Source organism: Halichoerus grypus, chromosome X (genome assembly GCF_964656455.1).
Source record: "Halichoerus grypus chromosome X, mHalGry1.hap1.1, whole genome shotgun sequence".
Classification (NCBI taxonomy): Eukaryota; Metazoa; Chordata; class Mammalia; order Carnivora; family Phocidae; genus Halichoerus; species Halichoerus grypus.
Genome location: NC_135727.1, coordinates 46637526 through 46704774, shown reverse-complemented (window position 1 = coordinate 46704774; position 67249 = coordinate 46637526). Strand labels below are relative to the sequence as shown.

At 39.6% G+C, this 67249-nt stretch overlaps 1 protein-coding gene and 1 long non-coding RNA gene across 5 annotated transcripts; one reads left to right on the top strand and one right to left on the bottom strand.

Annotated features, from left to right (window-relative positions):
- Window positions 1-18556: 18556 nt before the first annotated feature.
- Window positions 18557-28093, bottom strand: ARMCX2 (armadillo repeat containing X-linked 2). 4 transcript variants are annotated; one of them, XM_036100257.2, is made up of 4 exons: window positions 27957-28093; window positions 21633-21696; window positions 21233-21305; window positions 18557-20890 (listed from the first exon to the last, which is right to left on the bottom strand). In XM_036100257.2, the coding sequence occupies exon 4, from the start codon at window positions 20759-20761 to the stop codon at window positions 18971-18973; it is 1791 nt and encodes a 596-aa protein (XP_035956150.1). In that variant the 5' UTR covers window positions 20762-20890; window positions 21233-21305; window positions 21633-21696; window positions 27957-28093; the 3' UTR covers window positions 18557-18970. The 4 variants fall into 4 exon arrangements, with proteins under 4 accessions (XP_035956150.1, XP_035956148.1, XP_035956144.1 ...); XM_036100255.2 differs by lacking the exon at window positions 27957-28093 and adding an exon at window positions 22910-23002 and having other exon boundaries at window positions 21229-21305; XM_036100251.2 differs by lacking the exon at window positions 27957-28093 and adding an exon at window positions 22910-23002.
- On the top strand, window positions 27991-28891 carry LOC118540907 (uncharacterized). Its single transcript, XR_004919864.2, has 2 exons — window positions 27991-28129; window positions 28590-28891. It is a non-coding gene; the product is annotated as an uncharacterized LOC118540907 (long non-coding RNA).
- Window positions 28892-67249: the final 38358 nt, after the last annotated feature.

Here is a 67249-nt window from a genome sequence, read left to right as displayed (position 1 = left end):
CACTTATGGAAGTGATACAAGGGATTGGGGAAATTTAGAGAATGAAAAACTCCAAGGAAGGTGTTCTGGGAGCTATCCCTTGGAGGCAGGACTGGGCTTTGACTGAAATTTGATCGAAATCAATTTTATGATTCTGTGTTTATTCTTCACCATATCCACATTTTCTTCAAACACTGCTTCTTAGACATACCTAGTGATGCCTATCTAATACTACATTAACAATTTTTCAGAAAGTGTCTTGAGATTGTTACCCATAATTTATCTGTTCTCTTACTCTGTCTCCCCAACCGCTTGCAGATCTGTAATGTATCAAATTAGCAGTGTTTCAACTATTGTGTGTTGATTACTTCAGTTGTAGTGCTCAGAATTTAGTGTCTAGGTGAAAGCAGAGTGCAAGCAAGTAAGTTGTGTAGAGACCATGGCTTGACCAATAGCTGGTACCATTTCCCAATGTGCTCACCCTGCTTATATCTCCAAGGGAAACCTCTAAAGAGTGAGAAAGAAGAAAACATACAATTATTTACTAAGGGATGGGGTGACAGACATTGAAAACTATTGAACATTTCTGAGTACTTTCTCACTGGAATCCTGGAAAGAGAGTGCCATTTCCTCCTTCCCTTGAAGATGGTTTCTTATTTGTTCTCAAAGTAGAGATTTAATATTGCACTGGGGATTATACATATATACATATTGACATGTATGCATAAATGGTAGAATATTATATTTTAGATATAAATGTATGGTCTTGTTTTTCTCTTCCACAGTATTTCTTACTTTTCCATTTTCCTCATTCCTTTCTTCAGGGAAGATTTATGGAAGGGATTTGGCAGCCCAAACATATGAAAATATCATACTAGGTTTGGTTGGTGCTCTGCACTAAGATGTATCTGGTTACAGTTTTATTTCTATTCAGCGTGCTGAAGACTCAGTGTGTTCAATATGAGTATTCATGTCTTCCTTCAGTTGCGCCACAATCTCCTCAAGTATTTGCCTTTTCCTCATTCGCTCTAGTCTCTCTTTATGGAAAAGCTTCCAGGCATATTTTAATATTTTCCATTCTTTCTGCCATGTAGTCTAACTTCTCATTCATATTTTGCACCACTTCATCTTTTTGGGCTCCATTCTCGGTAATTTTTTGAGATTTATGTTTGAATGTCTCAATTATCTCCTTGCTTTTGAGTTTACTTCTGCTAGGGCCATACACATTTCACCAGTTCCAGATTATTTTTATGTTAATTTATATCCTTTGGGTTATCAAACATGTAGGAAGTGTGAATTCAACCCCACACCTATGGGTGGAGTTGGCCTGGGTTCTGATTGCTCCCAGGGGGCTCTTTACTCACATCCTCACATAAAAGATAAGCAAAACAGTATTTTTGCTCTGAGGAAAGGTTTTCTAGTCATCATTTCATGTCCTGGTTGTGCTTCTGTGGGGCCTGGGTTTAGACAGGAGCTAAGTACCAGCTTCCCATCTTCCACTGCCTAGAAGCATTGCCTTCAGTCACTAGGTGGGATTAAAACCCTGGCCTCCAGCCCTTAAAACCAATATCCGTCTGTTTGTCTTTATCTCCTGTTCATTGTTGTTAGTTCCTTCTTTGATTCTTGGGGATTTCCATTTCATGATTATGAGCTTGACTATATTACTACTTTTAGAGGGGGTGCATATTCTATCATTTCTGTGAGAGTTTCGGGTGGGAAGAGGAAAGCTTTCCAAGTCAGTTCAGTCTGCCACTGACTGGAAGCTCCTCAGAAGTTTTGTTGGATTGGATTGTGTAGGTGACTTGTGGTCATGTCTCTTAAGAGACATTTGGGGGTGGGGGATGGCTGCTTTATATTACTTCTAGCCAGGATAGTATAGGGTCTTACCAAGCTTTCTATATCCCAGCATAGCAATGGCAGGAAGCAGCAGAGAAAGTCTTGATCAATGAAGGATGACACAGAAGCACGTAGAGAACCACCATGTCTGAAGGGGCCACAAGGAAGGAATGAGAATGGTGAATTTTGTAGATGATACCAGAACCATATGGACTCCTTCCTTCCAACACTCTAAGGCACTCAATAAGCATCCTCGAACTTAGACACAACCATGGAGAAAATAGTAGATCTTGAACTCATACCATTTCGGTCACCCCCATGTAGTGAGACTACAAAATGGAAATTATGAGTATTGTTATAGAAAATAAAAGTTGGATGTCTTAAACACTTGAATTTGTGGACTGAGATTTATTCCAATTACATAAAAATATATACACGTATATGTACATACAGATTTGTGTATGGATAGTAAAACAGCTGGAAGGATGTGCCACAGTGCATTAGCTATGGCATTCTGTAGCAGTGAGATTATAAGATATTTATATTGTCTTTTTTGCCTAGTTAACTATATTCCTTATTTCAGCTCAAATTTCACTTCCTTAGGGAATTTTTCCTGTCCCTTATCTACTGCCTCAGAGTGTGTCTTGATCTTCTGGTATATACTCTTGTATGTCTGTGTTCTAGTCCTTCTCTGTACTTACATGAAATTTTAATTATACATATACTTGTGTGATTTCTTGGTTAATGTATATCCTCCCCTAGTCTGTGAGCTTCATGAGTGCAAAGACCTAGTCTGTTTTTCTCACCATTGTATTCTCATTAACTTGCATAGGCACTCAATAAAGACTTATTAAATGAATCGATGAATACATTTCTGCATTGTTTGAATATTTTTATAATGACTGTATGAATTTCATTATTAAAAGAAAATAAAAATCATCCTATTTAGAAAAAAATATAAACAGACCTTCTATTTAGTCTGATTCCTAATATTTTTGAGGGTCATACTTACCATCAAGGATATGTTGGTAGTTAAATCCTCTCTCTCCTGAAAAATCCACATACACCCTCCCTTCACTCCTAACACATAATCTTGCATATACTTTCCAGGTATTTTTTACTTGACCAGAGAACACTTGGTCTAGGTTAATCAGTATGGTCAGTGGGTGAGAATTCCTTGGATACTGGCCTAAGCCTGGCTGAGGGGCCACCAGGGAGGTGGTGGAATGGCAGGCAGCAACCTTGCGGCAAGGCTAGGTTCCTCCTGGGTTCTCTGGAGTTTGGGGATGAGACACTCACCAAGCTGCACTCCTCAGGCCAGGTAGGAGGCAGCAGAAATGATTCAGGGCAGCTTCTACTCAGGCATCGTGAATAAAGAATGAGAACAAGTGGGTCTGGGGTGGCTCTCCCCACAGCAGTCACTTCTCTGGGCTTCATGGAAACCCTCAGCTGCAGAGGTCTAGGAGGGATCTCATTCCGGTTTCCATTGGTAGGAACAATACTCCCATCTATGCTGGGACTGGAATTATCTCTATGGGAAACTGGGCCAAAGGCCTTTACTCAGGTTACCACCTTGGTCACCTGTCCATATATATCCTTGGAGCGAGCAACAGAGTCAGGTGCCGGAATGCAAAGAATGAGAGACTCTGGAAGGGGTCAGGAGACAGCACCTTCCCTCACTCTTGACAGAACAGGGAGGATCAGACCATCTCTGCATCCCTCACATTCCACACACTCATCTATCTCAGCCTCACAGCTCTTCCCTTTGCCCAGAGTTGAATCTCATTGTTCAGAAGAATTCAGTCTAAAAACGTATTAAATATCTTAGCATGTTTGGGGCACCTGGGTGGCTCAGTCTTTAAGCGTCTGCCTTCGGCTCAGGTCGTGATCCCAGGGTCCTGGGATCGAGCCCCACATCGGGCTCCCTGCTCCGTGGGAAGCCTGCTTCTCCCTCTCCCTCTGCCCCTCCTTGTGTTCCCTCTCTCACTGTGTCTCTCTCTATCAAATAAATAAATAAAATCTTAAAAAATATATCTTAGCATGTTTATTAACACTTCTTCCACAGAAAAATGATACAATTGTAAAACTTAATTGGACTAAGGCACTTGAAATGATGCCTCCCTCTTAGGTTGGAAAAATTTTTTGTGACAGATTTTTCCTCATATTGATTCCTCGTTAATTTTTCCGTGAAAATAATTTCATTGCCTTTTTTCTGATGGTGAAAATGATTGCATGCCAACGCTTATTTTTAAAGGCTGAAATAGTACTGGAAAATATGAGGAAGTAAGTAAAAATCTCTTGTTCACTCCCTGTCTCTATTGTTGACCTCCTGCCCACTCTCTAGCCCCAATCCCTGCCCACTCCACCCCCATTTTGGTGGATGGACATGGTTACTAGGGAAATGGAAGATAGTACTGCTTGTGGGATTGAAGGTGGAGGGAGGGGCCTGGGGCCTGGGGATCAGGCCAGCCCTGAGAATGGTATCAATGAGTCTGAAGACATTTGAAAACTGTTACCCAGAGTCAGGAAAAGCGGGCACTGTGACCAGCATCCTGAATGATTAATACCTTTTAATGACATTATATAATTCCTTTTACAAAACTCTTGCACACTGTGGCAGACGATGTTAGTGCTCTTCAATATCCATGCTGTCTGCTTCCTCCTGGGCACCCAGCTAGATGACAATGATCAGTGTCCCTTATGAATGAGTGTGGCCATAAGACTGAATTTAGTCCAATGAATTGCAAGAGTGATGTATATCATTTTCAGATTTGCCCTCGTAAAACTCCATGCCTGATCTGTGCTCTTTTTTCCTATCTACCAGTTGAATGGAGAGAACTCTGAGTATCTAGTGTAGAGTGGAGTACAACATTGAATGAGCATGGGACCCTGAAGGGCCATGTGCAGCAGAACCTCTCTGCTGACCTGGAACATTAACCTGAGACTCTTTTGTGATTGGGAAATAATTTTTTTTTTAAAAAGTCATACTATTTTTGAGTCTTTTGTTACAACAGTTTTAGCTTTTTATGCTACTACAACATTAATAGATTTCTTTCCTTCCTTTTTTTTTTTTTTGGACTTCAGATGATGAGGATTATAACTCTATTCCCTTCTTCATATCATACCATCTGCATTGGTCTAATCAAAACCTTTCCCTCTTTTCTTTATTCATTCATTTACTACTTTGTTTCTTCTCATCTCTATTCCTCACTTCCATTCTTCTCCCCAGAGGCTACTGTTCTAATACATTTGATGTGTATATTTTTGTTTGAGTTCTTTTTAAACTTACATTATTTTGTATGCATGAATTTTTGTGTATTTTTATTTTGGAGGGCAATACTCGATCTACACCATACATTTATTAGTAAATATCCCTCTAAAATCAGCAACAATATTAAAAAAAATATCATTGCACTACTTGGTCAAGCAGAACTAGCAACTTTCATTTTTAAAAAAGTACAAATCTGTTATAAATTTCAGTCAGTATACACATATATAATACAACATACTAGTTATGTTAAATGTTAACAAGCCAATGTGAATCCAGTGGAATGGAAAAAAAAAACTACACATCTAAGCTTTAAGAACCATTTTTTTCTCTCTATATTAACATTTTCTCAAATACATATATGGGAAAAATGAGGTAACTGTAAAATGTGCAAGGAACAGACACCCCCACCTCCAAATTACATCACAGAACACAGATGCTGGGCCCAGCTAGAGCTGGGGGCTGGGGGCTGGTGCCCACTGTCTGACCCGAGGCCAGAAGTTGGTAAATGAGTAAACAATGACAAGCCCCCACCACAGGGAATCATCGGTTACATGATGGCATCTATAGCAAGGTCGGCAAATCACAAACATCCTAAATAATTGTTTTATAAATTGTTTTTGGATGATTTTTTTTAAAATGGTGTTTCCCTCCCCTCCCCACCCCCACAGCTGCTCATTGGAATCATTGCTGCAGCCGAGGCACAATCCGTGAGCCTGTTTCCGTCTGCCCCAGGAACTTTAAGGATTCTGACAACCTTTTGTTGGGGGTGGGAAAAGGTCGGGGGTGGGAGAGGGTGCTTCCCTGTGCAAAACACGTGGGGTTCCAACACTGCTATAAATATAGAAACGTCGCCTGGAGTTACATACAGTAAGACTTTGGGTTCTCCACGGGGGTAGGGCCAGGCTGATGGGGCCCCATGGCAGGCTGAGGGGAGGCAGGGAGCCAGGGCCGCCTTGGGGAGAAGAGGGTGGTTGGAGCATCCCTGAGGCTGCAGGCGCCAAGGGCTGCCTGCTAGGATGTGCCGGCCCCACACGTGGTTCGTTCAGGGCAGCACCCCCAGCTGGGGGTTGGACAGGAACCAAGCAGGGAGAAGGTGGGAGCCCAGCCAGACCTTATGGTGGGCCTCCACCAGACCTTGGAGGGCAGGGCTCAGGCTGGGAGGGGGCTCCACGCCCTCCCTGGTCGCTGTCCTCCGGGAACTTCCTTGGAGGAGACTCGCCCAGTCAGATGCCAGACGGGCCCTGGCTGGAGGGAGAAATGCCCTGAAAAGCATATGGTCCCGGAAGGCTCTGGGGACGTGTGCAGTACAGTGCATGGAATTATCAATCAGCTGAACATAAACCCCCGCCCCCGCCCCTGAACTCCACCCATGACCGCCAGCTGCCCAGCCCAGCCCCAGCCCCAGCCGCACAGGTGCATGCAGACCAGGCGGGCACCACCAGACCATTCCCTCCTCCCGGGCACTTGACCCTGGTTGGTCCCTATATCCCCCCTTTAAACCAAAAGAAAACAAATTGGTGAAAAAATCCACACCCACAAATCCTACCCTCGATTTTGGGCCAAATGAATAAACAATAACTGCTGCTCCTCACGTTCATGCAAAACAACAGAGAGGAGAGATGGGGCGTGGGTCTGGCCCCCATCACTGCCAGGGAGGGATGGCCACCAGGAACACAGGAGGTCACTCTCCCCCGCATGGCCCAGGCCCCCTCAGGATACATGCCACCCCAGCTCAGGGCCTGTCTCCCGTCTGTTCAGGAGGCTGGCTCTGATTTTTTAATTTAGATAATGGTATGGTGCTATGGTTCTCATTGCCTTCCCCGCCCCCCCCACCCCCCCGCTCAGCAGTATTTAAAAAAAATATGTTACATGTTACTCTGTGTATATCTAGGCTGTAGTTTCTGTTGTATGATGTACCACAGTGTTCATCTACTTTAATTTACTTCCTCATTTTCCTAGAAACAAAATCTAGACTGCTTCCAACTGTAAAATACTACCTCAAATATTGTGATGAATGTCATTATACATGTCCCCTTATATGCCTATGTGAAATGTGTTCTGGAATATATATAAAATAAATGGAATGGTTGGGCCACCGAGAATATGTGTAGTTAATTTGATTAAGTACTGTCAGATTGTTTTTTGGAATAGCAGCTCCAGTCTAAAATCCAATAGGCTGTGTGTGTTGAATTCCTATATCTCTGGACCCTTGCTAACAATTGGCTTGTCCCAGCTTTCTAATTGCTGGCCAAATAGGTGTAAATATATTTGTAATTGTATTTTAATTGATAATTATCTGACTAATAATAAGTTTGAACATCTCTTCATGTATTTCTGAGCATTTTAGTTTTCCTCTTCTCTGAGTATACTTTTTACATATTTTGCAAATTTAGGGTGGTGTGTTCCTGTCCTTTTCGATTTGCAGGAGTACTTTATGTATGCTAGACATTAATTCTTTGTTAGTTTAACATATTGCAAATATGTTTTTTCTATCTGTTATCAATTAACTTTGTTCCTGGTGTCCTTTATTGAATAAAAATTCTCATTTTCTATGTAATCAAATCTATTAATCTTTTTTGCTTTATGGTATGTAGTTCTGAGGTTTTGTTTAAGCCATTGTTATCCAATTGTAGGCCACAAAGATGTTCTTCTCTATTATGTTCTAGTAACTTCATAATTTTAACTTTGATATTTAGGTCTTTCATCCTCTGGTGTCTAGATTTATATTTGGTGCTAGGCAGGGGTCCAGTTTTATTTTTCTCCAAACAGTGAGCCAGTCTTCCTGATACTTTATACTAAACTGTGCATCCTTTCTCCATCGATTTGTGGTGCCAATTTTATAGTATATTAGGTTTCTGTATTATATCTGTCTCTAGGTCTTTCCATTTATCTATTTATCTCTTCCATATTGTTTTTATTACTAAGGTATGGCAGGGATAGCTGATACTCACCAAATGATCTTTGTACTTCCTTACTTTCCCTGCCTGCCTTGCATTTGGATTGGGGCCACATGACTAGACCTGGACAGGGTACTATAAGCAAAAGTAATGTGAATGACTTCTGGGCCAAGGTAGTTTAAACACCTGTAAAAAAAAGACCATGTATTAAGATGAAGGAGCCACAAGATGGACCAAGCCTTGGATCAGTGAGTAAGTATATGGAAGACTGCAGAGCTGCCCAAAACTTATTAAATTTTATATAAACAAGAAATAAACCTGTGTTTATTTCACTGAGATTCTGGGGTTCATTTGTTAATGCAGCATAGCTTATCGTTACCCTGACTAATATATATGGTTTTGTAGTATATCCTACTATCTGGGAGAATAAGTATCTCCTCTTTATCCTTATTTCTCCAAATCGACATAACATTTTTGAAGTTTAAAACCTCCATATAATGTGTCAATTAAGCTTTGGTAGATTTTCTTTTTGATGTTAAGCCAATTTTGCTTTCCAATATTGATTGTGACATATTTTACTACATTGCTGGATTCTACTTGCTGGTATTTTGTTCTAAATTTCCACATATATGTTTATAAGTGAGACATCTATAATTTTCCTTTTTCATACTGACTTTTTCTGGTTCTGATAAAAAGGTTAGTACTAGTCTTGTAAAATGCATTGGATAGTAATACTTCTTTCTGTTCTCTGGAAGAGTTTGTATAACATTTGAATTATCTATTCCATCTGGGCTTTTTTGGGGAGGTAGAGGGACTTTTAAACTACTTTTTATTTCCTCAGTGGTTATAGGACACTTTGGGTTTTTCTTTACGAGTAAGTTTTGGTAAGTTCTATTTTTCAAGGAATTCATCAATTTCATCCATGTTTTCAAATTTATTATCATAAAGTTAGTCATAGTGTTATCTTTAAAAATCTCTGCTTATGCATTATTATTGTTTATTTATACTTTTTTCTTGATTAGTCTCACCAAAGGTTTGCCTTTTTTATTGTACCATACAAAGGAACAACTTTTGTCTCTGTTAATACTGCCTAATGTATTTTTGCTTTCTATTTTATCTATCTTTTGCTCTTGTCTTTTTCATCTGTTTTTAAGTTTATTCTCTTAGTCTTTTTCTAGCCTAATTTGGATGCTTAGCTTATTGATGTTTAGTCTTTTTTTAGTCTAACATAAGATTTTAAAATAATAATAGCTCTTTTGAGAGATAATTTATATACAAAACAATTCACTATTTAACATGTATGATTCAACATTTTTTAGTAAATTCACAGGGTTGTGCAACCATCACCATGATAAATTTTAAAACATTTTTGTCACCCCCCAAAAAAACCCTGTACACGTTAGCTGTCACTCTCCATTTCTCCTCCACTGCCCCTCCAGCCCTCATCAACCACAATTCTACTTTCTGTCTTTACAGATTTGCCTATGCTAAACATCTCCTATAACATAAAAATTTAAGACCATAAATTTCCCTTGATATACTGTTTTTACTGAATTCCACAAATTTGATCTTCTGTACTTTAATTAATATTTGGTTCTCAGTATTTAAACATTTACATTATGTTTCCTTTTTTAACTCATGAATTATTTAGAAGCATGTTTTAAAATTTCCAAACATATGGGTTTTTTAAATGTTATCTTGTTGTTATTGATTTCTATCCTAATTGCATTTGGTCAGATAAGATGGTCTTTATGATACTGATTCTTAGAAATTTGTTGAGACTTGCTTTATGGCCAAGTACATGATTAACTATTATAAATGTTCTATGTAGCTTAAGAAGAAAGTGTATTCTCCTATTATCGGGTGCAGGATTCTGTATGTCCATTAAATCAGCTTGTTGACTGCACTGTTCACTATTCTATATCTACAATTTTTTTTCCTTGTCCTTTGAATACTTTAGAGAAGTATGTTGAATTTTCCCATGTGATTGTTGGTTTGTTCATTTCTTTTTATAGTTCTGTAACATTTTTCTTTACATATTTTGAGGTTATTTTATTAAATGCCCATACATTTAGAATTTTTTTTTTGGTGAATTGAACCTTTTACCATCATTCAAAAACCTTTTATCTTGAAATAATAATAGATTTACAGGGAGTTGCAAAGATAGTACAGAGAGGTCTTCCATACCTTTCACGCAGTTTCCCCCAATGGTTACACCTTACATAACTATAGTGTGAAAACAAAATTAGGAAACTGACATCAGTACAATGTGTGTGCACAGTTTTACACGGTTTTATCACACCACTGCAATCAAGATACAGAATTATTCCATCACCGCAAAGATCTCTTTTGTGCTACCTCTTTCTAATCACACACACTCTTCACCCCACCAGACCTTAATGCCTGGCAACCACTAATCTGTTCTCCATCTCTATAATTTTTTCATTTCAAGAATGTTATATAAATGGAATCATATGGTATGTGACCTTTCGAGATTGGCTTTTTTTTCCCACTCAGTACAATGCCCTTGAGATTCATTCAAGTTGTGTTGTATGAATAGTTCTTTCCTTTTTATTGTCAAGTAGTATTTCATGATATAGATGTACAGTTTATTTAACCATTCACCAATTTTTATCTTTAATAATGCTTTTTGTCTTAAAATCTATTTTATCTCATATTAATTTGGCTATGCCAACTTCCTTTTGGTTAGTGCTTGTATAGTATATTTTTGTATCCTTTTACTTTCCAAGTTTCTGTATACTTATTCTTTAGCATGTGGCTGGATTTAAAAAACCTGACAGTATCTTTTAACTACTAAGTTTAGCTCATTTTCACTTATTATGATTACTTATACATGAGAGCTATTGAGCTTTCTATTTGTCTTGCTTTTTTGAAGCTCCACTTTTCTCATTTCTTACCTTCTTTCGGATTTTTTGTTAGTGCATTTTTTTTCTTTACTGCCTTAGACATTATACACTCTCTATTATTTTAGTGGTCACTTCTGAAACTTTATCATTCATATCTAATTTAAGTCTAGAGTTAATCAGTATATAAATAATAGGTGACAGTCCCAATTGCAATTAATATGGACTGGTATAAACTTATGTTCTTAGGCACCCTCAAAATCTGTAATTCTTTTTTTGTTCTGATATTGCAGTATCACCATCAGACTTAAGGTGTTTTCATATTTCAAGGTGTGAGCCTCAATGAGAAATATGAGACAAATTGTTATTTATTTTCTTATAAGCAGGGCTTAGTGGGAACTATTTTTTAAAGGCCTAGAAAGGCTCAGGATTTTCCAGGTCACCTATTTTGGTTACCAATGTTCCCAGTTTTGCTCAGGAAATGTGGTAAAGTGGTGAATTCAACTGATATTACATTTAAGTAATAGACCAATTTCTAAACTCTTTCTTTCTTTCTTTCTTTCTTTCTTTCTTTCTTTCTTTCTTTCTTTCTTTCTTTCTTCCTTCCTTCCTTCCTTCCTTCCTTCCTTCCTTCCTTCCTTCCTTCCTTCCTTTCTCTGACAGAGAGAGACATAGCAAGAGAGGGAACACAAGCAGGGTGAGTGGGAGAGGGAGAAGCAGGCTTCCTGCCGAACAGGGAGCCCTACGCGCGGGGCTCGATCCCAGGACCCTGGGATCATGACCTGAGTCGAAGGCAGACACTTAACGACTGAGCCACCCAGGCGCCCCCTAAACTCATTCTTCAAGTTTTCTTGGTCCGACAGCTTTAAGTGGAAGGAGATTCTTGTAATAGAATTCTGTAATGGCTCTATTTTGTCTTTTACATTGAATCAGGCATTCCATAATTTAGTCTACTCATTGTTTTCACTGAAAGTTGCTCAGCATCCTTAGAAACAAATATCTGATCCCACCTAATTCCTTTTCTCTATGAAGTCATTCTATAGGAACAACTACCTTGCCATGTAGAACCTATCGTAAAAGGGAAAGCACTCAGTTAATTGTAGGCTATTGGTTTTCAACCCCAGATTGTGGAGGGAAGTCTCATTTGTACTATTCCCATCTCAACCCAAATATCCCATGTTTTCTTGAGAAAACGTTGTTTACTACCCTATTTCTGGCTTACTTTTAGTCTGTAGCCACTTGCTTAAGCACCCAAAAGGAATATAAGGAAAGATACTCTGATATGTCTTACAAGTAGTGGAAAAATTGAATAACCTGACCTGATAAAAGGTGGAAACAAGTGCTAGAGCTGCTCTACCATTAAATAACAGCAATGTATTCTCGGTCCTTGCATTTATCAGTTCATATTATTAAAGAAAAGGAACATGATCACTTCACTTCACGATCCAATTGTTTACCAGACCAATTAATTAGAGCAAGGAAGGCAGGACTAGTCAGTGCTTGTGAGGATTGTCCCACTTCACCCATGCTCTGGACACAAAATGTAAAAGGTAAAAACTACAGTACAGAATGTCTAAGGAATGTTTCACCGGTCACATTTAGGAATAATAGAACAGTATATAGTTGGTACTTAATTCCTGGTACCTATTATTATTTTGTGACTATTAGTTATTATAAGTTAAATCTTTTCAAATAACTACTCTTCAGACTCAGCCACACCTGATCCATGTTGTCGATCTTTCACATGGAATGTGATTTAAGATGCAAAACGTCAGACTTCAGGAAATGAAATATTTGCCTATTGTGTGATTCTTAGCTCATTCATAATCCAGATTTACATGTCTCTGTGCAGGAATAGGTTTCATCTGAAGTGGATGGAAGTTTCCACTGTTAATCAGAGCAAAGGAAGCTGGGTAGTTTACCCTAATAGCTGGGATGGAGCCAAGAGATGCTGATGCATCCATCTTCAGTATATGAGCTCAGACACCACCTCTACCTCACCCAGAAGAAGACATTACTGTTCCAGGATTGACATCTTTTCAGATTCTCCTTACTAAGTGTTCAAACAATCTTCGGTCTAGCCTCACCCAGGGTCACCTTGTTACTACAGCAATGATATTCTTTATTAAATGGCCATGGGTTTGTTGTCATATGAATTACACTGGTCATAGTAAAACCAAGGAAGATCAACCAAGTAAAAACCTGGAGTCCTCCATCATTTCTCTCCTAAAGGGAGAAAAAAAGCCATTCACCCATTATCATTATCACCACTGATTTCTTCAGAAAATCCTTCAAAATTCTGATTTTGCTTGAAAGCCCAAGTTTTATTGTTGGTGACAAATACAGTCAGTTGTTTTCCTTGAAGGTCCACACATTGATTTTTTAAAAAGATTTATTTATTTATTTGAGAGAGAGCGAGAGAAACAGAGAGAGGAGGGGGAGGAGCAGAGGGAGAGGGAGAAAAGAGAATCTCAAGCAGACTCCTTGCTGAGTGTAGAGCCCCATGTGGGCCTTGATCCCACAACCCTGAGATTATGACCTGAGCTGAAATCAAGAGTCAGACGCTTAACCGACCGAGCCACCCAGGTGCCCCTCACACATTCATTTTTAAGAAAATTTCTGCCCAATATCCAAGTCTGAAAAAACAGAGTTTTTCTGCCAGTCATTCTTTCAAGTAAAAACGGTGCTCCATATAAATAAAGCAGCTCATTCAGGGTATAACTCAAATGACCATGCAAATATATTTTTCGGGACAACCATTGTTTTAAGCTATGCAACAGAAGTGCTTTGTGCACACTTCCCATTTTATCACACAGAATATTAAAAAGCATGCACTCAAGACTTGAGATTTAATAAAATTAATACTTTTATTATAAATAAGGACTCCTTTCACAACATTTTAAAATGAAACTAGATTTAAAAATTTTTTTGCATGTGTGGCTGTAAAAAAAGTCAATCACTACAAGTACAGTTTGGCTCTGCTAAGGCTGAGCAGTTTTACCCAACATTGCTTTTGCAGCATTAATGTAAATGTTAACCTAGTGAAAAATAGCAAATACCATGTTAGATTGTTTTGAAAATAATTTTGACCTTACTGTTTCAGGGATCTGCGTGGTCTGTGGATACACTGAGAACTAGCGGTGTACAATATGATTCTGATTCTGTGTAAAAAATACACAGAGATGACGTGAACATCTGAAAGAATTTACCTGACTTTCAGTTGCAGGAGCCTTTTTAGACTGATGCCATGGACTCTTATATATGGTGAATGTTTTTTTTATGCCAATAAAATAGAAGCACATCACAGATTTTAATAGTTGCATAATATTTCACTGTGTGGACATACCATCTATTGTTTAGCCAGTTCCATAGTGTTGGACATTTAAGTTGCTTCTAATTTTTCTCTCTTAGAAACAGTGCTGAAAGGAACATCCCTTGTGTATTTCTCTGTGTAAAATTATTTGATTATTTCCTTAGGAAAAAAATCCTACAGGTGGAATGCTTGTCTGAAAGTAGGTACATCTTTATAGCTTCTTTTTCCTTTTTTTGTTTGATTTCAAGTTTTTATTTAGATTCTAGTTAGTTAACATATATGGTAAAATTGGTTTCAGGTGTAGGATTTAGTGATTCATCACTTATATGTAACACCCAGTGCTCAACAAAACAAGTGCCCTCCTTAATACCCATCACCCATTTAGCCCATCCCCTACCACCTCGCTCCATCAACCCTCAGTTTGTTCTCTATAGTTAAGAGTTTGTTTTATGGTTTGCGTCTCTTTTTCTCCAACTATGTTCATCTGTTTTGTTTCTTAAATTCCACATATGAGTGAAATCATATGGTATTTGTTTTTCTCTGACTGACTTATTTCATTTAGCATAATACACTCTAGCTCCATCCACATCATTGCAAATGGCAAGATTTCATTCTTTTTGATGGCTGAGTAATATTGTGTGTGTGTATATATATATATATATATATATATATATATATATATATATAGTTTCTTTATCCATTCATCAATGTTGATGGATATTTGGGCTCTTTCCATAGTTAGGCTATTGTAGATAATGCTGCTACAAATATCAAGGTGCATGTGACCCTTCAGATCAGTATTTTTGTTTTCTTTGGTTAAGTACCTAGTAGTGCAATTTCTGGGTCATAGGGTAGTTTTATTTTTTTATTTTTTTTATTTTTTTTTTAAAATTTTTTTTTTTTTTAAGATTTTATTTATTTATTTGACAGAGAGAGACACAGCGAGAGAAGGAACACAAGCAGGCGGAGTGGGAGAGGGAGAAGCAGGCTCCCCGCTGAGCAGGGAGCCCGATGCGGGGCTCGATCCCAGGACCCTGGGATCATGACCTGAGCCGAAGGCAGATGCTTAACGACTGAGCCACCCAGGCGCCCCAGGGTAGTTTTATTTTTAACTTTTTAAGGAACCTCCATACTGTTTTCCAGAGTGGCTGCACCAGAGTGCTTTCCCACCAATAGTGTAAGAGGGTTCCCCTTTCTCCTCATCCTCGCCAACATCCGTTGTTTCCTGTGTTGTTAATTTTAACCATTCTGACAGGTGTGAGGTGGTATCTCATTGTGGTTTTGATTTGTATTTCCCTGATGATAAATGATGTTGAGCATCTTTTCATGCATCTGTTGGCCATCTGGATGTCTTCTTTGAAAAAAATGTCTATTCATGTCTTCTGCTCATTTCTTAACTGGATTATTTATTTTTGGGGTGTTAAGTTTGATAAGTGCTTTACTAACCCTTTATCAGGTATATCATTTGCAAATATCTTCTCCCATTCTGTAGGTTTTTAGTTTTGTTGATTGTTTCCTTTGCTGTGCAGAAGCTTTTTATCTTGACGAAGTCCCAGTAGTTCATTTTTGCTTTTGTTTCCCTTGCCTCCCAAGATGTGTCTAGTAAGAAGTTGCTGTGGCCAAGGTCAAAGAGTTTGCTGCCTGTGTTCTTCTCTCTAATATCTTTATAGCTTCTTATGCAGATTACCACATTACCTTCCAGATCAATTGTACTAATATATAATACCCATCTGTCCCTTTTCTATGTGACCCCCTCCCAGGAGTCCCTATCTCTAATCTTGCCTCATGTTACCATACACTTGCCTAAAAATGAGTGTTCTGTGAGGGGTGTCAGGAAAGCAGGCTGGGTTTGAAAAATCTCTGGGACCTTCCCCATTTTCTACTTTCATTGCTTCAGTGGGTCAGGGAGGAGAACAAAGAAGATGCATCTGCTCTTAAATTAATTTAAGGGTGGGGGTGGGTTCCCATAAAGGCCTCACCACTCCCCCTCTTCTAAGAGAAGACAGACCTAGATCTCTAACCCTAGGGGAAAAAAAAAAAAACAACACTTTTTGCCCTGAATCATTCTTTCTGTCACAATGCTTTGTCTCATCATTAGAAATGATAAATCACTTTAGCATTTCATGGTCGCCAGAACTGCCCAAGAAAGAGGGCTTTCTTTGTCAGGACCTGCACCAGATCGTATAATTTCTTTTTTTTTAATTATTATGTTATGTTAATCACCATACATTACATCATTAGTTTTTGATGTAGTGTTGCATGATTCATTGTTTGCGTATAACATCCAGTGCTCCATGCAGAACGTGCCCTCTTTAATACCCATCACCAGGCTAACCCATCCCCCCACCCCCCTCCCCTCTAGAACCCTCAGCTTGTTTTTTAGAGTCCATTGTCTCTCATGGTTCATCTCCCCCTCCGATTTCCCCCCCTTCATTCTTCCCCTCCTGCTATCTTCTTCTTCTTCTTTTTTTAACATATAATGTATTATTTGTTTCAGAGGTACAGGTCTGTGATTCAACAGCCTTACACAATTCACAGCGCTCACCATAGCACATACCCTCCCCAATGTCTATCACCCAGCCACCCCATCCTTCCCACCCCCCACCACTCCAGCAACCCTCAGTTTGTTTCCTGAGATTAAGAATTCCTCATCTCAGTGAGGTCATATGATACATGTCTTTCTCTGATTGACTTATTTCTCTCAGCATAATACCCTCCTGTTCCATCCACGTCATTGCAAACGGCAAGATTTCATTCCTTTTGATGGCTGCATAATATTCCACTGTATATATATACACCACATCTTCTTTATCCATTCATCTGTTGATGGACATCTTCGCTCTTTGCACAGTTTGGCTATTGTGGACATTGCTGCTATAAACATCAGGGTGCACGTACCCCTTCGGATCCCTACATTTGTATCTTTGGGGTAAATACCCAGTAGTGCAATTGCTGGGTAGTAGGGTAGCTCTATTTTCAATTTTTTGAGGAACCACCATACTGTTTTCCAGAGTGGCTGCACTAGCCTGCATTCCCACCAACAGTGTAGGAGGGTTCCCCTTGCTCCGCATCCGCACCAACATCTGTCGTTTCCTGACTTGTTAATTTTAGCCATTCTGACTGGTGTGAGGTCGTATCTCATTGAGGTTTTGATTTGGATTTCCCTGATGCCGAGCGATGTTGAGCACTTTTTCATGTGTCTGTTGGCCATTTGGATGTCTTCTTTGGAAAAATGTCTGTTCATGTCTTCTGCCCATTTCTTGATTGGATCATTTGTTCTTTGGGTGTTGAGTTTAAGAAGTTCTTTATAGATTTTGGATACTAGCCCTTTATCTGATATGTCATTTGCAAATATCTTCTCTCATTCTGTTGGTTGTCTTTGAACTTCTTTGTCAACCTACAACCAGGTCAGGCAGCAGATCTTGGTCTTTTTTTTTTTTTTGGTAAGCATCTGTTGTTCCCACCATTCCTTAACAATTCTTATAGTCACCACCTTATTTCACCCTTTATCGTCTCATTTTTGGTTTATCATAACTTCTTAACAACAGTTCTCATTTCCAGTCTTTTTATTTTTTTATTTTTTTAAATTTTATTATGTTATGTTAATCACCATACATTACATCATTAGTTTTTGATGTAGTGTTCCATGATTCATTGTTTGCATATAACACCCAGTGCTTCATTCAGTACATCCCCTCTTTAATACCCACCAGGCTAGCCCATTTCCAGTCTTTTTAAAAAAGATTTTATTTATTTATGAGAGAGAGAGAGCATGAGCGGGGTGGGGGGGGGTGAGGGAGAAGCAGGCTCCCCGCTGAGCAGGGAGCCCCATTCGGGGCTCAATCTCAGGAATTTGGGATCATGACCTGAGCCGGGGCTCAATCCCAGGGCCCTGGGATCTTAACCGACTGAGCCACCCAGGTGCCCCTCATTTGCAGTCTTGATGCCTAACCGCATCCCAGCTCCAGTCCATTTTGCACAATGCCACCAGATTATTTTTCCTTTTGTCAAAAATGTCCAGTAACTCCCAGGATATGTCAGGGTATTTCAATCTCAGCTGGGGGTTTGGGATCTCTCCCCAAATTGCCTCACCCTTGATTTCCACTTTTTTCTCTCATCACTTCTCTTCCGACAGCTTCCATTTCAGGCAAATTGGTTACCTTCTTACCCCAGGAACGGATTTCCCACCTATCTTCAAACCATTTTCCCCACCTGAAATGCTCTTCTGTGTTTCCTCATGCTGTCCCTTCAGAGCCCAGCTTAAAGCTTTCTAGCAACTTCTTCATTTAACCAGACAGCATATATTTGACAATGAACATATGCCCAGGTGCTATTAGTAATCCTTTTGTACTTATGTACCTTACCTCACCAGCTAGATTTAAAAACATGAGAACACTTTTTTTGTCGGTCAAAACATACAACTTTATTGATGATACACAAATGAAGTCTTTGGTGGATAAATTCAAGTCAAAACAAATGACAGAAGTGTAGGCTATTTCGATGGACAGGTTCACTGTCAATTCACATAGAGGAACCAGTAAAAATATTTCCATTCGAGCAGCACGATTAAAGTCACAAATGTGTTTTCAGTACAAGAGGACTATTTATTTGGTATTCATAAAATGGTTCAGCTTAAAGCTGGAGACTGTCACAGATAACATCATTCTGGATGATACATTATTCAAAACTGGCAGCTGAAAGGATCCCTTTATTACATGAACAAGTGGAAAAGCAGTAACTTTCAATTTTCATTGCTTCCAGACTGGAAAATCAAGAAATTTCTTCAAGTCTTTTGAGAGCACATAGACAATCAGAATTTGTCCACTAGTTTTATAACTTTCACTTTCACCAAGAGGTCATGGTGATCGGCTAAGGCTCGAATTTTCTTAACGCACACTCCAGATGTAGTGCATAAGTAAAAAAGGGAACCTTTATTGAATTCTCTGTAGTTGAATACTTCTGCTCTGAGATTGTCATAGATGATCTCAAACAGAGTAAGGGCATTAATAAGAATTTCTGATTCCACATAAGAATTATAAAGGGAACTAAAGGACGATGGCACTTGGGTGCTGAGCAGTTTTTTTAACATATCTGGATTTTCAGCAAAATTCGAAAGTATTTTCAAAATCTCAACCTTGATTTTTCCACCTCCCTGAGATAGCAAACGGAAAAAGTTTGCAATGGAGTTGACAAGCAGGTGCTGGTAGTCATTGGTAATAGTCATGTTTGTTAAAAATTTTAGTCCAACTACCTGTACTGCTGAGTTCAAATTGGAGGCCATGATATCATCCATCACTTTATTCATGTATACCTGAAGGCGGCCCTGATTTTCATAGTTCTCACTCAGGTTATTCATGGCCATTAAGGCTTTTTCCTTAATGTGGGGATCAGTTTTGTTGATCATGTTCGCAATAATTGGGAGGCCTCCCAATTTGCGAATTGTGTCTTGGTTGCATGAATAATTGGCATTGTTGCTCAGAGTGAGCAAAGCTACCTGTTGGATGAAAGGATCATCCGATTTCTGAAGCAAAGCAAGGACTTTCCTGAGGTCTCGGACACCAAGAATCTCATCTATTTCATAAGGAAAGGGGCGCTTCTGCATGGGAACAGGTCTCCTCCCTCTCCCTCTCTGCTGGGTTTCAGGCTCAGAGTCTGACTCCGACTCTGTGTCAGTCCACCCGGACTCCCCTTCCTCAGAGTCGGGGACCTCTGCCAGGAAAGCCTGTCCCCCATTAGCAGAGGCTGCAGCAGCCGCGGCAGCCCCATCCCCAGGGCGGAAGCCCAGCCCCAATTCATCTACTTCCACCTTGTTTTTCTTGCCCTTGCCCTTGCCCCCAGTCCGAGACCTGGTTCCCTTGGCTCCACCTTTGGGTACAGCTCCAGTCGCTGACCCGGCCTTAGGTATAGCGCCGGTATGAGCCCCAGGGGTCGCTTTCTTGGAGGGTGCTGCTGTTCTGGGGGATCCCGAAGTCCCAGGAGCCTCCACAGCCCCAGAAGGCACTGGCGCGGCAGGAGGGGTTGCGGGAACAGGAGCCTCCGCAGCCTCTGCAGCTGCTGCCGCCTCGGTAGGCACTGGCGCCCCGGGGGCCTCTGCTGTGCCAGGGGCTTCCGGCAGCTTGGGAGCCCTTGCCACCGTGGGGGCCTCTGCAGCCACGGGAGCCTCTGCCTCCCCGGGGGGTGGTGCCATTGAGGAAGCCGCTGTGGCCCCGGCGACTGGTTCAGCCTTAGGCCCAACCCCTGACCCTTCTGCCTCCTGGACCTGATTTCCGGCCCCACTCTGAGCCTCGGCACTGGATGCAGCCGGGGCCACTGCCTCAGCGCCAGCTGCGTCCAGAGCAGAGGCTTCATCCTGGGCCCTGTCCTCTGCCCGAGTGCGCACTGGGGTTGGAGGACCGAATCCCGGCCCCAGGTCAATGGTGAATCCGGCCCTTAGTCCGGCTCTAGCCCTGGCTCCAGTCCCAGCCACAGCCCTGGTCTTGGGCTTGGCCATTCTCTTCTTTGTCTGGTTTCTTCCCCTGGCATATTTGTAGACACAGTACCAGGCACTAGCTCCAATCACTATCCCGGCCGCGACGCAGCCAGCGTCTCGAACTCGGCTCATGGTGCAGCTGGAGTAATTCTCTGATCCAGGGCGTGGAGCTGGCTTGCCTAAACGGGATGTGTGCACGTCTGGGCGAGGCACTTCCACTCGGGCTCACAGGTTTTCCCCAGGCTGCAAGCCGAGCACGACCTGGGAGAAAGAACAGAAATGAGACTTAAGGCTCTGGCTCACTTTGTGCTTAAGCAGGCCTAGTAGAGGAGAGCTTGGAAACAGAATGCTTGGTGAGTGGGCTAGTACCCAGACACAGGACCCAGGCTGTCTAAGGTTTTCTATACCTTCATCCCTAGCTGGCCCTACCCAATGCCAATACACAATTTCCCAGCCCCTAAATGGGGGATGAGAGGCAGTACGGACATTAGGAAAGCTGGTGGAGGGCAGGAAAAACAGCAGAGACCCCAGATGTTGCTCTGATCCTCCCCCCACCACAGGCACCCCCAAGGGTTCCCAGATGGTGCTCATGCACATACCAACCTGCTGGGAGCAGGAGCAGTTAACTTTTTTCCACCAGGCTTGTACTTGTGCAGGGCCCCAAATTCAGACAGACCTGCAGACAGAGCCCAGAAAGGGTGTTTTGGGGTCTTTGGTAGATGGATTCCATTTCCTTTCCTGATTTGAATCCTTATGGGCCAAGTTCTCCCCTCTCAGGGATCCTCTTTCCCTCCTTAACCCTTCCTCCTCAAACCAGTAGTTAAGAAGGCGGATGCCACACCCCTTTCTCTGCACCAAAAAGGACAAGCCCGAGGCAAGGGTGTCTTGTAAAGAGGGAGAAGATGGGGGAAGAGGAGCCTCTGGTCCCAGACTCTGCTCTGGTTTCTGTCATACCCACACCAGGGCTTCCCAGACAGTTCCCACCGCCCCCCCACCCACTGACCTCCAAGGATTCAGGGCTGTTTCCTCTTCCTTCAGTTCAGTGAAAGCTTCATCCTAAGGACAGACTGAAGGGCAGAAATATAGACACCAGAGGTTGGAGACTGAGAGCCCGGTGGATGGAGACCCAGCACCCAAGTCCCCATAATTGCCTTCTAGCATTCGCGTACCAGAATGACAACCTCTCAATTCCCTCAACTCTTCTTACCCCTCCCATCCCACACCAATCTCCCCCCTCCTGCGCAGACTCCCCAGGCACTCAACCCCTCCTTCCTTTGGCCCCGCCCCGCCCGTCCGCCATTTCTCCGGGACACACAGCCACACCCCTTCTCCTGCACCGAAGCGGGAGGGGCGGGGCGAGGGTGCAGCAAAAGCTGGATGGGACGCGGGATGAGGGATTACTGCCCAACAATCTAGTGTCTTCCTCCCATGACCACCCGTCCTTCAGTCCCCAGCCCCCAGACCTAGCATAAGCCTGCAGAACAGGGGCCCCGATGTCTGACCTTTCGGTTCGAGGGTCGTGATTTTCCACTGTTTCTCCGTTCTGGGCTCCGCCTCCCACCCCCCACCCAAATTCCCTAATAACCGCCATGTCTCCCTCCAGCGTACCAGAACTCCTTTTCCAGGACTGAATAAACGGGGGTGAAGGGCTGTGTGGGTTGGAGGTGTCTGGAAAGCAGTCTGGGAGTTAGCACAGCGGTTTAATACCAGATTCTCTCAGGGTCCCCCCCTCCTGTGAAGCCCAGACAGCGCCAAACCCGCCATCTCCCCTCCAGAGGCTGGCACACCCATTTTCCAGCACCCCCAAAGGACAGGGGGCCGGCCGGGGTGGGGGGGAGAAGGGAAAGTGGAGAGGTGGTCGGGGGAGGTATCAGCAAAGTGAGGGTGAGAGTGAACGGGCCGGACCGGCTTGTTTCCAAACTGCGTCCCCTCCGGTCACCCTTGCCCAACCACCCCGCTGGCCTTATATGCGCTGCCACGTTTATTTCTCTTCCCTCCTCCTCTCAAAACAGGACGGGATGTGGGGTGCGGGGCCTGAGTGTCAAAAACAAAACCAGAAAACACTGACTGGGAGAGGAAGTAAGCGGATTCTCCGCAAGTATATCTGAGTCTTTAGGTCCCCCCCCTCCCCGCCGCCCACCAAAATGAGCTGCGACTGAGCGCGGGGATCTGGAGAGCCGGCCAGGAGCGGGCGAGGCGGAGGCACCCGCGGCCTCAGACTCCCGCATCTCTGAGCTACCCCTTTCAGGAGTGCCAGGCTATGCCCACCCTCACACCCACCTGCCCGGATCTGGGGGAATTTTCTCCTCCTCCTCCTCGCCTGGGTTAAACGCACGGCAGTGCGCAGCGCAAGAGAGCTGGTACCCAGAGGAGGACGGAGGACGGCAGTCAGGGCTTTAAGTACCTTTGCCCACGTCAGCTCCTGGTCACGTGAGAGCTGCATCGCCAGTAAGCGTGGGTCCCCAATTTCCACTCCCACCGAGAGCATGAGCCCCCTCCTTTAGCCCCACTCCCACCTCACCCCCCCACATCAGGTCCTGTCACTCATTTTTTTTTTTTTTTTTTTTGTCTTTGTAGTCCCAGAGGCCAAAAGTAGCCCCTTCTCCCTGTGTTAGAATTTGCCTTTTTCTAGATACCGGGATGGGATGCATCCTCTTGGAGGGCTATTGGCAAGTTTTACTTTTTTGTGTGTCTTTCATTCGTTTCATTCTTTCCTGGGCAACTGGACACTCTCCCTTCGCTCCACCTTCAATCCCCCATCCACTGGTGCCCACCGTTTCCCTTGCAGTTGGGCCCCTGTTCCAGTATAGGTAAGAGGCAGAGTGTCAGAAAGGAGACAAGGAGTGGGAATGGGGTCTGTATTTTTGTAACACTTCTCTGATTTGTTTTTAAAGCGATCACCGCCCTTTACTATTACAGTAAGAAAATACCACAGTGTGGGAAGCAGCAACAAAAACGAGCTGCATGGTTTATAGAGATTTCCCACTAATATTGGAAGGCACCATTAATTTTAGTTAATTTTTACCACACAGAAAATGAATTCTATTGGCCCCATAGGAAATAGTTTTCAAAACATGCTAAGGTATTTGAACATCTAAAAATGGAATTTTCCTCAACAAGATAAGCATGTTTTCATGTGATCTGTAAATTGATCCATGGAGGGATGTTCAGTTGTCCAATCTTATTTATTTTGGACAAATAATATCCTACTTTTTCTCCTTCTGGGACAGCTTTTAAGTTGGATAAATAAACGATCCTGTCTTGTTCTGTTAGAGAAACACATTTATTTAATGTTCCCAAACCATTGCTGACTGCTGTGTGAACCTCCTGTAATTTGATGGCTGTAACCATGACAGTTTTGAACACCTGTCCCTGGATTAGGTTCCAGTTTTGTGATTCAGCTCCAGGCAAAAAGAAGAGCTGTTAGGCCAAGGAAAGGACGAAAGTGAGGGATGCAGAGATGGCCAAATTCCCCCTGTTTTGTCAAGGGTGGGGGAGGTGCTGACCCTCCACCTCCTCCCGTATTCCAGAGCCTCTTATTCCCTGCATTCAGCCACTTGACTCTGTCGCTCGCTCTAAAAGTACACATGGACAGGTGACCAAGATGGCAAATGCCACCTTTACTCAGGGGACCAACTTGAGTCACTGTCTCTGGCTTCTTCCCTTTCTCCCTCCCTCCCCCCAGATTCCCAGGGATGTGACTCAGGGATACATAGAAGGGACTGCTGTTCCCACATAGCCCTGCAGCTGTGGGTTTCCATGAAGAAGTGATTGCTGCCTGGGGGAAGCCCCCAGGTCGGCCTGCTCTGCCCTCATTCATGGTGCCTTAGTTAACATGGCTCCTGACGCGGCTGCTACCACCTGGCTTGAGAGGTGCAGCCAGCTGGGCCTCTTACCTCTGGCCTCCTCGCCGCAGGGCACCCCGGGGAGAACCTAGCCTTGCTGCAGGGTCACTGCCTGCAGCCCACGCCCCCTTTGCTGCCCCCTCAGCCAAATGTATGCCGGGGCCCCAGGGAGTCTCCCCACTGACCATACTGATTAACCTAGACTGGGCTTCCTCAGCTGACCACTTCTGTGCTGTACCTGGAATTGTACACAGGGTTTTGTTTGTGAGTGTATGTGTAGCTAAGTGCATTTTTGGGGGAAGGGGGATGGAGGTCACTGACCTCATCAGTTTCTGAAAGGGTCTGTGACTGCTCCCCTAGATATTAAGAACTGATACAATGGCCTAGAGAGTGTTATATATAATAATCCAGATTAGGAAACTCTTGTTTTTTTTTTCTTTTCTGTTGAAAAAAATAACATATATTAATGGTTAAAAATATTCAGAATAATAAATATATAAAGTATACAGAGAAAGAGCTCTGTGATATCTTTTCCACTCTCAGCCACAGCTAACAATTTCCGTTGTCCTTTATATGCACATATTAGCAGGTGCACTTGTGGTTATTAATCAAGTTCCAGATTGAGCAACACTAAACACATAATAAGCATTTGGAATTTGTATTGTAATTGTAATAAGTCTGCAAATTAATTTGAAAAACAGTAACATCTTAAAACTGAGACTTCCCCTCCAGGAATATGGTATGTTTCCATTTTGTTCAGATCTATTTTTATGTTTGTTAATCAAATTTCATAAGTTTCTTCAGCTAAATAATTCCTATTACTTGTTAGGTTTTTCCTAGGTGTTTAGTAGTCTTTGTTGCTGAAATGCTATTCTTTGTCCAATTGCAATTTCTGATAGGGAATTTTCTGTTTGAGGAACATGTTCTACTATTATATATTTATTTTGTATCTGCCAATTTTTGTGATCTACCTTATTAATTCCAATAGCTTTCAGGTGATCCTTTGGTTTTTCCAGGTATTTATACCTGATCATCTGCAAATGATGATTTTTTTCATTTCTTCCTTTCCAATATTTATACTTTTTTCTTTTCTTTTCTGCATGTGCTACATTGATCAGAACCTCCAGGACTATGTTGAGTGATGTGGTGCCTGAGAGCCTCCTGATCTTATTCTTGAAGAAAATGGGAATGCCTCTTTTGTTTCATCATTTAGTGTAACTTTTGCTGTTTCTGACATATTCTCTCCTTTTTTCTTTTTCTTTTTTTAAACATGTATGAGTAAATGTTTTAATAGTGAGGAGAGCTCTTACAAAATTTTTCAGGTTGACAATTTTGCCATAAAATTAAATTACTAAAGCCTTATAGAACATTTGAAAAATACAAAAAAAAAATAGAGACACAAATTAATATTCCCCATAAAACTTCCATGTAGAGATCGCCACACTTTGATGTCTTCATATCCAAGCTTTTTCTCCATGCATTAAATAATTGCATCATTGAGTTCCAATTTTCAGATAGTTTCTGATTAGGAAAATACTTGCTCATTGTAAAAATGCAGAAAAAGATAGATTAGGAAAGACAAATTACTTATGGCCTTACTACCTGAAGTGCCCCCAACAAGGTTCTCAATGGCAAAAACCAAAAAGTGATACTGGTTAGGGAGAGAAGGACATAACTGGAGAGACTGGAAATAGGATACATTGTCAATAAGGAGTTGTATTTACCAGGGTTATTCTCTCCCTTTTTTCTAAGGTTATTTTCACTTATGTTTACTAGTACTGCAAAAAAAAAAAAAAGCAATACAAAGAAATAATGTCAGTGAGTGGAGCTAAGTCATAAGTTCTGTGGTCTTGGTAGCCCACAAGGAGTGAGGAATCTGCCAGGTCAGAAGATCCTCTGATATATTCTTTATCAAGATAAGGATATTTTCTTTTATATCTGATTTAACATAACCAAGAATGATTTGTTAAATTATATATAATTCTTTACTGCATAAACCAAGTTTCCTCCTATTCCTATTTTACTAACAGTTTTTTAATATTCAGGAATGACTAAGTTTATCAAATACTTTAATTGAAAGGTTTCTTTTCTCCTTTGGTTTGCTGTTGCAATGAATGATTTAGATTGACTGGGTGATTAACATAACATAATACAAAAAAAAGTGTATAGATTGACTGGGTTCCCCGCCACTCTAGTATTCGTATAGTCTATTCTCAACACATCCCTCAAGTTCAAACTCTGCTCTCCCCCACCCCCACTTCCCCTGATGTTTAGAGTAAATGCAAATGTCTTTACTATAACTTACAAGACCCTACTCTCTTCAACCTTATTATCTCTCTGCTTCATCTTCTATTATTCTCTCTCTAGCTCAGCCATCCTGGTTTCCTTGATATTCTTGGAATATACTGGGCTTGTTGCCTTCACAGAGCCTTTTCATTCTTTGTTCTCCTGCCTAGGATATTCTTACCCAAAATATCACCATACTTAGATTCCTCATTGAATTCAGGTTTTTACTCAAAGGTTTCCTTCGTAGTGATTCCTTCTCGGGTCACACTATCTAAATGTTCAACCCATCTCAACTTTTCATATCTTCCTTTCTGCCTTTAATTTTTCTCTTTTTAGTAGGTATCACTAGCAATAATATACTATATATTTTGTTTATTCATCTTGTTTGTTGTTTGTCTCTCTGACTACAATGTAAGGACCATGAGGTTAGAGACTGAGCTCTGTTTTAGTCATTGCTGTAACCCAGCATCAAGAGCAACGCACGGCATGTGGTAGATGCTCAGTAAATGTGTTGCGTAAATGAATGAATGGCTTTCCAACATTGAACAACTCTCTTGCATTCCAGAAATAAAGCTTACTTGGTTATACCATATTAGTAGATTTGTAAACCCTCTGATTCGCTAAATCAGGATCTTGTCATGTGACAAGATGTAGAAGAAATTAAGATTGATTTGAGTGGCATGTGCAAAACTCATTATGCAGTAAGTATGATTGTTTATGATATATGTCATTTTTAAGTGAATCTTTTTTTCTTAAATGAATATAGTTCTATCATATTTTCTGATAATAAAAAGGATGCATACTTAGTGTTTTAAAAAAGGAACAGAAGAGTGCTAACAAGAAAATAACAAAATTCATTTTTTCTTTCTGCTCCCTTTCCTGACACCCCTTCCCCCATCCCCATTTCCAGGTATTTTCAGGACTACAGACAAGAACCTTAGGGATTCCAAAAGAAACAAGGTGGAGGGAGCAGAGAAAATGATGGGACCATTCTCCCAGAGAAGCAGTAGAATTGGCCAGTAGCCCAGGAGAAGATGCTGCCCCTTCCAGTAATCAGAAAGGCAACACATTTGTTGGCTGTGCAAAGACTAAAAAAAGCGACAGTGGCCAGGCGGCGCGGCGGTGGTGGTGGGGAAGGGGCGGGTCGCCCTCCGCTTTGCTAATAATAGGAGGGGAAATTTGGGACCCGAACTCACCAGTGACGTAGCCTCACGTGACCAGAAGCCTACATACTGAAGTCTTGGTCCAGACAGCGGTTCCGCTCAGGTAACCAGCTCCCTATTTCCTTGGAGGTGGCGTGATGGTGGGCAAGGACGGAGGAGGAGGACGAGGAGGAAACCGTTCCTGATTCCTGTATGTCGGTGTGAGGGTGGGTGTTGATTGAAGACTCCTGGAGTGAGGGTGGAGGGTAGCAGCACAACTGCTGACTTTGGAAGCGCTCCTGTGTTTCCCCACGGGGACACCAGAACCCAGCCTCTTTTGCGTGCCTTGTAAAAGGCAGGGCCGTAACAGCAGCCGAAACGGTTGGCTTAGGTGACTGGAGAGGCAGAGGGGAAGAAGCCGTTATCAGGGAGCAGAGAGATGGGGGAACTGTGAGGTGGGAGACAGGTCTGACACGCTGGATCTGGACTAGGGAAGGTCGGGGCTTGGACCCACATTCCGGTGTTGGTGCATCCACCGGAGCATTGAGTCCCCACATCTCCTGTTCCTGTCTGCTTGTGACTTTGGTCTGTCTATGTCTGCTGGTCCATCCATTAGTGGTGGGGTGGGGATGCAAAAGAAGAAGCCCAACGCCTCACTTCCTTTTTCCCTCCTCCCCAAACACCCAGGCCCCTTAGATTCCACTTGACTGCTGTTCCAGACTCCCGCCTCCAACGCGTTCTCACTAGTCTGGGGGAGACCCCTGAGGTACTCGCAGCAGCTGCAGCATGGGCCGTGCCCAGAATTTGGGCTTGATAGCAGCTGGACTGGTGATCGGGGCTGGCACCTGGTACTACATATACCAACTGACCTGTGGTGGAGAGCAGAACAAGAAACCAGCTGATTCAAAAGACATTAATCCTGCCTACAAAAAGTTTAGAAAGTACAGAAAACTGTAAGGAAGGAAATAAAAATAAGCCATCAATAATTACCATTCCTTGTCTTTCTCTCTGTGTAAGAGTGCAGATGTGTGTGTTTAATATTGCATCATACTGTATATGTTATCCTGGAATTATTTTTTTCAGGTCACATTGCAGGGGATGCCTTTTATTAGTTAATGAAAATGCCTCACAAACATTCTGGCAATAGATTTTTTTCATAATAACAAGATATAATAATCATACTCTTCCCCTTTTGCTGACCTTTCATGTAGCAGGTATGAAACTTAGACTCAGGTGTAAAAAAAATACTAGAGGTTTTCATTTTCTAAAAAAATACATAGACCAGACTAAACTCCATCTACAAGGGGATATCTTTCCACATTAGTTATAGAACTAGTATCCAAGTTTCCAGGTGGGCCAGTTAGGCAGCTTCTGTGCCATGCTTGGCATAGAGGACACAGGAATTTGGTGAGGCTGGGAGCCCTGGGTAGGATCCAGGTCATCAACCTGGAGTTTCTGCTCCTTTCTCTGGGCTGCCAGGAAACAGGCTAGAGGTCCCATTTCTTCAAGGGACCAAAAGACCTCTCTCTTTCCCCCTCCAGTGGGAGTGGGGATTTCTCTTTAGTGTGAGGGAAATCCCTCACTCCCCAAACTCTGTTACAGTGGACTTGGGGTTTGGCAAGGGAAACAAAATCTGGAAAGTCCTGCCACACAGTTATTCTGAGGCAAGGAAGTAGAGTTGACTTGACTGAGAAAGGGAAAGCGGAGAACAAAGACAGACATAGAGATGAAACATATTAATACCCTGTGTTTTAAGCGGGGTTCCCTAGAAGCAGAGCCTGAGATGGGGATTCTTGTGAAAGTAGTTTACTGAGGGAGTGTTCTCAGATGAAATTTGTATGGAGGTGAGGAGAGCAGCGTAGGACAGGGGAAGAAACTAGGCATAGATGTAGTTCAGCTGAAGTGTAGCCTCAGCCTGAGCCCCGGGTGGCTCTGGGACATGAAGGGCACCTCGGAATTGATCCACCTTGAGACAAAGGAGCCAGGCTTTTATACCCACTGACTGCAAGCCAGGGTGTATGGGTGAGGTGGCATGAGGGGAGAGGGGTTTTAGCTCCTGGGTATCCTCTGACAAGGGTACAACCATAAATCCTTAGCAACCAACCTTCAGAAGAGCTAGGGGAAGGAGGTACTAGCCCAGTAAATGGAATCTAGCTAGATTATCAATAGCGTTTACTACCTCTACTATAATTAGCCAATCAGCATTCTTGCAATGCGAATGTGCTTCCTATCTGTGTGCTCCGCCCACCAGAAGGCTTTCACTTCAGCGTTACTAGCTGTGTTGCACTCTATCAGCAAATGCCCAGCTTTTCCATAAATGGAACAAAAAGAGGAGAGTGCTTGTTCTTCTCTAATCACCTAGTGGTTGTCTTAGAGGCTCTCCCCTTCCCTCAGAGGCTAGTTTTCTCTCTCTAACCTAAGAATCAAATCTCGTCCTTCAGTGTACAGATTTTGGAGGAGGGCTGTATGGCACACAGGTTAGCACCTTATAAAAATGTATTCTGCCTGTAATGAGGCTTGAGGCTAATACAAAGTGTGAGGGATGTTTAGACATAGGATGTGCAGGTCTGTCCCATTTAAAACAGGTTTTGGCAGGTATTAAATTGACTGCCTTACAACTCACTTCCAAATTCCTTGAAAGTAGTGAAGAGGTTGCTAAGCAAAGGTCAGGTGTTGGTCACCTAGACAAAGGTGACCCAAGCAGAGATGGGAAGTTGTTAAGGCAAGGGAACCTTGCTATTCTGACAAATGGGCTTCTCATTAATCTCATATCCATGTGGGCCAAAGTTCTTGGGGATAGAACATACCTTGGAGGAATTTAAGCTTTGGGTCCTCATGTTGCTAAAATGGAAGAAAAATCAGCCTCATTTATTTTCATGGTTCCTTTACTCCTTGAGTGTTATCAAAATTTGGGAGCCAGAGTGTCAGAAAGGCAGGCCCAGTCACATAGTCTGCTGAGACACACATTGTTCCAGATTGCAGATTCATTTCAGGCTTCATGGCTCTGGTGCTTCTGCTCTATGCTAAAGGAACAGATATCTTTGTCAAAACCGGAGCTGCTTTGACAATGGCTCTTCTGAGGCTTGCCGTATCTTTGAGATACTGTTAGAGGGAGGCACTGCTATCTCCTTGTTCAGGAAGCTCTAATTACTCCATCTTCACTAACACTTTCCCAGAACAGAGGAATTTGTTGTTGTTTTTTTTTTTTTGCCTGGGGAGGAGTTCTTGTGTCTTTAAACGGCAACTTACCTTGCTCAACTTAACAGATGCCAGAGAGGGTGAGAAAATTAACCAAGACCCTATAGATAGTAATAGGTCATTAGATAAATCCTTTCTCATTAAAAAAATATATCAAGTTAAATTAAATAATAAAATAATATAAATCAAACTTTGAAAAATTGTGCTATAATTTACTCAACTTAACAGATGCCAGAGAGGGTAAGAATATTAACCAAGACCCTATAGATAGTAATAGGTCATTAGATAAATCCTTTCTCATTAAAAAATATATCAAGTTAGGGGCACCTGGGTGGCTCAGTCGTTAAGCGTCTGCTTTCGGCTCAGGTCATGATCCCGGGGTCCTGGGATCGAGCCCCACATCGGGCTCCCTGCTCAGCGGGAAGCCTGCTTCTCCCTCTCCCACTCCCCCTGCTTGTGTTCCCTCTCTTGCTGTGTCTCTCTCTGTCAAATAAATAAATAAAATCTTTAAAAAAAAATAAAAAAAATAAAAAATATATCAAGTTAAATTAAATAATAAAATAATATAAATTAAACTTTGAAAAATTGTGCTATAATTTAATTTACTCCCTTCTTTTTTCCTCAAACAGTTTCATTTATAATTAAGATTTACACCTTTTAATGTTGTGAGATAATAAGTATTGCAGCACGTTATAGGATATTATGTGAGAGTATATAAAAATGTACATAACAAGCATTCCCAAGTACCAGCTAATGGCCTATCTTTATGTAGTGCATTTCTCTCAAAACCATATTTTCATAATTCAAGTTGGATATAAGGTGATTGATCAATTAGGAAACCTATTTTGCATTATGTAAAGAGTGGTTGGTATTAATGTCATCAAAATCAGGAGCCATTATCACCTGTATTTTTCTTTTAAGCTTAAGAACACACCAACTGGGTTGGGATGCCTTTAAGCTGTTTTTTTAATCCAAAAAAACAGTGGGTGATAAAAGTGATAAAAATTGATAAGAATGTGTAAGAAACTTTGTGCTAATGATGGAACCTCTGGTGGATAAGGAAAAGAAAAGCCATTACTCCTGAGCAAATGCTTCATGTAGTCAAACCCTCAGTTTGTTCACTGAAGTTTATGTTTTATAGCTACATACTTATAGCTCTAATAAAACCTTTATTATTAAAATCCTTGCAACAAATATAACTTTGCTATTGCAAGTCTCAATTTTTCTAGACCTTAATTCTATTTGCCCCATTGAAGCAAATATTTTTAGAAGAGAATTTTGAAAAATGTAGATTTCTTTGAAATGCAAATACCGCTTTATAGGAGAGAGAATGTACTTGTGAATTTCAGTGAACCATTAGGTAACCATGACAATCTTGACTACTAAGTGGAGAAGCGCTTTTCTGTTATCCGGATCTCAGGGCCCTCAGAGATCTGAAATCCATAGAAATGTGTTTTACCTATTTTAGTTTTATTTTAAAGGGTGACTATAGAACTGGTTTACTGATTGAGCATGCAATCAAAATCTCATCAATAAGGATTCTGAGACTCCAAACCTATCTGTTAGAATGTGAGAACTTTCCATGTGAGATATTGCATTAGATTAATGACACCTTGGGAAAGAGAACCCTTACCTTGGGCTATGAGTTTCAACACCCGGAACTACCCCATCAGACTCAAACTAGCCCTGTGACTTTCTCCTCATATAGAAAGTACAAAGTTTATTATGGATCATGAATACAGTATGCTTCTCAGGCACTCTTTCTTCCTCCTGATACCTGGCATAAAAACCCTAGGGTGGCATGCTCCAGACTGTCCTGGGCCAGAAATGATAAAAATAGAAATGATGACAGTGATGATGATGATAATAATAATAATAGCAATGAATGTGATGAAAGCTTTCTATGTGTTACCTGTTTCAGTTTTGACAAGGTCTCATTGGAGATAGGTATTAGTTTAGAGATGAAGAAATAGAGACTCTAAATAGTTAAGCAACTTTGTTAATGTGTACCCAGCTAGATATTAGTGAGTTACTTTCAACTGTCTCCAAAACTCATGCACTTCGCCACTGGATTATGCTGCATCTTAATGTACATGTCTAGGAAGGCCCCACCAGCAGGCTCTGGCAGACAGAATTGCACAAACAGCCCGAAAGAGGGAGGAAAAAAGGAAAAGGCAACTGCCTTCCTCAAAAGAGGAAGAACACCAAGAGCCCTCAAAGGTCCCAAGAATACAAGGAGTGTGAAAGTATGACACACCACAACCAGCCCACCCTACCTCCAGAAACACAGACCCACAGTAAATAGGAAACCAAAGTGGTAAGGAAAGAAATGATATTGACTTGGGATGTCACAGAAGTTCTCCTTTTCCACACCATGTGATATACATTTGGCCTCTGCTGTCTGAGCCTCTGGTTTTCCTCTGTTTCCATTTCCCTTCTCCATTTCCATGATCTGGCTTCCTCTAGCCAGCTGATTCACACTCGGGGTCTGTAGGCTGATGACACCCACATCTTTTATCTTGCACCCGAAGTCCAGATCCATGCGATCAACTGGCCAGTGAAGAGCTTCATTTGGACAACTCACCGGCTCCTAAAATTCAACTCTTCTCAACCTGAGCTCCTCCTCCTCCTCCTCCAACTGTTCCTCTTCTTCCCCTTCCTCCCCCTCTCCTCCTCCAAGGGGTCTCACTCTCAGTGAAGGACACCAACAACCCACCCCATTGCCCAAGCCAGACTCCCTCCTCCACTTCACCCCCATATCCCATCCATTTACCTCTGCACTGTCTCTCATCACTTCACACCTCCTGGTTGTCACTTCTGCCAACCTTGCCCAATCATCGCTCTCCTGGATGATGGCAACAGCCTCCTAAACTGGTCTACCCACACTAGAGGGTGGGGGTGAGAGTGGCTCCATCACGCTCTGCAGCCAAAGTGATCTCCCTCAAATCTGAGTTCCTTCACATCTGACTAAAATACCTCAATGCCTGGCTTCCCACCGCACTGGGGACAAGGTCCAGACAACTTTATGGGCAGGCGAGGCCTTCCAGAGCCCCATCCCCTCCTGCTCCTCCTTCACTGTTTCGGCCATACTGAACTTACTAATGTTCTCTGAATGTGTCATTCTCTCTCTCACCTCCTAGCTTTGGTACATGTTGTCCCTTCTGCCTGGAACACACTCTTTCTTCCCCTTTATCTGGCTGGTCCCCAGGGCTGGTCCCTCAACCTTAACTAGCATGTTGGATGTATACATATTCTGCTGTCATACCTGAGCAGGCAAGTCCTTTAATTGTGTTCTGTAGTGTACTGGTCACATCCATTATGGCTGGCTTTTACTTGTTTAGCTTTCAGAGGGAAACCTTATTTCCAAACTCTTGGATGGGTGTATATATGTGTGTGATTCTATATGTCTCTCCTTAAAGAAAACTTGGTTAAAAGATGACTTAATAATTTATTCCCAGAGACTGAATTTAGCCCTTTGTCTCTAGTCATGCATTCTGTTAATCATCCAGTGTATTTTCTCATTACTGGTCTTTATTAATGTGCAAGAATATTTGTGATCTTCCGTTTCTTGTAAGAAGGGCTCTCTAGTCAGACTGCATAGGTAAAAACCTTGGTTTTATTGCTATGTGTATGATTTTGAGGAAGTCACTTAATCTCTCTCTCTTTTAAAAGATTTTATCTATTTATTTATTTGAGAGAGAGAGAGCGCACACAAGAGCAAGGGGGTGGAGGGCAGAAGGGGAGAGAGAGAGAGAGAGAGAGATTGAGAGAGAGAGAGAAAGAAGGAAAGGATCTTGAGTTAGAAGCCCTAAGGAGCTGGATCCCAGGACCCTAAGATCAAGACCTGAGCCACAAGAGTCAGTGGCCTAAGGAACTGAGCCACCCAGGAGCCCCTGTCACTTAACCTCTTTATGCATTTTTCTTATGTGAAAAGCATCCTTTCTCATACAGTATTTGTGAGATATATATGATACAGAGTGTAGAATGTTTAGAGCAGTGCCTGGCACGTAATAAGTACTCAGTAAATTTTAACCAAAGTTGTCATCCTGAATGCTGTTTTCCTTTGCATATGCCTTTTGCTCCAAAGAACAAAGCTACTCTCTCTGCATTTTAGAGTCTGTAGCCATTGGGTCTCTTCCAATTGTATTTTTTCAAACATACCTTACTGTCTCAGGTTTCTGCTCATTTATAAGTTGAGAGTTAAATATATTCAAGGATTATTCCAGCTTCAAAGACCATAAAAGAATTAAAGAGAACTGGTCAGTACTTAAAATTGAGAAAACACTAATTTGGCAATTGTTCTTGTGATTTTGAACATTATGAATCTAATGTCTGGCTAGAGTTAGAGCAATAGAAATTCAGCCTTCAAATAAAATTAGGTGTGTGATATAAGTTTGGTTTATTTTGTTAAAGTATAATATTAATAGTCACTATAAGGTCCAAATAATAAGGTCTAAGTACTCAAGCAAAAACTCTCCCACCAACTATCTCCTAATTAGCTGACATTTTAAGGTAGGATGGTTTTGAATGACCAGCCAACTGCAAAATAAATTTCCTTTGTTTCTTTCATTCTCTGCTAATTGAGTTAGAATAAATCACATCATTAAGAAGCTTCTCTGGGCAGGCAGCCTACAGGAGGGGGCGAATGAAGGTGGGCTAGGGGAAAAGGTGCTGGAAGCATGGGCAAACTACTCCCCTTATCTTGTGACTCAGTGTATCAAGGTGTCAGGATTCTCTGGAAACCAGGAGCCCTCACTTCAGAATGCACCTTAGTCCACCAACCACACTGCCTCTTTCAGGTTTATGAATGGCCCAGGGCCATATTTATGAAGAACAATCTCGATATTAAAAGAGGGAAAGAAAAAGAGTAGAAGGAAAAGAGAGAGAGAGAGCGAGAATAGTTATTAAGTTCATGGTGTATACTTTATCTTAAAACTTGGACTTATGCCTGTCAATATCTAGTAAAATATCCTGATTACCTTTAAAAATTATGAATGGGAATTTTAAAAATTTAACAGCATTATTTATTTACTTTTAATTCACAAGCACCTTCCTAAAAGCATTAGAAAAATGTTCCTGTATTTTTCTTTTTTTTCTTTTTCAATTTTTTAATTCAAATTATAGCTAGTTAACTTATAGTGTAATATTGGTTTCAGGAGTAGAATTTAGTGATTCATCACTTACATATAACACTCAGTGCTCATCACAACAAGTACCTTCCTTAATACCTATCACCCATATAGCCCATCCCCCCACCCACCTCCCCTCCATCAATCCTCAGTTTGTTCTCTATAGTTAAGAGTCTCTTATGATTTGCTTCCCTCTCTTCTTTTCCCTTCACTTATGTTCATCTGTTTTGTTTCTTAAATTCACATATGACTGAAATCATATGGTATGTCTTTCTCTGACTGACTTATTTTGCCTAGCATAATACACTCTAGCTCCATCCATGTCGTTGTAAATGGCAAGATTTCATTCTTTTTGCTGGTTGAGTAATATTCCAGTGGTGTGTGTGTGTGTGTGTGTGTGTGTGTGGTGTGTATATATCACATCTTCTTTAACCTGAATGGGAATATTTTATTTTATTTTATTTTATTTAAAGATATTATGTATTTATTTGAGAGAGAGAGCAGAAGCAAGGTGAGCAGCAGAGGGAGAGGGAGAAGCAGACTCCACGCTGGGCAGGAAGCACGATATGGGGCTCAATCCTAGGACCCTGGGATCATGACCTGAGCCGAAAGCAGACACTTAACTAACTGAACCACCCAGGTGCCCCTGAATGGGAATATTTTAAAGAATTTCTAAGGAAGTGTGGGCGCCTGGGTGGCTCAGTCGTTAAGCATCTGCCTTCGGCTCAGGTCATGATCCCAGGGTCCTGGGATCGAGTCCCACATCGGGCTCCCTGCTCGGCAGGAAGCCTGCTTCTCCCTCTCCCACTCCCCCTGCTTGTGTTCCTGCTCTCGCTATCTCTCACTCTGTCAAATAAATAAATAAAATCTTTAAAAAAAAAAGAATTTCTAAGGAAGTGGCTGGCAGCAGAGGAACCTAGAGTGAGGGGTTTGGGGGTACAGTGGGTAGACCTTGAAGTGGGATGTTTCAATCAGGGAAGATTGGTATTAAGATTTGTATCCTGGGGCTGATTGAGTACTTGGATATTCTTTGAGTACCCAATATTCACTTTCCTATGTATTTGTCTGTGAAGCGGGGTTGGCTGCAACTATCTGGGGTCCTGGGGCAGCCACTGCCTGTTCCACTTTGTACTGCCTATTTTACATCTTCTTCTGAATACCTCTGCAATCTTTGCTGCCCTACCCTCTGTTTGTCCATCTGCCCAGGGGATGAAGACCTGCTGGAGGTCTGACCTCCCGCTCTTGTCTCCCACTCCTTATTTTCCTATTCTCAACCAGCCACTTCCACACACCCCTAATTGTGACTCTACTAGGTTGGTGTTTCTGGTCAGTGGGAACATGCTGAGGAGCCATGAAAGGAATGGACTTCCAAGTGGGAGCAGTTTGACAAGCATGGTCATGAATAAATAATTGCAAGTATTTGTCCTTCCCCCAAACATTTAATACTCAGTATTTGTCTAGTTGTCTTTAGGGGAGGGATCTGCTTCAGCCTCTTCCACTCTTTCTTTTTCTATCTCTTTGTAGTATTATGGTTTCCAACTGTATGCTGATCTGTGGAGTGAGGGCAGATATATATAGGAATAGGTGTCATAGAATTCCCTAAGAGCCAGCAAAGAACTAGGGCACCACATGAGAATGACAGGTAGGGGCATCAATAGCTTGGGAAGGATCAGTCCACAAAACAATCTCCAGTGTCTCTTACTCTCTGCACATTTTTAGATGAAGAACAATCTGGACAGCTCTGCTTAGTTTCAGCAAGTGTTTGGAAGAGTCACCTGCACATAAGAAAATAGAGCCATGACTCTAGCTGACTTCAAGTCTCACCAGGGCCCTAAATTAGATTTGAACCCCAAGGACTAAGGAGGAGGGGAACGAGGCAGACATTCAAGAGGAAGGGAGTACAAATACATTTTTTTTCTGGGCTCCAGGTCCTCTACTAGGTCCTGTCCCATCAGGACACTGAAAATATTCATAACCTTCAAGAAGATTCTTGGTTCACAGCCCCAGGTAGTAGTCCAGCTGTGTCCTCAACACCTTTATCTCTATCCAGAAGCACTAGGTTTGCTTCTCCATCTGAGACTCCCCACCACTCTGCCATCCTGCTTTAAGAAAAGTCTTACTGATATGCTCCTGGACTTAATTTTGTTTTTCTTTTTACCTACAGCTTTGAACTTGAGTATTTAGATTTATTCTGGTTACCATTTGTTTAGAAACCAGCCTCAATGACTCAATTCGGTGACAAGGCAATAGGATACCAAGGCAATTTAGCAAGTATAACTAAATATAAAGAGGAAGAAATTAATTCCACATTAGTCTGCTACAATCTAGGGACCTTTTTATGTAGTCAAAAACATTCTGCATGAATGACCTCAGTTTCTCTTTAACTGAGAACTTCCTGGGCTTCTGGCTGGGAAGAGTGGAGAGCAGATATTACCCCTCAGGCCATTCATAACTTTATCAGTTTGTGTGTATAAGTGTGTATTTGAATGGGAGAATATAGGAAGAGAAGTTACAAGAGTGGTAATGGTGAGGTAATGAACATTTGAAGACCACTAACCAGAATCAGGAGAGATAAGTATTGAGGTCACTGTTAAGGGCAGATCCTTTCACTGCTTCTGGTTTGGACATGGAGACTCGACTTTTAGGGACTACTGTCAGTGAGTTACTTTGAAGGTACAGATATAAAAAGTTCCAACCCCAGCCATGCCTGTAACAATTCATTCATCCACAGGCACCAAGGAAAGCTCCTATTTCATAAGAAAACTATAGCAGATCCTACTTAGGAGTTAGCTAGCTCAGGGTTGAGTTCCAATTTGAGGGTATTGAGGGTGAAATCAGAGCTTCCAGAAGGAAGGAAATAACTTCTATTGAGCCTCAGCTGCATGCCAGTCCACCACATCAGGATACATTATTGCTTCTTAATCCCCAAGAAAATTACTGATTTTCACATATTAAGGCAACAGTGGGCTCCTCAGGAAATGTAGTAATAGAGCAAAATCTCATTGCCCTTGTTTTCTAGCTAGTTTTCATTTAGTCACAGGAAAGCAATTAAGTTTTATACATTAATCTTGTAACTGGCCATTTACTGAACTGGCTTATTGCTTCTAATGCCTTTCCAGTTCTTCTTCTTGAATTTTTCCAGGTATTAAATCATATAATCTACAAATAAAGATAAAATTTGTTTCCTCCTTTCTAATATTTATACCTCCTTTTTCTTTCTCATATCCAATTGCACTGGGTTGGGACTTTTAGAACCATGTTGAAATATAATGATGATAGCACTGTTATTTTGTTCTTGATTTTGCTGAAAATGCTTCTATAGTGTTTCCTCACTAGTGACTCTGGCTTTGACTAAAGGTATACTTATCAATTTTATAAAGTCTTCTTAAAAGTAATGATTATATGATAAATATTAGCAAATTCTTTTTCTGTATCTATAAGGATGATGGTATGATTTTCCTTCTTTAAGTACTGTTTTGATTAATTATAATGATAAATATCTTAATATTTCCACATTTTTACCTTACTGAAATGAAACCTAACAAGGAGTATTACTTTTAATATAATGTTGGGTACTATTTGCTAATATTTTATTTGATACTTCTGCATTGCTATTCCTAAGGAAGGCAAGTGTTCAATTTTGGAATATTATTGAGAAAACATATTTATAACTTCTATAATTGTTACTAACTTTATAAAAAAGAATCTGGAAGCTTTATTATTTCTTTATGCTCTAGAATAGTTTAAATAACATGGAATTATCTGTTTATTAAAGAACTGTTTAAAATTTTAATCTAGGAAGTGGCAAGATAAAAATCTATACTGGCAGTAATGTGCAGAGGAGAGAGATTGAGAGAGGAAAACAGTCTGGGAGTTATTGTAATGGTACAAGCATGAGATGAATAAGGCCTGATAAAAAGAGAAATTGGTGAGAATACTGGGATTGCAGCAGTGGTTATGGAAGCAGAAGACACATCAATAAAAAGAAGGAGAGAATTAGGTAGCCAATAGTGTTGCCAAATAAAAAACAGGATACCAAACATTAATTGAGTGACCAAGTGGGAAGATTGTATGACCCAATGCACATTTTGATAGGTAAATGCTTTTTTTCCTGGGCAACTCCAGTGGTTGTGTAACTGAAAAAATTACCATTTTGAATAATGAGGAAAGAGCAGTGGTGGAAAAAATAACCTTCAGTGTTCATGCATGATTTGTTTTATGAGGTTAGAAGTTTATGTCAGTTTTCTTTTAGAACGGGCACAATGGTAAGACCTTTTATGACACCACTGAGTTTATTTAAGAAAAAAATGCACCTTCCTTTCTTCCTTTTCTGCAGAACTGAAGTAATGACAGGATGGTAAGAAAGTAGAAAGTATGAACATGATTCAAGAAGTTGAAATAATTTTTGGAGTGATTTAAGTTATACAAAAGAAGGATTTCTTTATAGAAGGGGATATTTGATATGAAAATGTTTAAGTCATTTGTCCTCCCAACTTTGTAACCGTTTGAAGAGTGATGGAAATGTTAATGAGTAGTATACTCTATACTCTGGAACCAAATGATTTTTTTTCAAAGATTGAAGGTATGCTTTGAGCCACAGATTATTTTTACAATATTAAATAATTTTTAAAAATAATTTATTTTGCACTGAAAGGGAAAATGAAAAATACTCTGGAAGTATAATTGTAAATTTCTAAAATAAAAATTATGAGTGTTTGTAAAAGAAATAGTTTAATACTTATTAATAGCTGCCTCTCATTGCAGAGTTGGAGATACTTACAACTTTTGACTGATCTTTTGTTTTTTTCTGGATTTTTTTTGTTATTCCTATCAAAGATAAAAATGTGGGTTCACATAGACTGTAATAAGTTTCTAATAGTCAGTCTAAGTATTTTGAATATTTAGTCCTCGTGGGATTTTATACTTGAGTCACTAAAACCAATGAGCTCAAATGATTTCCATGTACTTTTTATTATTGTCTCAATTTCATCCAGAGAAGACTAAAATGAGTGCTTCTTTTATTCAATTTGGAAATCAGTTAAATTTCAAACCTTTTGGAAAATAAAATCCCACATGACAAAAAGATATTTAGAGACCCTAATTTGCATAAAAAAAGAGAGCAATAGACCAGAGATGGCAATGCTCTTCATTAAAACACATGCATTTTCCTCTATGTAAAAGTAACTAACTGCCCTCCTAGATGATCTCTAGTGCCCTATGATCAGTTCTTATTTGTTCTGTCCACTAACTGGCAGCAGGGCATTCTGAATGGAAGTTCTCCATTTCCTTTCTTAGAAGCTTTCTGCCTCTCTTCTTTACCAAAATGGTCAGTACCAAGGGTTTTATGAAGTAAAATAAGACTTTGGAATCTTCCAAGATGCAGCAGCTACCTGTTGTGTGTACTGAACTTCTTAGCAGAAAACCAAAATCAATGCTCTCAGGCTGTGGTGTCCAATGGAGCAGAATACAGACCAATCATCCAGACAGAAACTGTTTCTTCTCCAGCAGCTATTCCCCTGCTACAGTCCAGAACCCAGAGAGGTCCCCTAGGTAAAGTTCTGAACAGTCTTAGGAAGGAAGAAATACCCAGTATGTTAGTATTGGATTAGCTGGTAATGCAAACGATTATTAACTTCCAAGTACTCTTCCTTAAACCCTGGAAAGAGAAAACAATTTCTTATATTGTTGGAGGATGGACCGTCATTTGCTTGTGAAATGGAAAAGGTTATTGCAGTGGAGCTAATAAACTCAACTAGTAAAGAATATTCCTTTCAGTTCCCCTACTAAAATATAACTTATTCATAGCTCTGCCCTTGCATTTTCAGGAACAGAACTGTTAATCCTGTTTTGCTGGAACTATACTGACAGTGAAAATGTGACATGTGATGCTGAAGTCAAGAGACTGACTTTCTTCTTTAACAAACATGGGAACTTAAAATGCAAACAAGTATTGACCTTCAAAATAGTTACCTTTGAAAGAAGCCATTTGCTTCTGCTGTCATTCTTTAAAATACATTAAAAATTGCTTTCAGAACTTGTTCCAAAGTTATACAGGCAAAACAAAACAAATCAAACCCAAAACCAAAACCAGTGCTATGCCTGTTTAGGTATTTCTCATATTATAGCTATAAATTAGTTTATACTTTACGTAAATGACTTTCAATTTTTCTGAGTTGCTAGGGGCACCTGGGTGGCTCAGTCGGTTGAGCAGCCAACTCTTGATTTTGACTCAGGTCATGATCTCAGGATCCTGGGATTGAGACCCGCGTCAGGGTCCACACTCAGTGCGGAGTCTGCTTGTCTCTGTCCCTCTGCTCCTCCCCTTGCTTGTGCTCTCTCTCTCTCTCTCTCGAATAAATAAATAAAATCTCAAATTTTCTGAGCTGTTGAATCGTCTCCTTAAAGAGACTATTATAATAATCTTCATAATAAACAGATAAAAGGGAAAGTACTCTGGAGAAAGCTGTGCTAGGGGATGTCCAAACTCCTACTTACTTGCTATATCCTCAATCTTTTCCCAGGTTTATAAGAAACTTGCTTGGAACTTAGAGCTCTATGGAACACAGTTTGAAAGCCACTGTTTTATATGGTTGTCTGTATTGTATGAAAAATATTAGTAAGGGAGAGAGAGCTCTACTAAAAAGCAGTGCTCACAAACTTGAGTGTGCAAGCCATTTATATGCTCAAGTGTGCCAAGTTACTTTTTCTTTTAAGAATATAATTTAATGAGCAATAAATAAAAACCTTTTTACTAATTCAACTTAATTTCCATTTTGAGCCTATCACTCCTCTGGAGTGGCAAAAATTTAATCACGGAGTTTGGGTTCTTTCCTTCTATCAAGGTTGTGTTTAAATTTCAGTGCTAAAACGAGAAGGGAGCAAAGATATTGGTTGGAAGTGGGTGGAAATCTGGTCCTTGAGTCATAGGTCACACAGGTCTGGGTCATTGGCCCTAGGAGATTGCTACTGAAAGTCCCTTCATTCCTGTCTGATGGCCCCTTCAACTCTAAAACCTCTGTCAGATGCTTCCTTTCCATGCCAAAGCACAGGAACTCTGGAGGGTTGTCTAGGGCCCCATCCACCTCAACACAACCTGCATTCATTTCCTCTCTGGAATCTCTGCTCTTATTACTTCCTTTTCTTCTCTCCTCCACTGGGCTGGGGGAGGGTTTTTCTCTAATCTTGGAAAATCCTTCTCCTTATTATTCTTGTTGTTTGCCTCAGAGGCTCCCAGAATAATGGGCTCAGGTTTTTATGGAAACACAAAAACCAGGAAACCCTGCTACAAACCTTCACTGAAGCACGGATATCTACATGAATGGCAGGAAAACACAAGAGTGAAATACCCAGAAAAGCTATAAGAATACAGGTTAATATTTCAAAAATATTATTTTACACACAGCTAAGGTAGAAGAATGGATGCAAAATTATGCATGTGTTAACATCAGTGAGGAGGCATCTAATTCAGTAGCACAGCACTTGGATCAAATTATGTAAATCATTACAATGCCATCATAATAAGGAGGAGTTTTTCATTTGTGAAATCCCAAGTGCTCTGTTCTTCCATAGACCACAGTACAGAGAAATTATTAGAACAAAGGAAAATGGTTTTAGGATGGGGAAGAGCCCAGCTGAATATTGAATGTGTAAATGAAGCCCCCAAGCACCTTGTCATCAGGATTTTCTCCAGTGGCAGTAACTGCAGTGGTGGTAGAATTGGGGAGCCCCTTGGAACAGCAACAGAGAAAACTGATCCGGGGAGTGACAGATGCATGTGAATTAAAATGGCAATGAGCTCATGGAATTGAAGGTACTATTGAGAGGGCCATAATGCATGAGTCCAGACTGAGTCAAGATTAAAGCAAGATAGGAAGTACCTGTCAATCTAAGAGAATAGGCAGGCATGTTAGTTTAATGTCAGAATATAACTGGGGAGAAGGTGTTGAGATTCAAGTGGGAGATGGATTGAAGTATTCTTCCCTAAAGAGTAGCTGTGGCTTCTAGGGCCTTCAGATAATATAAATTGAGAGAGACAATTGGCAGGCAAATTCTTTTTGCTGTCAGTATAGCATGCTTCCATGCTACAGAAGTGAGGTCCACTCCCAATCCAAGTTGGACTGCCTCAGAGGAGTTATCATAAATATTGTTAGCCTGTTTCATCAGTTCCATTGCCAGGAATTCGGTTTTCACTATAGCCATGCAAATCATCAAGTGGAATGAGGATGGGAAGAGTGAATGCACTATTATCAGGAGACTCCAAATAAATAAATAATTGCTACGACTTTGCCCTTTTCCCTGGCTGTGTGGGGATAACAGTCTGATCCTTTCTTGCTTAGTGAATGTCTATCTTACACTTCTATATTCCATATAAGCCATGACCATATAAAAGACTCTCTGGTCCCTCTGCCAAATATGAGATACTAGGTATTTTCTATTGAATCGCTATAATAGCTGATACTTGTACGGGACTTACTGTGGGATAGGCCCTGTTTAAAGTGTTTTCCATATATTAACTCATGTAACCCTCACAACAAACCTCTGAGATACATACTGCCACAATCATCACCATTTCAGTGAAGAACAAGTTGATGAACACTGAGGTTAGCTGCCTTATCCAACATTACACAAGCTAGTAAATGGTAGTTCTGGAATTTGAAAGGTAAGCCAGTAGACAAGTAGGCAGGCAGAGAGGCAGGAAATATGGCTCCCGCATCCATAAGATGAACCACTTCACCTTTGCTACTTATGTACTTGAGAAACAGGAGGGTTATAACGACTCCAAAGCCTGAGGCATGTTTGTTTAACAGAAATATTTTAACTCCTTTAACTGGGAAGTAAAGGAACAAAGGAATGCCTGTGCAGATGATTGACCATTCAGATTATCCTGTTTTAAATGCCAGCTAATGGGGGAGGCAGTAAAGTTAGAAAAGTTTTCTTCCTCAAAATTTACTGCCGGGGCGCCTGGGTGGCTCAGTCGTTAAGCATCTGCCTTCGGCTCAGGTCATGATCCCAGGGTCCTGGGATCGAGCCCCGCATCGGGCTCCCTGCTTCGCGGGAGGCCTGCTTCTCCCTCTCCCACTCCCCCTGCTTGTGTTCCCTCTCTCACTGTCTCTCTCCCTGTCAAATAAATAAAATCTAAAAAAAAAAAAAATTTACTGCCAAAACCATCTTATTAGCAGTCTTCCACATATTAACATTCCACTTCAAATTATAACTCAACAAGTGCTAAGAGTATATTTTTTAACTAAAATGTTAGAAAGTTTGCCAGAATGGTTTTATGTGGTTAGGTTAGTGTGAAAATGGTGTGGCTCAGCCAGATGCTATAAGTAGATGTTAGTAGAGCTTACCTTTTTGAAAGCCTGGGCTTACTTTGAAAATTGTTTAGAACTCTTATGGAAAGAGATGGGGAAGAAGAGCAAGGGAATGGGAATGTGGGTAAGCTCAGCATGAAGTTGGAAGGGAGAGAGGCTGGAAAAAAGAAGAGAAAGGGCAGAAAAAGGAGGAGGGAAGAAATTCACTTTTTACATTATATGCTTTTACACTGTTGAATTCTTATCACAATGAATACTTTTGTAATTTGAAACAATAACAAAGGAAACATTGAAAATCAATGTTCTTTTTTAAAGGGAGAATTTGAAAAAAATGCAATAGAGAGAGATGGCCAGTATAAATTACGTTTCTCTTGGATCTTCCTCTGACTTTTTTCAACTATGATACCAATGTCCAGCCAAACACTATGTTTTACATTCTGAATTCAGCTTGGTATTTGGTAAGGGCAGGAAGAAGTTGTCCCATGGCACCTTTATATTCCTGAGTTTGGTTCCCTGCACCACCCTTACTTATGCTTCTAAGTCTTATGCTTCTAAGTTTCAGATTGATTTACCTTTACTGTAGTGTCTGTTTTGTTGTGTAGGCCAGCCTGAGAGAAGGAGTCCAAAATCCAGCACTCTCCAGGCAGCCATAATAGAGGGGACCCAAGAGAAGACTTGAGCCCTTAGAGCATCCCAGAGAAACTCTCTGCTCTATCTGTCCCTGTGACTCCTCTCACAGGGCATCGGGTTATGGATATAGCTCCCTAACAGTTCTGAAGAGGAAGGTGCCAGATCAACAGTCCCACTAAGTGAAACACCTTAAGTTTTGGGGTGGATGTAAAATTACAATGAAACACCCATTTTAAGAATGAAAAAAAAAATTGAAGAATAAACCTCAGTGACAGAGACAAACAAAAATCATTAAAAACAAAACTGGGCTGAATCACACTAATTTGTCCAGAAGAGCTTGTAAGAGAATTCTGCCAAAATTTTAAAGAATAATTAACACCAATTCCAGAAAATAGAAGAGAAGAGAACACTTTCATTTTATGAAGCTAATATTACCCTGATACCAGACCAATACAAAAACAGTACCAAAGAAAGAAAGAAAGAAAGAAAAAAGAAAGAAACAAGAAACTACAAACCAATATCCCTTATGAATATAAGGACAAAAACCTTTAACAAAATATTAGCAAATAGAATTCAGCAATATTTAAAAAGAATTATATACCATGATCAAGTGTGGTTTATTCCAGGGATGCAAGACTGTTTCAAAAACCTGTACAAAGCCTGTATGAAATGAGAAACTTTTAGTTCGATAATGACAAACAAACAAACAGTGTAATCTACCATATGGAGAGTCTAAAGGAAAAAAATATTATTGTATCATTGACAGAGGTAAGAAAAATTTGGCAAAATCCAATACCCATTCATGAAAAAACTCTCAACAAGTTAAGAGAAGGGGAAGTTCTTCAGCTTGATACAGAGCATCTACAAAAGAGTACAACTAACATTGTACTCAATGGTGAGAGACTGACTGCTTATTGCCCTAAAATCAGGAGCAAGGCAAGGTTTTACTCTCTTTCTAATCTTATTCAACACAGTGCTGGAGCCATTGTGATAAGGCAAGAAAAGGCAATAAAGGCATGCAGATCAGAAAGAAAACTACCTATTTGCAGATGACATGAGTGCCTATGCAGAAAATCTCAAGGAACCTACATTTTGTTATCTTTTAAATAACTTCCACATGAACTTGCAAAGGAATATGTTCCAAAGAATATCTTAAAAATAAAATAAAATGAATAAAATAAAGCATTACTTGCCAAGTGTAAAGGATTCCTCTACTCTATACAAGTGTCATGAGGTTACTTAATGGAATGCTAAGAGGTTTGGTTATGTTGAGTCTGCACCAGGTTACAGTCCCAAAAGAGTTTATGTTAAGCTAAGGGAAAGTTGGGGTAACCAGGAGAAATTATCCCATGTCCCCAAGTCATATGGTTAAGACTACAGAAGACTGTCACATTCTCTGTCCTCCAGGGAACATCCTAGAGGTTGGGACTGTATTTCTGGAGGTCATATGGTCTGGGTATGAGTCCCATCCTTGCCACTTAAAATTAGCTGGTGCTGTGGACAAACCCTCCAGCCTCCATTTCCTCTTAGGTAAAGCAGGCATAAAAATGGAACCTACCTCTAGGCTTGTGGTGAGGATTAGATGATGCAAGAAGAGCACTTACCACATTCCCTGTCATACAGTAAAGAGTATTTACGGAAAAAGTTACTTACAACACCTGTACAAACTGAGAAGCTTTTAGGTAGATAATGACAAAAATACGCAGAGGCAGACACAAATAAACTTGCTGTTTCTTTATGTTTTCTGCTCTTATGTCAAACGGTGAGGAGATCCATGGTTTTGTGAACAAAAGTCAAAGCCAGCTGTTCGGTACCAAAAGGCGATGTTAGTGAACTACATGATCGTCTCCCCTTTCAGTGTGTTCTTTGTTCTTTTCTTCTGAGGGCTGCTGATGACAACTGAGTTTGAGAATCTTTCATCTTAAAGAGGCTGCATCTCCTGGAGTTAAGTTATCCATAGTTGTCTCCAAACGTGGAAGGCCATGCGTGACGCTAAGGTGATGAGGAGCAGAAGAGAAAGAATTAGCTGCAATATGAAACAGTGATAGGGAATCATATCTGACCAACCACCCATTGCGATGGATGGATATTTCACTCAAAGAGGGCGCTCTCTTCACTTTGCCAGCATCAGTGAGTTCATCATTTTGTGTTGGAAGAGGAGCCTTCCCACAGCCACGAGCCCTTCAGGTTGTTGTCCCCTCTTCACTCAGTCTAAATTCACAGTGATGGGTGATTTGGGCCAGAGGTTTAAAGGGAGCTTGACCAGAGGAGTTCAATGTCTGTTGGCCTGGCAACGGGTGGCTTCATTATTACCTACCTATGGTGTTCACCCTGAAACCTCCCTTATTACCCTAGCATTCAGACCTGCTCCTCAGCCTCTGGGCTTTCAGTTTAGCCTCGGGTGGAGGAGCTACTGCTAATTTTCCTAAGAACTTTGTTCACTGGCAGATATATTTAGTGTTCCTCATTTTGTACTGAAGAGTGAGTTGTGATTCTTTTCTGCCAGCTCATCAGGAGGGAAGAGAAGCGCTGTAGCTTTCATCAAAAGTGTCCAACCACTGCTTTACCACATGTGGTTATCTCCTTCTGGGCTTTACGACAAATCCTTACTCTTGCTTTGGGCGGATTATGCTGAACATAGGTTCCTCTGGCCTCAGGGCCCTTGAGGAGAGACTTCATCCAAGGGCCCTCTTTCCAATCCGCTTCCCCAACTGTTCACAGGGAGCAGGGGTAATTTCTCAGAAGCCCTTTGCCCAGCCCTTAATAAAGGCGACTCCCCTCATTTTGCCTGGAGGCCTTAAATTAATTCTTTTAGAATCTTAAAGTCCTTAAATTAATTCTTTTAGAAAAACGATCTACCCCACGAACCACTTTACTCTATGACTAACTCTTTCCATGTCTAAAACTGCTGGACTGAACAGAAGCTGTGATTTCCAGTTTTTGCCCAGAAACAGCCTTCTCCCAAAGGTAGATTCTGCCCCACCCCTGCTCTTCTGGATTGATCCACTGGGCTCAGAAAAATGCTCATCAGAAGGCATCCAGTGCCTCCTCATCACCCAGTGGGGATGGTGCATTCACTTTCTGACTTGGGGCCTTGGCCCCTTTTCCTTCCAGCCTCAGTGGCCCTGGGAAGACAGAAGCTGAGTGGTACATTGGAAGGGAAAAGGAAGAGGGAATCATAATTTCTGAGGGTGGATCTGCTGAGAATTAAGAATCTGACAGAACTTTACCCTACTGGCAGTGGAGGAGGCAGGAGACTGTGACCTACAGGTGTGAATATATTTGAGGGACAGCATGATCTGGAGAATGTGGAGAGAAGAAGAAAAATACACATATGTTTCTATTTTAACTGTAAGTCAGTGTCATTTCTATGTGGTGGAATGAGTGCCTTGATGGGTTGGGGGAAGGGAATAAGACAATTATAACCTTTTCATTGAACTGAGTTGTGTACCCCACACATGGAATTTAGGATAAGGGAATGAAGTCACCACCCACCCCATTCCTGTGTTTTCCTGGTCTCTTATCTTACCCCTTTGTTTTACATAAGAGTTTTTCCTTTGAGCTTCTGAAGATTGAGATCCAAGCCCATACCACAAAACAGCCATTGGAAAAAAAAAGAAAAAAAGGACAATGGATCCCAAACTTAGAAATGTAAGACTGGGTAAGAGAGGTGGTTCAAGGAACTAAATCTAAGAATATAATATTGCCACAAAGATAGCTTCCTCTTACCCTAACCAAGTTGTCTAACATCTCTGAAATAGGACAAGCAGGAAAACTTGAACTTCCCTGTACACCTACTTTCAAGGAAAATTCTCACTACCTTTACCCTGTCACATTTTGAGGTTGAATGTGTGTAATGTGGTCCAATTAAAAAACTCAAAGTACAAAATTCATGCATGGGAAAAAGTATAAACAGCAACTTGTTAACTCCAGAGGATAAGATCAGGTAACTCAGGTAGACACTTGATTTTTTATTATGAAAGTGTTCCAAAATATTTGTTATAACACTAGAGAATTTGCTAAATTTCTTTTATGCTGTTCTGCATTGTATGATGTTTTATAATCTATGCAATGAAAATATATTTCTTCCAGAAAGGGAAAAAAAAAGACCTAGAATTACAAAAATAAAGAAACATCTTATTAGTTAAATATATGAAAATTTAAAGTTTTATCCTCTCATGTTGTACAAACATATTCAGTTTTAACCAGATTTTATTACTGCTTGAGGCAGTTTTTTTTACATGTTTTGTTTAATTGAAAAGATATTCATGTTTGATGGCATACATTTTAAAACAAATTCATATGTGATTTATAATACTTCAATAAAAACATTACACTAAACATGTCAATGAAAATATGCTCAAATTTGCCAGTAATCATAAATACAAATTAAAACAATGTGATATCAGCTTTCTAGCTGATAGGCCAAGTAAAAGGCAAAAAACAAAAAACCCAACAGGGAAAATATGTGTAACAAAAATATCAGAGTTAATATCCTTAGTATTAAAAAGAAACTTACGAAGGGAAAAAGAAAATAATGTTCCGTGGGAAACTCACAGAAGTGGAAATACAAATAGCAAATAAACATAGGAAAAGATGCTCAATTTCACTAATAATCAACAAACAAAATAATATTTTTTGCATATGGATTAACTAAGATGAAAAAGAATAATACTCCATGTTGATAAAAGTGTGAGAAATAGTTTCATTTTCTCTTGTTTTGAGTGTCAATGCATACAGCTTTTCTGAAGGTAATTTGATATCAAGTAACAAAATTATAAATGTACTTACACATTCATCCAGCAATTCTTTTGCTAGGAAACAATTAAGTGTGTACCTCAATGTATGTACAGGATACTTATTGAAGAGTTTCTCATAGTAGGGAAAAATAGAAAAAAAATCTAAATTACTTTAGGGAGCGGTTAGAAATATTATGGTATATTCATACACTGGAATGCTATGAAGCCATGTAAAACGATGGTTTTAACTTATATTTATAGATATGAAAGGTGTCTACAATATTAAATTATGTGACAAAAGGAGGATTATAAAACTATGAATGATACACAGTAATTTTCATTCAATTAAAAATTTAAATATTATTAGTAATTCTAAATATGCACAGAAAAAATTCTTGAAAATTATATGTCAAACTGTTTATCTCTGGCTAAAGGGATTTTGGGGATCTTTCACTTTATACTTCTGTATTTAAAAAAATTTATATTAGTTGAAATAATTTCTGAGCAAAAATAGTAAACCTATTGCCAATATGAAAAAAATTAAATTACGTAAATATGAAAAGATGTTACAAGGTTGCTTACTGCAGCAGAATTTATAAGGACAAAAAGATTGCATACAATCTAAAAGACCAACAAGTGTAGATTGGATTATTCCAAACAATGGGATATTGCTGACAATAATATTTTTCAAAGACCAACAAGTGTAGATTGGGTTATTCCAAACAATGGGATATTGCTGACAATAATATTTTTCAAGCATAATTTTGATGTGGCATATAGTTTTTAGAAATCAAGCAAAAATACTGTATTTTCAATGTGATCTCAGTTTGGTAAAAAATATGTGTGGCAGAACAGACACATGAAAAGATGCTCAACATCACTTACCATCAGGGGAAATGCAAATCAAAACCACAATGAGATATCACCTCACACTGGTCAGAATGGCTTGTCTCAAAATGACAAGAAATAACAAGTATTCACAAGGATGTGAAGAAAAGGGAAACCTTGTGCACTGTTGGTGGGCATATATATTGGTACATTCACTTTGGAAAACAGTATGGAGTTTCCTCAAAAAACTAAAAATAGGGGCACCTGTGTGGCTCAGTCAGTTGAAACTTTGGCTCGGGTCATGATCTCTGGGTCCTGGGATGAAGCCCCGAGGGCTCTCTGCTCAGTGGGGAGTCTGCTTCTCCCTCTCACTCTCCATCTGTGCTCTCCCTCTGTCTCTCTGTCTCTCTCTCATATAAATAAATAAAATCTTAAAAAAACCCTAAAAATAGAAGTACCATATGATCCAGTCATTCCACTTCTGGGTATTTACCCAAAGAAAATGAAAACACTAATCTAAAAAGTTACATGCACTCCTATGTTTATTGCAGCATTATTTATAATAACTAAGATATGGAAGCAACCTGAGTGTCCATTGATAGATGAATGGACAAACAAGATGTGATTTATCTATCTATCTAGATATAGATATAAAATTCAGATATGAAATATTACTCAGCCATAAAAATGAATGAAATCTTACCATTTGTGACAAAGTGGGAGGACCCAGAGAGTATTATGCTAAGTGAAATAAGCCAGACAGAGAAAGACAAATGCCATATGTGGAAACTAAAAAACAAAACAAACAAACAACAACAACAAAGAGAGAAACAAACTCATAAATATAGAGAACAAACTGGTGGGTGCCAAAAAGAATGGGGCTAGGGAGATGGGTGAAGTGGGTGAAGTGGAGTAAGAGGTACAAACTTCCAGTTTTAAAATAAATAAGTCACAGGGATGAAAAGTACAGCATAGGGAATATGGTCAATAATACTGTAATATACTTATCATGTTGAGCATTTTGTAATGCATATAATTGTTGAATCACTATATTGTACACCTGAAACTAAGTATTATATGTCAACTATACAACAACTAAAAATTTAAAAAAGGAAAGAAAAGAAAATACAGTACCGAAAGTTAAAGTTAAAAAAAAAAAAAAAAAGCTTTATTTACTTAAAGGAAATTATTTAAAAACCATGATGGAAATAAAAGGAGTTAGGGAATCAGTGAAATATTATACCATGCTCCTGCTGGTTGAAAAGATTTGATATGCAGAATTCATTCAGTATTCACCAAAGTCCCTGAAGGTTGGAATATAGAAGTTGGTAAATTTTTTTTAGAAGTTGGTAAATTGATTTAAAAATTGAGAAGAATAAAAGGGAATGTGAATATTCTAAAAACCCATTGAATTGTACACTTTAAGTGGATGAATTGTATGGTATGTTAATTTTATTTCCATAAAGCTGTTAAAAATAGTAAACAACATTTTAAAAAATTTGTTTTAAGATTTTATTTATTTGTCAGAGAGAGCACAGCAGGGGGAGCAGCAGGTAGAGGGAGAAGCAGGCTTCCCGCTGAGCAAAGGAGCCTGATGCAGGAGTCGATCCCAGGACCCTGGAATCATGACCTGAACCAAAGGCAGCCGCTTAACTGACTGAGCCACCCAAGCATCCTAACAACATTTTTTTTTAAAAGTTCAAAAAAAAAAAAGAAAAGTATGTATGGCAGGAGAATGTATTGAGATATCAATTCATTATTTTGTGTTTGGCTCACTGTATTTTTCTTCTCTTTCAACTCCCATCCACAATTCCAAAAAGAGAATCAAGTCCATTGTACTCTTCTACCCCTGGGGAAGTTGATGCTATAAGGCTGAAAACAGATGTCTGCCAACAACCTCCCTTCCTGGCTTTTGTTTTCTGAAAGTCTGTGTTCCTAAGGAGGATTGTGCTGTGGTGGTGGGGGGGAGGTTTGGGTGGGTAGGGAGAGGTGATTGAGAGGAGAAGGAAAGCAGTCAGACAGTTTTCCAAGACTGGGAAGAGGGCTCGAAGACTACAGATCTTTTGTTAGGTGGCAACTCCACTCCCAAGTACTGTCCCAAAGAGATGAACAGCAGGAGCTCAGAAAAGAACATCTCCATGATACAGTTAGGAGGGTTGGACCCCAAACACCAAAACTTCTAGCCTCAACAAAGAGTTCTGGGACCAATCTTGGCACAGAAGCAGCACAGCTCCCTGCTCTCTAGAAAGAATTCAGGCTTTAACAATGAACATATCAGCAGCAACCATAGCACCCCATTTTCTGATGAAACCTTGGGAAGGGAGAACTCCACCCAACAACAACAAAAAATAATCAACTGTGATTGCAGTTTCCACCAGTCAAGTGGGTTAGAAGCTTGAAGTCAGATTAATTTGATATTTTAAAAATAACAGTGTGGTATTTCTCACACACAAAAGTTTATGAAGTAAGATTCATACCAGCTACACATGTATATGTAAAAGAAACAGTTCTGGAAGGTTAAACACCAAACCGTTAACAATGGCTATCTCCAGGTAATGAGATCATGGATGTTAGTATGCTTTCCAGTTTCCTTATCTTTATTTTCTAGTTTTTCTGTAATGGTTAGATAATTAAATACTTTTCAAGTTATATATTCAAAATATGCAGAAAATCATGTTTAGCAAAATCATTCTTATACCTTTCTTTAATTTATTCTCTACAGGCATACTTATATTAGTCTTTTTTTTCTGTATGGTTTAAGGTAGTTAACTATGCATATTATCCAAGATCATGAACCTAAAAGTGACACAGCCCTGAGTTTCACATATAACTTCACAACTTAGTACCGGTCTCAGTTCATGTTTCCCAGAAGCAGACCTGAGATGAGAATTCATGTGCAAGTGATTTATTAGGGAAAATCTCCCAGGGAAGCAAACTAGTAAGGGAGTAGTTGAGGCAGGACAGGGAAGGGTAAGAATTGAGATGTGGAAGGAAGCCTCAGCTCGATCCTGAAGGGAGCTCTAAAGTGTAAATTGTGCCTGTTTGCCATGCCTTCAGGCAAGGGAGCTGGGCTTTGCTATCTCTAAGCCAGTTAGTCATGCCTATGGGGCCACCTTGGGGAACATAAATGCCCAGGATTTCCAGCTTTCTGCAGAAGTAAAGAAACTTCAGGAGCCCAAGGGCAGAAGAGTCACAGGTGTCAGCCATTAGAGGCAAACTGCACGGAAGCTGGGGGATAGATGCAGAGGAACAGCAAAAGGGATAAAAGGATATCTGGGCGTAACAATGCCAATTTCTCCTACACTACTTCGGGGTTTTTGACCTGTCTGTTGCTTTGACCTGAAATCTTTTCTCACCCAGATATCTGCATGGCTCAACCCCTCTCCTCCAAATCTTTGCCTAAATGTCACCTTCTCAATGAGGTTTATTTACTTCATTCTTTTAAATTTGCAATCCCTCTCCTGACCTTCCAATCGCTTTTAACACGTTCCATTTGTATTCCATAGTTCTTATCACCTTCTAACATATTCTATAGTGTACTTATTTATTATATTTACTAGTTAATGTTTGCCTTCCCCCACTACAATATAAGCCTCACGAGGGCACTGATTTTTGTCTGTTTTGTTCCCTGTACTTCCTCAGTATCCACCGCAGTGCCTGAAACATAATAGGCACTCATTAATAAATGTTGAATAAATTAGCCAGTGATCTAGGAATTTATCCTAAAGATAAAAATTAACAATTTAGAAGAAACAAAGTACTCAAAAAATACTCAAAATATGTCACCGGATGAACGTGGTTTTGTTGACCTCTATCAATATATAAATCAATATATCTATTATTAGCTCCCTATTCTCAATCTTAGAATAATTATTTCATGCAGAATAGGTAATGAGGAAAAAAATTAGCCCATAAAATGATGTTCAAGTCCTCTATGTCTTTATTGATTTCTTTTTTGGTCTTGTACTATCAATTACTAAGAAGTATATTAAAATCTTTCACTATTATTATAGATTTTTCTATTTTTCGTGTACTTCTGTCATGTTTTGCTTATACTTTTTATGTCTATGTTATTAGGTGCAAACAAATTTAAAATTGTTATTGAGTCCTGGTGAATTGAACTATTATTCATGTAAATGTCTCTTTTTATCCTTGGTAATTTTTTGTTTGTTTGTTGTTGTCGTTGTTTTGCTTTGCTTTTTGCTTCAAAGTCTACTTTGCTGATCGTAATATGAAGTTTTTTGATTACTAGATGTTAGAAATTTGGTTTGCAAATTACATGAGAGCACCACACGAGTCTGCAACATCCTAACAGCCTCTTATTTGTTCAGTGCCAAAGAAACTTTCCCTGTAGTAGGGACGATCACCTTTATACTTTTAACATTAACAGCTTTATCAGGGGATGTCTCCTTTTAGCTTATTAGACTAATCATCATAGCGGATTCTGGACTTTGTTTTCTATTTCACAAATCTCACTAGCTTGCGAAATTTTAGCTCAAGTTTAGTAGCTTGGTAAATGCCCTCAGAGTAGAAACAGTTTTGGTGCTTTGCTTAACAATTGAATTTTTGTAATTAAAAGATTTTATTTATTTATTTGTCAGAGAGAGAGCATAAGCAGGGGGGAGTGGCAGGCAGAGCAGGCAGAGGGAGAAGCAGGCTCCCCGCTGAGCAAGGAGCCTGATGCGGGACTCGCTCCCAGGACCCTGGGATCATGACCTGAGCTGAAAGCAGCTGCTTAACCGATTGAGCCACCCAGGTGTCCCAACAGTTGAGTTTTTACTTTCACAGATTTTGGCCTAGTGATTTCTTAAAATCTTGTCAACTCTTTGATGCTTTTAAGTAGAGTTTTAAAATATTTTATCCAATATTTTTTGGTGAGATCTAGTGGTCTGAAAAATTGGGAACAGGACTCCATCATTTATCATTTTTTGACATGAACTTGAATTTATAGAATAGTGGAGAAACCACAAGAGAAGTGCAACAATGAAACTGCAGAAAGAAAGAGCAGGAACTTGTCTGAATAGCAGAGTTTTCCCTTAGTTACAATATCTCCCAAAGAATAATAATAAAATCTGAGGTGAAAATACATACAAATGTATGTTAAAAACTTTGCACTTGAGGGGCGCCTGGGTGGCTCAGTCGTTAAGCGTCTGCCTTCGGCTCAGGTCATGATCTCAGGGTCCTGGGATCAAGCCCCACATCGGGCTCCCTGCTCGGCGGGAGGCCTGCTTCTCCCTCTCCCACTCCCCCTGCTTGTGTTCCCTCTCTCGCTGTGTGTCTCTCTCTCAAATAAATAAATAAAAAATCTTAAAAAAAAAAACAAAAAAAACTTTGCACTTGGTGTTGGAGGCTTTGAAGAGCAAGGAGATGGTATATGGTGTCTTAGAGATTAGAAAGATGAATTTATTAGGTAAATGTAGTAAGATTGCCAGGCAATGTTCAGTGCCCACTTGTAAAAATTTAAAGGGGCAAGAGTTGGCAGGGTTGATTTATTTTGGCTGGTCAGGAGCAGAAGAAGAGTAGGAGGTGAATTGGTTTAACTAAAGTTCAGATTTCCTCAGATATGGAGGTAAAGAGGTGCAAGGGAATTAAATGTGTAGGCAAATGAGTGGTTATGAAATTAAAACATAGTTATGAGCTAGGGAAGTAAGAACAGAAAGAGGGTGATGAACAGTGAAATATGGTAGGGCCAATGGTTTCAAGATCTCAGTGGAATTGAAGAATTGTTGGAGTAGGGATACTAGAGCAAGTGACCTGGAAAGACAGAAGTGATCATTGGAGAGTGGGATGCTTGAAATCAGTATTTTAGAGATGGTGTCATTATTGGTGGTGATAAGGTCCAGAGAATGATGAATGGGAGTAGTTAGCTGATGGGTGGAGGGTAAGATCCATGGAAATGAGAAGTGTTGATGGATTGTTAACATGGGGTTGAAGTCACCAAAAAAACAAGATTTGTAGGGAAAAGAAATGAAGACAGTGAACTAGATGCTAAAGTCTTCAGTGAAGGAGAGGTAACAACCAGCAGGATTGTAGATGACTGCCACAAAGAAGATAATTAGTGGTTTGGTCTAATAGCTTAGGCTTCAAAAGAACTGGAATGTGTAAAAGATGAGGAGAGACATAGTCTGGAAATGGCAAGGAAGAGCAAAGAAAGAAAAAATACCTCACCTTCAGGCTCAGTGGTGCCATGGGAATAAGAGAAAAAATAATAGAGAAAAATTGCTAAAATTCATTCATTATTTCATTTATTTATCTAATAATGTACTCAACAGCTACTATGTAATAAGTAGTTTGCTATATCATGGAACTAGTGAGACAAAGACACAGTGAAAATTTGCTAGTGACTTTGTCTAATAGAAGCTAGAATGGATTCTCCTTTCATGAACAGATAATTTGATCTTGCCCACATACTATCATGCCTGATTGGGTTGTCCTTAGGCCTAAAATGTTGCTGCCTAAGGAAAAAATTAATAATAGATTTGGAATCTGTCCGGTCCTAAAGGAAAGAAAGTTATCTTATTTAAGTACAGCTGAACTTGATTTTAAAATTTAACTGTATAGCTACAGTAATCCAGATAGTGTGGGTATGGACATATAGATGAATGGAAAATAATAGAGAATCCAGAAATAGACTTACATTTACACAGTCAACTGAATTGAATTTCCACAAAAATTTCAAAGTAATTCCATGAGGGGAAGACAGTTTTTTCAGCAAGTGGTTCTAGGACGATGGGATATCCACATGCAAAAAAACAAAAACAAAACAAAACCCTTGGACTTCTCTTCACAACATATGAAAAATTCAGCTAAAAATGACCATAGACCTAAATGTAAAATATAAACTCAAAAATTTTTGGAAGAAAACACAGAAAAAAATTCTTTGTGACTTTGGGTTAGACAAAACATTCTTAGACATGACCCCAAAACCACAATCCATTAAAGAGTTGATAAATTGTGTCTTATCAAAATTAAAAATTATTGCTCTGTGAGACACACTGGTAAAAGATGAAAAGATAAGACAAATGTTGGTAGAAAATATTGAAAACTGTATATCTAATAAAGGACTTTTATCCAGAATACATAAAGAATTCTCAAACTTTTATGGTAAGAAAACAAAGAGCCCAAGATTAATATGGGCAAAATATATGAACCAGGAACTTCACCAAATAAAGCATACAAAAGACAAATAAACAAATGAAAAGATGCTCAACATCGTTGGTCATGATGAAAATACAAAGTAAAGTTACAGTGAAATCACCCTTAACTCCCCCAAGGATGACTATACTTAAAGGGCTGCTAATATGAAATGTTGGAGAGGATATAGAGCAACTTGAACCCTTACATATTTCTGGTGAGAATGTAGAATGGTGCAGTCACTGTAGAAAAACAATTGGTACTTCCCCAAAATGTTCAACATAGTTACCGTATGACCCAATAATTCCTCTCCTAGTTATATGCCCAAGATGAAGGAGAATATATCTACACAAAAACCTGTATACAAATGTTCATAGCAGCATTATTCACAACAGCCAAAAAGTAGAAACAACCCAAATGTTCATCAATTGATGAATGGATAAATAAATGTGGTATACACATACAGTGGAATATTTTGCAGTAAAACAGAATGAGGTACATGGTAAATACAGGTGAATTTTGTCAAGATTAAGGTAAGTGAAAGAAGCCAGATACAAAAGGCTACATATTGTATGGTTCATCTATATGAAATATACACAATGGTCGAATCTATGGAGATAGAAAGTAGATTGGTGTTTGCCTAGGCTGGAGGGTGGAACTGGGAGGAAAATGGGGAGTAACTGCTGATGGATTCCTTTGGGGGTTATGGAAATATTTTATATTTTAATTGTTGCAATTTTTATGTGACTGGATGTATTTGTCAAAATTTATCAAACTGTACATTTAAGGATAGTTGATTTCATTGTATGTAAATTATACCTCAGTAAAGCTTATTATTTAAAAAAATGATCCAAACTTAACCTATATCAATTAATAACAAGGATCCATACTTTTGCATGACAACTCTTGACTACATCTATCATAAACCACCTTTTGAGAATTAACTGAATTGGGCTACAAAATTTTTTTCACATTCACTGTACCCACTGGACCTTTTCTTAAAGGTTCACCACCTTTTTCATCATTTGGCACTCTTTCTAAGAAAACATTTCTCATTCAAGAATCAGTAAATGAAGGATTTAAACTGCTTATACTCTCCCAATAGGAAAAATCTATGAATGCTATTGATTCATATTTTGACTAAATAAAAGTTATCTTCTTACAAATATGGTGTTATCATTTCAACCTATAATAATGGTAGTTTCATATGGTTCAATGTAATGTTTTGGAATATCACTGTACTTGGAAATATATGCTTTGAATTAGAATTTAGAGAAATTAGAACTCAAATTTAGATAAATATTGTCTTGGAATTTAAATAACTACCAGTGATACTAGTAGTGGCTAGATTTGTTTGGAGGGTGAGTAAATAGAAACCCTGAGAACAAATTTCTTATTACAGCTGGAGGCTAATAGGATAAGACCTTCTACTGGAGTATGTTTGATGATCATTAGCTTGAGTACACCTAGCCTTTGTTAGTTTGATTTTCAAAATAAACTCATTATTAATAACTTTTTAATATGCTCAGGATCTTATTACCCTGTAAATTAGAATAATTATTTGTTACAAGCAATGAAAATTTTTAATTCAAGTTTTAATTTAGGCCCACAGAATTAATGAAACAATTTTATTAGGAATTTAATTAATAATGTAGGGTTGTAATACTAACCATGTGCTGCTGAATTAATTATGTATTCAGTTCACAGTGCAAGATTTGATATGGTGTGTTTTGGGCTATGAAAACTCCAGAATTTACAAAAGGTATACTGGAACAGTTGGTGAATGCATTGTACATTTTACTCAGAGAAATTTCAACGTTTTCTAGACCTCAGTGTCTGAGAACACTCTATATTTCTTTATGTTAGAATGTGCAAGTCTGTTGGTTAATACTGTAAGTCAGTGGTTTCCAAAAGTTTTTTATTATGGGTCTCTATTGGCAAAAAATTTGGCATGCACATCAGTGTATGTATATTTATCTATTCATAGAAAATAAGTAAAATATTTCACTGTTATGTACATTATAAAACAGAAAACTTAATCATTTGAAAGGGCAAAATAAAAAATAAAAAGCATTTTATATATCTATTATGGCCTATACACTCCTCTTGGAAGATCAGTGTTTCTAAATAAGAGAAATACATAGAGTTATCCTTGCTTGGGAGCAAGATACAGGCATTAGTCTATGTAGAAAGGGCAACACAGAAATTAATGTCAAATCTGAAAAACAGAGAAAATAAAAATCAGAGATTTAAAGTAAGCAATCACTAAAGAAATAATACACTTGAATTAAAAATAAGAGAGTCCTTATATTAATGAGAACATTGTTTTAGTAGCTTGTGAAACCAAATAATCTGTTTAGCACAATCTAAAAGAGATGAAGAAAAATACCTTATGACTTCACTCATATGTCAAATTTAAGAAACAAAACAAATGAACATAGGGGAAAGAAAAGAAAAATAAAATACGATGAAAATAGAGAGGGAAGCAAACCATAAGAGATGCTGAACAAACTCTAGGAAACAAACTGAGGATTGCTGGAGGGGAGGTGGGTAGGGGGGAAGGCATAATTGGGTGATGGGCATTAAGGAGGGCACTCCATGTAATGAGCACTGGGTGTTATATGCAATTGATGAATCACTAAATCCTACCTCTGAAACTAATAATACAGTATATGTTAACTACATTGAATTTAAATAAAGAATTAAAAAAAAATTAAAAGAGATGAAGATATAATCTCAGAAAAAGACTAAATTAACTGGACTTGATTGAAAAAGAATTTGTAAGAGGAATAATTTAACTGTTAACCAGGGTAAGATAGTGTCAAACTTGCTTTATAAATGTTAAAAACTAAGAGTAAAAAATTAAATACAGATTAATTTGTGCCAAATGGCATTCCCAACACTAACAAATTCAGATTCATAAACTTAGAAAGGAGACACTCTTGTTTGAGTATCTACTGGAAAGCAAAAAGGAAGGAGATTCAGACATAAAAATGAAACAAAAAGCTACTCAAAGATGTGATGGCTGAAGATTCTAAAGGTAGATATTTCTGTAAGAACAGCTATGGGATCTTGAAGAAAATTCGTATCAGTTTGAGAATGTGGCATTCAGGTTGACAACATTGATACAATGCCGGTATGACTTACTAGACCATAACATTTCCTTGGTTATCAATAATGACCAGTACTGAGAAAGCGAACTGGATAATTAAAAAAAATACTTGAACTGAGAAAATGAGCTAAAATCTGCCTTTGGCAGTAAATTATGAAATCATTCTTTCACCCGGTTTGATGAGATAAATCATGCAACTATAGACAATTTTTAAAAAGATCTTAAAGGAGGGGTATTATTTTGGTAGATAGAAGCTTCAGTGAGGTAAACACACACATAATCAAAGGGCTTGGAAACGAGGTAAAAGCTAAACAAGTAAAAGCCAGCCATAATGGATGTGACCAGTACACTACAGAACACAATTAAAGGACTTGCCTGCTCAGGTATGACAGCAGAATATGTATACATCCAACATGCTAGTTAAGGTTGAGGGACCAGCCCTGGGGACCAGCCAGATGAAGGGGAAGAAAGAGTGTGTTCCAGGCAGAAGGGACAACATGTACCAAAGCTAGGAGGTGAGAGAGAGAATGACACATTCAGAGAACATTAGTAAGTTCAGTATGGCCGAAACAGTGAAGGAGGAGCAGGAGGGGATGGGGCTCTGGAAGGCCTCGCCTGCCCATAAAGTTGTCTGGACCTTGTCCCCAGTGCGGTGGGAAGCCAGGCATTGAGGTATTTTAGTCAGATGTGAAGGAACTCAGATTTGAGGGAGATCACTTTGGCTGCAGAGCGTGATGGAGCCACTCTCACCCCCACCCTCTAGTGTGGGTAGACCATTTTAGGAGGCTGTTGCCATCATCCAGGAGAGCGATGATTGGGCAAGGTTGGCAGAAGTGACAACCAGGAGGTGTGAAGTGATGAGAGACAGTGCAGAGGTAAATGGATGGGATATGGGGGTGAAGTGGAGGAGGGAGTCTGGCTTGGGCAATGGGGTGGGTTGTTGGTGTCCTTCACTGAGAGTGAGACCCCTTGGAGGAGGAGAGGGGGAGGAAGGGGAAGAAGAGGAACAGTTGGAGGAGGAGGAGGAGGAGCAGGTTGAGAAGAGTTGAATTTTAGGAGCCGGTGAGTTGTCCAAATGAAGCTCTTCACTGGCCAGTTGATCGCATGGATCTGGACTTCGGGTGCAAGATAAAAGATGTGGGTGTCATCAGCCTACAGACCCCGAGTGTGAATCAGCTGGCTAGAGGAAGCCAGATCATGGAAATGGAGAAGGGAAATGGAAACAGAGGAAAACCAGAGGCTCAGACAGCAGAGGCCAAATGTATATCACATGGTGTGGAAAAGGAGAACTTCTGTGACATCCCAAGTCAATATCATTTCTTTCCTTACCACTTTGGTTACCTATTTACTGTGGGTCTGTGTTTCTGGAGGTAGGGTGGGCTGGTTGTGGTGTGTCATACTTTCACACTCCTTGTATTCTTGGGACCTTTGAGGGCTCTTGGTGTTCTTCCTCTTTTGAGGAAGGCAGTTGCCTTTTCCCTTTTTCCTCCTCCTTTCGGGCTGTTTGTGCCAGAGCACAACAACAAACTTTTCTGTCTGCCAGATCCTGCTGGTGGGGCCTTCCTAGACATGTACATTAAGATGCAGCATAATCTAGTGGTGAAGAGCGTGGGTTTGGTGTCAGAGTCCTGATGGTTGTCATGGTAACCCAGTCATTAACATGGCTAATAAGTAATGCTTGAGAAGCAGGCCATTGCCAGGGTCTTGGGAATCCTTGTTTAGTCCACAGCTTTATAGACTCAATTGATTTTCTGTAATTAGTGTAACTCATTTTATCCTTTTAAGCACTGAATTATGCCTTTTAATAATAAAAATTATGCATAAAGAGAGAAAAGTAAAATGAATTATAGGAAAAAATTTTCAACATAAAATAATTTTAGCAATAAGATAGTAGTGACATTCACAGGGACTCAAGGAGCTGGTTATATCATCTGACTCTCATTCCAATGTCTTGTCCATCAAACCATGATTGTGCTTTGTGGACCTATAGTATCTTAATATTCTGGGGTTTAATGACAACACTGACATCTAGTTCATGTACATCTCCTAAAGGAAACAGGAAGTAACCCTGTACTAATGATATATGTGAATTGGGAAATATTTAGAAAATACAAATGAGTGTTGCTTGAAGTCTAGAGTCAGAACCGCAGCGTGAATGGGAATGCTGGGAGGGAAGGTAAGAAGGAAGGAGTAAAGGGAAGAGGGACTGCTACTTTAACCTCCAGACCGAGCTTTCCAGAAGTTTGCATAGCATAAGAAATACATCAAGGACAGGCAGCCTCGACTGAGATTTTCTCGGCTGATTTGCCTCTAGTCTATGGTGTCCGTTTCTCCTCCTTCCCGTCCTCCTCTTCCCCCTCCCTTGTCCTTCTCCCCACCCTCCTCCCCCTTCTTTGTCCTCCTCTCTTCCTCGTCAGCCTGCTCCTCCCACAAAATACACAAAGCAGAGTGGGAACAACCACCAAGGTCCGTTCAGAGCAGGCAGGGAGCCATCTCAGTCTTATGGAATCTTCCATTCTCGACTAAAGAGAATGTGTGTGTATGTGCACACGCACAGACACACATTCAGGGTTTAAAGAAAAAACAGGATCTTGTTTGCAGCTTTTTTATTGTAAAAGTTGTACTTGCTCATTGAGAAAAACATGTAGGATTTACTAGAGATAAAATAGGATCACGTTTGCAGAACATGTAGGATTTACTAGAGATAAAATAGGATCACGTTTGCAGCTTTTTTCTGATTATAGAAGTTATATTTGCTCATTGAGAAAAACCTGTAGGATTCAGAAAAGATAAAATATAACTTATCTAGAAACCTATAATTTACATGTTCAGTTGTGTTTCTGTAGGTTTGTTCATAGTTAAAAAAATTTTTTTTTACAAAGGATTAAGAATTTATTTTTGCAGTTCAAAGGCGGCTCTACAATTCTGCAGGATTATTAATTAGCACTCCTTACTTTAAAATTTTCTATGCACAAATATATATGTACATACAATTTTAATTTTAAATTACGTTTACATTTTAAATTTAGCCATGTGTTGTGAATATCTTTCAATGTCAGTAAATGTATTTGTCCCTCATTTTGTAAAAATGTGTAAAACAAATTTTTTTCATGTTTCAAATTTTAATCTCTATTTTTCTGATTTCAAAGGTAAAACATCCTTGTAAAAATCAAGCAAAATAGAAATGTATAACATAGGTAATAAAATTGTCTTTGCATCTCCTTCACCTGTCAAATCTGTGGGAATATTCTCTATTTATAGCTTGGAGGACATTCCTTCAGAAGAGTTTTCTTTAGGGACACACACATATATTCCACTGCAAAAATGAGACCATACTAAAACATATTATTCTACGTCTATCTTCTAATTCTATCACGTGCCTACAGTATTTGCAGGTTGCTCTTTTTACTTAGCAATGAATTGTGAACGTATTTCAGGTCAATAAAGATATTTTTACATCATTTTTTGAATCACTCACTATTCAAGATTTCTTTCTTAGTTAAAATTTTTGACTAAGGTTTTTCTTCTGATTACAAACTATATATGCTTGCTGTAAAAATTCAAATGATGCAAAATTATATAAATTAGGAAGTAGAATTTTCCTGTATCTCTCCCCTCCCTTATCAAGCTAGCTCTTGGTGTCTATTCTTCCTGTTATTTTCTTTGCAAAATACTAATCTCTCATTCTGTCTTTCTCATTCTGTGTGTGTGTGTGTGTGTGTGTGTATGTGCAAAAAATGGGATCATGTAGGGTATATTGTGTAGCAACTTGCTTTTTTTCTTAACAATATATATTAGATATCTTTCCATGACAGTACATATAGGTCCACCTAATTTCCTTTAATCCAGTTAGAGGATTCCATTGTATGAATGTACAATTTTTAATTTAACCAATCAGCTATATATGTGTTTTAGGTCCTTTAAAAGTTGTTCACTGTTAAATTGTGCTGAAGTGGATATTTTTCACATATATCTTTACTTAAGTGTTCCCATTATTTTTGTGTGATAAATTTTTATGAGTGAAACTGGTGTCTCAAAGAACATGTACATTTTATTTATTTATTCATTATCAATGTTTCAAATCAATAATTTTAATGATTACATAAATTCTCAGATTTTTTTGAATAATCTGTTTATTTGTATAGACACATACATATATGCTTATTTAAATATTATAACCATTAACTAAGTACAAAATCGGAAGTGATAATTATCCTATCATTCAAAAATAACCATCACTAACACTGACTATATACCATTCATCAGTATATGCATATACACAGGGAGGAGAGATATAGTGTAGGTAATAATTTTATAAATATTGGTTATTACTATGTGTGGATATTTAAACAAAATTTTGAATTTTATCTGATTTAGCTAAAGTTTAATTGAAATGAATCCATAAACTATATTGAACTTTAGGTATATATCATTATATCTTATTTTTTTTCTCTGAAAGATTTCACCAAGGTTAAGAATACAGTTTAAAGTCTTTATTTTTAACTATGTATTTTTGATTTTAGCAACAGTTGAACTCTTGCTATAGAAATAATCTCATGTCTAATATGTATTACTTAAAATTTTAATTTGTCAATATTTATGCCATCTATATTCCTCATATTTAGAAGGAGCATGCACATTTTAAATTTGTCTTCAAAAGCATGAAGCAATTTATCATTCCACCAAAGGTGTAGAGAATGACAATTTTCCACACCCTCTGCAACACTGTATTTCATCAAGATATTTAAAGAAATGTTTGTCCCCTAACCCCATCAAAATCACACATGTAAATCCTAGGTTTTTAAGAACAGAAGCTGACCATTGTTCTTATTGGTAGTGTTGCTGATAGTACTGGTATATTTGTGTTTCTGCTTATTTTTGCAACTGCCTAGAACTCTTTTTTCTTTTGCATTTTCTTTGCTGCTCTTCCTGTGTGGTAATTACTTTTCTAAATTCATGTCTATGCTCAAATATTGAAACCAGGGATTTATAGAGACGAGCATTATTGCAACTTTATCCTTATGCATATTCTGAGCTATTTTTTTTTTAAGTAAGCTCCACAGGCGTGGAGCCCAGTGCTGGGCTTGAACTCACTACCCTGAGATCAAGACCTGAGCTAAGGTCAAGAGTCGGTGGCTTATGAGATGTCCCTCAATGGATGACTGGGTAAAGAAGATGTGGCTCATATATACAATGGAATATTACTCAGCCATCAGAAAGGATGAATATCTACCATTTACATCGACATGGATGGAACTGGAGGGTA

Bases quoted from the DNA above. Each gene is read 5' to 3' on its own strand.
- ARMCX2 (XM_036100257.2), bottom strand. From the start codon at position 20,761: ATGAGCCGAGTTCGAGACGCTGGCTGCGTCGCGGCCGGGATAGTGATT.